The sequence below is a fragment of the Piliocolobus tephrosceles genome, chromosome 1, assembly GCF_002776525.5.
Source record: "Piliocolobus tephrosceles isolate RC106 chromosome 1, ASM277652v3, whole genome shotgun sequence".
Taxonomy (NCBI): Eukaryota; Metazoa; Chordata; class Mammalia; order Primates; family Cercopithecidae; genus Piliocolobus; species Piliocolobus tephrosceles.
In genome coordinates, this window is record NC_045434.1 from 112,361,954 (window position 1) to 112,433,091 (window position 71,138).

At 41.2% G+C, this 71,138-nt stretch overlaps 4 protein-coding genes across 13 annotated transcripts in view; 1 reads left to right on the forward strand and 3 right to left on the reverse strand.

The window, feature by feature from the left end:
* Positions 1-2,106, reverse strand: part of STXBP3 (syntaxin binding protein 3) — a 61,879-nt gene extending 59,773 nt beyond the window's left edge. Inside the window, exon 1 of one of the 2 annotated variants that reach the window (XM_023196246.1) lies at positions 1,955-2,106. In XM_023196246.1, coding sequence (XP_023052014.1) covers positions 1,955-2,003 — 49 coding nt within the window. In that variant the 5' untranslated portion in view covers positions 2,004-2,106. The remainder of the gene's footprint in view (positions 1-1,954) is intronic. The other variant, XM_023196248.1, reaches the window with a different exon arrangement.
* A 3,547-nt stretch (positions 2,107-5,653) lies between these two features.
* On the reverse strand, positions 5,654-35,032 carry FNDC7 (fibronectin type III domain containing 7). Its single transcript, XM_023196263.2, has 13 exons — positions 34,950-35,032; positions 34,400-34,418; positions 30,172-30,426; positions 29,156-29,416; positions 25,634-25,891; positions 22,149-22,403; positions 20,109-20,366; positions 19,287-19,541; positions 17,231-17,485; positions 14,862-15,122; positions 10,866-10,895; positions 6,577-6,645; positions 5,654-6,493 (listed from the first exon to the last, which is right to left on the reverse strand). Exons 1-12 carry the CDS (start codon positions 35,022-35,024, stop codon positions 6,614-6,616), a joined length of 2,214 nt encoding a protein of 737 aa, XP_023052031.2. The 5' UTR covers positions 35,025-35,032; the 3' UTR covers positions 5,654-6,493; positions 6,577-6,613.
* Positions 35,033-46,154: 11,122 nt separating this feature from the next.
* PRPF38B (pre-mRNA processing factor 38B) lies at positions 46,155-55,668 on the reverse strand. Of its 9 annotated transcripts, none has more exons than XM_023196231.2 (8): positions 55,105-55,668; positions 54,328-54,380; positions 52,228-52,296; positions 51,798-51,949; positions 51,655-51,715; positions 49,939-50,009; positions 49,128-49,351; positions 46,155-48,802 (listed from the first exon to the last, which is right to left on the reverse strand). In XM_023196231.2, the coding sequence occupies exons 7-8, from the start codon at positions 49,316-49,318 to the stop codon at positions 47,944-47,946; spliced, it is 1,050 nt and encodes a 349-aa protein (XP_023051999.1). In that variant the 5' UTR covers positions 49,319-49,351; positions 49,939-50,009; positions 51,655-51,715; positions 51,798-51,949; positions 52,228-52,296; positions 54,328-54,380; positions 55,105-55,668; the 3' UTR covers positions 46,155-47,943. The 9 variants fall into 9 exon arrangements, with proteins under 9 accessions (XP_023051999.1, XP_023052000.1, XP_023051996.1 ...); XM_023196232.2 differs by having other exon boundaries at positions 52,218-52,296; XM_023196228.2 differs by lacking the exon at positions 54,328-54,380.
* On the forward strand, positions 49,909-57,219 carry LOC111529333. The gene is made up of 3 exons (XM_023196221.2): positions 49,909-49,996; positions 55,022-55,134; positions 55,237-57,219. The coding sequence occupies exons 1-3, from the start codon at positions 49,909-49,911 to the stop codon at positions 55,714-55,716; spliced, it is 681 nt and encodes a 226-aa protein (XP_023051989.2). The 3' UTR covers positions 55,717-57,219.
* Positions 57,220-71,138: the final 13,919 nt, after the last annotated feature.

The window sequence follows — 71,138 nt, forward strand, 5'->3', positions numbered from 1 at the left end:
TAATTCCTTCTTCCAAAATTTCATACTGCTAATACAGCAGTCATTAAGTACTTGTGCACCTATCTTCTTCCACTCAATTGTCAATTCTAGGAAATCAAAGAACAGAGTACATACTCAATATATTAACACTGATTTAAATAAATGACTGTGTAAATATCCAAAAACTAAAAAAAGAAAATTTTGCCCAACAAAATAAAAGAGAAAGCAATCAGAATGAAAAAAGACATAAAACAAAGATAACTGAGTAAAACAAAAACATATGATTCTATGCATGCTTGTAATTGCATTAAAAAACTTGTGGAAGGATTTATAAGAAACCTAAGAGTGTCTCTGGAGAGGAAGGCTACGGGTCTGGTTGGGAGGAAGATTAATTTTGTTTTTATGTAACATTTTTTTAATTTTTTTTTTTTTTTTTTAAAGACAGGGTCTCAGTATGTTGCCCAGGCTGGTCTTGAACTCCTAAGCTCAGGCAGTCCTCTTGCCCTGGCCTCCCAAAGTGCTGGGATTACAGGCGTGAGCCACTGCACCTAGCCATAATTTTTTCTTTTCTTTTCTGCTATCAAAATTTTTTGCCACCTCAAGGTATTAAAAAGTAATTTAAAATGTTAATTACGAAGATTGTGAAGCAGCACGAAAAATGTTGAGTCAATGTCAGTTGATTTAAAAAAGGAAGTCACAGAATGACAGATAATAAAAACAATGTCTTTATATGAGGATCAGAAGGAAAACGTGAAAAAGGGAAAAAGCTTATGATTCAATATGTAAAGAACTGGCTTAAATACATACATGCTGATGTTAATAACATATATATCTGGAAATTATTTATACAACACAATTTGTTACCCATTTTCACATAAATGTATTTAAATACCACTGTTTTAAAACATCCCCAAATCTTAAAAAGTCAGCCATGTAAATCTTGAAAAAGCTAACGCCAACCTTAAAATTAATCTTTTAAAAGATAATTTCATATTTTTCACCTATTTATACATTTGCTTAGTGCCTGCTATATGTTAAGCACTATCCCAGTTACTGATTTGGATTTTTAATTTTAGACAAGGAACTCCCAGAATTCTGCTAAATCATTTCTGTTTTTTGTTCAACAAGTTGGACTAAGAAATACTTAGATGCTACTCCCTTTCCACTACTAGGCCATAATTATTTTGAACTCAGAAATGCCAGACAATGATGGTTATTCCTGTTGGGTGGTTTCATTCTTTCTCTAACCTGCCAGACCTAGGTTTAGAGCGATGTTTATCAAAGTTGTGGATGACACCGCAGAACATCAGTAACCAATAAGAGCGGCGGCTCTAGCCCGGGCTATGCAGGAAGATGTCACGGCTGGACACCCGGTCATTCCAATGGTCCCTTCTCAAGAACTTTTCAGAAAGTAGGCTCCTCTCGGAATAGGGGAAGAGGAGTCTGTTAAACAGTGAGGGTTTTTTTTTTTTTTTTTGAAAAGCACGGGTTGATACTAACACGAATAAGCAGAATAAACAGTCCTTGCAAACTCCAGTGTGGGGTGGAGATGGGAGCGGAATAAACAGCGCCCGAATTGTCTCGGATGGAGAGACATCCCCAACTGGTGGAGAGCGGACAAGAGCGGAGATGAGTAGAGAGCGCGGCCGAGGACAGGCGCGGGCCCCGCGGGAGGGAAAGCCGGGCCAGGGCAGCTCACCCCGGGCGGAGCTTCGCGGCCAGGAGCGCAGCCGAGCAGGCAAGTGGGTGCCCGACGCCAACGAGAAGGCCGCGTCCCGTCGCACCCCGCCCATCCCTGGTGCTGGCAAGGAACAGGCCAGGGCAGGAAAGCAGGAAGAAGTCCTCACACAGGTCCCAAAGCAACAAGTGCTCGCGGCGGCGACTCAACAGACCGCTGGGTTGGGGCTGCAAAACGAGGCCCGGCACGGCAGCCTCCCGGCCTTCCCTCTCTCAACCCCTGCCCCACCGCACTCACTCTGCCACACGACGCTCTTTAGCCCCCTCTCTGCCACTGGCGGCGCCATCTTCCCGACACTGCGAAACAGCAGGCACCACCTTCCACTCCCAACCTACTTTGGCCGCAGAAGCGGCGTTGGGATGGCCCCGCCCTTCGCTGCAGGGGAAGGCCCCACCCCCTCCTGCAGACCTCGCCCTCCGGTGACGTCACGCGCGTCAGCAAGGAAATTTCCGCCCACTGCGGGACGGAGGCTGCGTAGTATAGGTGGAAGCTCCGGGGGAAGTCGGGCGCCCGCTCGCGGGAGGCGGCTGTCGCCTGCGGTTCGACGTCCTGTGGCCTAGGAAGGCGAAGTGCCAAACCGATGGTGAGCCAAGGCTGTCTATGAAATTCCAAGTTCACACATACGCGAAGACTGGAGGATCCTCCCCTTTACAGAAGAACCCTTCACTTCGCGAGGCCATTCATAATAGACTTCACTCAGTAGCCAACCCAACTACCTAATGGAAAATGTACTGTCCCCAAAAGTTTATTTTATTCATTTTTCAAGGACACAGTAATTGCGTAGAACTGTGAGGTACCCTCCAGTGTGCTAAGAACTGTGCTGGACTTTTGGGAAAGTCAAAGAAATGAGAGACCGACTCTTCCCCCTGAAGAATTTATAGTCTAATTAAAGAGCACAATTCCTGGAATGCTGCAGATAGTTAAACCTGGGTTTAAAAATTGAATGTCTTAATGATAAGATATACATAAATGAACCAACAAAACAATAATCATTTATTAACAAATTTGTGCAACAAATGTAGGGAGGGCCTGTTAATGCTTCAGAATCAAAAATTATCATTGAAAGTTGATTCACAGAGGAGGAGATCTGAGCTCAAAGTTTAGGCAGAAATCTGTTTACTGACATGGTTCTTTTGGGACTTTAAATCAAAGTCATCAAACGTAAATTAGATCAGTTTAGTTGCTAAGAGCCCTAACTGTGAGATAACCATCATGACACTGGCAGAAAGTACGCTTTCCGAAAAGGATTTGCAAAGAACTAGTGGCTGTGAAGATTCAAACTGGTCACACAGGGAAGTAGAAGTGGTTAAATACTACTACTACTACTAATGTCTAATATTTACTGAGTGCTTACTTACCATATGCCAGGCACCATGCTAAGCAGATTACCTCACTGATCCTCAAAGCAACCCTAACAACAAGGAAACTGAGGCTTGGTGAAGTTAAGTAACTTGCTACGGATGCCCTTGGTGGTGGAGTGGGAACAAAGATCAGGCTTGGGCTCCATGGAAAGCAATAGAGTAGTCTGTGGGATAACCTGCGATTTTTAGGAGAGAAAAGGAGAATGAAGAATTAAGAACAAGCTGGGCATGGTGGCTCACAGCTGTAATCCCAGCACTTTTGGGAGGCCTAGGCAGGATGACTGATAGAGGCCAGGAGTTTAAGACCAGCCTGGGTAACATAGCAAGACTGCTGTCTCCACACACACACACAAAATTAATAAAAAAGTTTGCAGGGCATGAGAGCACATGATACCTGCAAGCTGAGGAGTCATAGCTACTTGCGAGGCTGAGGCAGGATGAGTGCTTGAGCCCAGAAGTTCCAGGCTGCAGTGAGCTATGATCATGCAACTGTACTCCAGCCTGGGCAACGGAGTGAGACCCCGTGTCTAAAATTAAAAATGGCCATAAAATGGGTTCTGACACAACCTATGGCGTGAGTGGTTTTTCTGTTCAGGGCTTATATGAGAATGGAAGCTGGAGACCTGACCTCCTTTAAACCTACTCTAAATTGATTCAGTTGCTCAATTTTTTAAACAAATACACATGATTTCCCTCTCCCTTTTCATTTTAAGTTAGGTTCTGCTTAGTTTAGCAGGGTGAAGCCCCAGTCCATAAGAAAAATATATGCCAGGGAAGATTCACCCTTCTGAGGTGAAGCCCCTCACTCTGAAGAGCCAAACTAAGAGGGAAGAGTGAGATGGGTGAGGTGCCTCCATCTCTTACCCTTTAGGAGAATGACCAGGTGCCAAGGAATAACACAAGGTCCCTCTGGGTTGGAAGTTTGACTCTGGTCACATGTGGTGCCGTTGTGGCTCATGCTCCTGAAGGCCAGAGTCCTTGTTGGCACTGCGGAATAGTGGAGCAAGCATGGGCCTTAACTGCACGTAGGCATAGATTTACATCCTACAAATTCTGGCTCTGCCTCTACTAGCAGTGTGACCTCAAAACACCTCAGTTTCATTGCACCTGTGTGCTGAATATGAATATATTATCTCAAACCTCGCAACAGCCCAGCAAGATGACTATTGCCATTTTACAGATGAGAAAACTGAGTTTCAGGGAGGTTAAATAAATCATGAAAAATCTCAGAATGAGCTAGGATCTGGATCCATTTGGCTCCAAGGTCATTGCTCTTTCTAGTGTACCAAATTGCCTGTCCTCCCATGCTCCCCTAGTTTTGCATAAGCTCGCTAAGCTGTTTCTCTACGTCTCCTCTGGTTTGCTTGCCTAAACAAATTGAAAAATGAATTTGGATTCCCTAAATGTGACACAAAGAATGGAAGGTAAAATCTGCTAACACTGGCCAGGGATGAAAAGCTGCTTTGTATAATTCAGAGCAGGTAAATGGCCAAAATAACTGAGGGTTGAATGTACAAGCACTTGAGTTAGGGCAAATCACTCACTATCCTATTCCCAGATCTCCTCTAATAATCAATCACTAATTCATAATAATCTAGAGAAATATTTTCCATAAAGATATCATGGGTACCTAACATAAAGATATGTTAAATGCTTGAGGTAATTGAGGATACCCCAATTACCCTGATTTGATCATTACACATTGTATACCTGTATCAAAATGTCACATGTACCCCCATAAATATATACAACTATTATGTACCCATAATAATTAGAACTAAAATTTTAACTAAAAGATAGCATGAATCAGCAGGTCTAATCAATGCTACTTATGTCTCTCCCTGAAACTTCGTGTTTGAACTGATTAGCCGTGTGAACATGCGTGGGCTACTTGACCTCTCTGGGCCTCTTTCTTTTTCCCCTACCTGTATAAGGAGATAATATTATTACTTAGCTTGTAGGGTTGTTATGAGAATAAAATAAGTATATGGAGAGCACTTACAAGCTGGTAGTTTGTGCTATATACACGTTAAATAAACTGATTTTTATCTTTACCCACTGCAGATCACATTTTCTTCTATGGCATTCTGATCAAAACAGTTCAGCCTTAGGTGCCTAGCTAGGCAGATGGCTATTTCACTTTCTGTGCCTTGGTATTTGTACGGTATTAGGTGTGCTCTCTGATGCTTACAACTCCATTTTTTAGAGATCTATGCCTTTGGCTTGTCTCCATTCATGTACCGATGTTCTGGGGAAATCTCTTATTAGTGACACATTATGTATTTCTGATCAGTCTCATAAAGAAAGCATATCACTTCTCTCTTGCAGCGCACTCTCTTGCAGCACAGGAAGTTGAGAGAACAAAAAGGGAAGTTTGTTCTTTCTTCCATGCTTAATTCAAGCCTAATTCCATGGTCCAATTCCCCCTGGGTGGAGTTTTATGGTTGTTCCTAACTACAGACATTCTTGGCTCCATAGCCATGTGTTTGGGGAGCAAACACTGTAACTGTGTGTGTGTATTATACAAGTCTACTTATACTTTTTAAATTAGGTTGCTGATATTTGAAGGACAAACTTTTTTTTAGGTATGAGAGATTTATGTTGTATTTCATAGCCTTCCCCCTCCAAAGATGAAAAAAGTAATTACAGTATAAGTGGGAGATACGACCAATAAGATTGATGGTCCTCCCCCCCCAAAAGATGCCTGTGTGTCAGTCGGCCACAGTTTGAGGCTCTCCGTTTGACATCTTCTGTCATGCAAAAAGCATAACTGCAATCCTTCTAGCAACAGGCTGGCAGCTCTGCTTTCCCAGATGCTCCCATGGATGTCACATCACCTGATGCTTTGGCTCAGCAAACCCTGCAAGCATCTCAGCTTTGCTCCTAACTTGCGATGAGGGCGTTTGTTATCTCAGGTTGCCCTGGCAGCTACTGCTTTCCAACCTATACTGAAGTCCTGCTGGAGGTTTGTCTTGGGATAAGTGCTGTCTGCATGTGGGTGGCTTGACTTTCTGGGAGTGAACATTTCCAGCCCCTGAGGGGGCTGCAGGCAAGTGCTGTTGTCAATAAAACACTCATGAAGTGGATGTGTTGAAGTCTGTGGTGTGTCTGGATGTGAAATCGCAAGAAAGAATTTCTGCTAAGCAGACCTTTCGTGTTTCCAGGGTTCTCACAGCTTGCTGACTCACACTGGCAGCCATCCAGGGGATTTCTGGATCCATTTCTCTCCAGAGTCCTCACATAGAAGATCTCCAACTGCTGTGCAGGTGAAGACACACCTGACCTTGCCCTCAGGAAGCAGAGTCAGAGTTGTTCTTCTAAAGGCCAAAGGAGCTTTTCCTAGCCTAGAGGCATTATTTTATTCTATATTCTAGTAGCTCTTTTCCATCTCTAATCACTAACAAATCAGACAACTCTGCAAGACAAATGGGAAAACATTTTAAACAAAGACAAAAAACTTTGCCATAAAATCACACAAAACCAATTTACATTACTCACTTGGTCAAATTTTTGTTTTTATCTGGGGCTCACTTTGTCATTCTTCATTTCTCTTCCCTCTATAAATCACTGAGAAGGGTAAGGAAGGAAAGCAGTAAAAGATGCATTCAATATGCAGACATTTTCTTAAAAAGCACCAGTGTCTGAGATTTTATGTGTATTTTGATTTGAAATACTATTTTTGCAGCACTTCACAGCAAGTAAACTTGAAACTATGACAACTGACAAAGTGTTCAAACTGATCAGCAGTTTCTAATCAGAGCAATCTCTCTGCTGCTTCACCAAATGAACCCTTCCAGAGCCTCTTTAATCCCAGACTGCTGGTTCAAAACAAAAGAACTTTCCTTTCCACCCCCAGGCCAACTTGCTGTGCTCCTCAGGGAACTCCAAAATTTTAATGACTCAAGGAGTTTTATACGGAGAACATAAACCTGTTTAGCTGCTAAGCGTGTCACAGACAGGAAACTTCCTCAAAGTTGCCCAGGATGTGCAGGTGACACTGAAACATGTTGAGTCCTAAAGATGAAGGAACGCCCCCAGCCCCTGCTCATGGTGTGATATCAGGCACAAACCCCTCCCATCTATCTATCTCTTGTTAGAGCCCCCTATCACCTCAAATCGGTTTTTTTTTCCTTTCCCTTCCAAATTGCATCAAATTTCCAGCATCGAAATAGCTTTCTTGAATTAAAGCCATGCTTTTCGTACTTTAGCATGCATCAGCACTTTGAGGGCTTGTTAAAACAAAGAAGGCTGGGCCTTAGTCCCAGAATTTCTGATTCAATAGGTCTGTGGAAGAGCCTGAGAAATTGCATTTCTAAGAGGTTCCCAGCTGATGCTGATGCTTTTGGTCCCAGGACCACAGTTAGAGAATCAATGAGGAAGTGTATTATGAGGACCAAGGTTAAAATGCAAATATCTTAGAAGAAGCACATTAAAATGTTAATAATTGGTACATAATAGAATGTGATATGAGCTTAAACTGAATATGAATTAACAACTACCATTTATTAAGTAGTTGTTATGAGCCTATTATTGTGTCCAATATTTACATTCTCATTTAATCCTTATGTTCTTTTATGAGGGATTATTGTTTACTCCAATTTTCAGATGAGGAAACCTAGGCTTAGAGAGAATTTACACAACTTGACTAAGAGCAAGTGATGGTGGCAGGATTTGAATCCAGATCTCTCTTAAAAAGTCTGTTTATGGCCGGTGCAGTGGCTCACACCTGTAATCCCAGCACTTCGGGAGGCCAAGGCAGGTGGATCACATGAGTCTAGGAGTTCGAGACCAGCCTGGCCAATATGGTGAAACCCCATCTCTGCTAAAAATACAAAAGTTAGCCAGGTGTGGTGGCGCATATCTGTAATCCCAGCTACTCAAGTGGTTGAGGCGCAAGAATCACTTAAACCCCAGAGGCAGTGAGTCGAGATTGCACCACTGCACTCCAGCCTGGATGACAGAGCAAAACTCTGTCTCAAAAAAAAAAAAGTTTGAAAAGCTTTAGGATACTCCAAGAGTCAAAGAAAACCCAAAGTCTTAGACCAGCAAGATTCCCATGGCTCCCCTTAGCATATCCAGAGGCTCCAGTGTCAGCCGAGGGACCTGATTGGACTTGTCCTGTGTTTGGGGAGGGGAAATGCTGAAATTGAAGACAGCAATTTAGAATTTCCCCCTAGATATAATGACTTCTATATGACCTTAGAAACCCTCAGATAATCTGGTTTACTCTTGTTTTTTGAGGGCCTTGCAGGATTTTTTTTTTTTTTTTTTTTTTTTTCCAGAGAGATGGGGTTGAGGGCATCTCTCTGAAAAAGGGTTCAGAGAGGTTCTTACTATGTTGCCAAGGTTGGCCTCAAACTCCTGGGCTCAAGTGATTCTCTACCTCAGCCTCCCAAGTAGCTGGGACTACAGGTGTGTGACACTGTGCCTGACTCCTACAGGATTTCTACAAGTGTCTACTTCAAGAGAGTGGCTGATTTCAGACTGAAGACTGAGCCCTGGCTAAGGAAGGGAACGGTGAAGGTAAGCTGAAGCCTAGATAGTCAGAAAAGAAAAGATTAGTGACCTAAAGCAGTGCTCGTCAAACTTCACATGTATCAAAATCACCTGGGAACCTGATGGAACTATGGAGGCACTTCACGGGGCCAGGGCCTGGGCCTCTGCATTCATTATTAACTGTCCAGGAGATTCTATTACATAGCAAAGTTTGAGAGCAGTACCTAAGCAGTGCTACTCAAACTTGAATACATGCATGAATCACCTGGGGATTTAGTAGGTCAGGATGGGGCCCAAGACTGTACATTTCTAAAAAGCTCTCTGGTGAGGCTGGTGTCTCACTCTGTCACCCAGGCTGGAGTACAGTGGTGCTGTCATAGCTCACTGCAGCCTTGAACTCCCAGGCTCAAGCAATCCTCTCACCTCAGCCTCCCAAGTAGCTGGGACTACAGCAGAACTACAGGCACATGCCACCATGCCTAGCTAACTTTTTTACACTTTGTAGAGACAAGGTCTTGTTTTGTTGGCCAGGCTGGTCTCCAACTCCCGAGCTCAAGTGATCCTCTGCTTTGGCCTCCCAAAGTGCTGAGGTTACAGGCATGAGCCACCATGCTTGCTCTCCTTGCCACCCCACCTTTTGTGTTTTTTGTTATCTCACAGAAACTCTTTCTTTTCAAACTTTTTAAAATTTTTATGTTTTTGTTTTTATTAGAAACTCTTCCTTTAACATAATCATAGGGAAGGCCAAAATATCATATGCCACTCCTCTCCCCTGGGGACCTAGGACACTTCTACCACAGCTCTATGTCTCAGGGAGATGCAGATTAAAGAATGCAGACCCAGGTCCATGTACCTTTCACTGAAGACCAGGGCTTATGGTCTCTAACACTTTGGGAGATTTTCCTATAATTAGAAGTGTCCTCACCGTTTGTTTGCAGTAAGCCAAGTCTGTTCCTTATTGTAGTCATAGAAAACAAAAACTCTTGAAAAATTAATAGGGATTGTGCTTATTTCAGACCTGCAGGTGGGACAGGAATTGAAAAGCGTGTATTCTGCTGTGCTCAGAGAAGCAATGGACTGGGAGAGGAAGGAAGCCCAGGCAGAGAATAGGGAGTGGAGACTCTAGACCCAGTTCCTGCCGGTGGAAGGGGGTGTGGTTGGGGAGCCGGCCCTGATTGGAAGGCTGTCCAGTGGGGTTTACAAGCAGGAAGACTTCATTTACACTCATACCATTCGAAGTCAGCCATGTCTGAATGGGGAGGGGCGGGGCAGGGGTGGGCGGGAGGGAAGTTCTGTAGTTTGGGATTGATAATATTCCCAGGGGATTTTTTTCCTAAGGCCCCAGACCAAGCTGTCCCCTGAAAGGCTGTGGCAAGGACTCCTCATGAGGCAGCATACACTGCTTACTGGGTCAGCACTCATGGCTACATTTGCTCATCTCCACTGCCGTGCCAAGAGTTATCTCTGCCGGGGCAACCGAAATAGCTTAGGCAAGATCATCCCTGAGCAAAACCGAGGAGGCAGCAAGGGTTCTCTTTACTCCAACTGCCCTTTCAGCACCCTCTGTCTCCACCGGGTATACCCACTCATGCAAACCAGGAGCAAACATCGTAGCTCTCTGCAGGCCATTAACAGATTCTAACACCTGGCTACTCCACGTGTGGTCAGACCAGCAGCCTCGGCATCGCCAGCATCACCTGGACCTTATGGAAATACAGAATCTCAGACCCTTCTTACACCAACCAAATCAGAATCTGGCTTTAACGAGGCCCCAGGTGATGTGTGTGCACAATAAAGTTTGAGAAGCGTGTCTCTAAAGTAGCAGTTCTTAGCCTTGGCTATACTTCAGAATCACCTGAGGAACTTTTACAACTGCTGATGCCCAGCTCTCACCCTAGACCTATTAAATCAAACTTTCTGGGGACAGAACCCAGACATCAGTTAATTTTAAGCTCTCCAGGTGACTCCAATGTACAGCTGAGCTGGGAATCACTTTCTGAAGTGTGAGGGATAAAGCGGCTGCCCCTCCCAAAACTATTTACATTTTCCTGTAGGACCTAGAATACTGAAGACTTCAGAATTCAAAGAAATTCATCTCAACTGGTGGAATCTGAGAGGATGCACTATCATGGGGAGAAAAAGTTACGGGATAAGAGAGCAGGAGCCCCTTGTATTCTGAAAGAAAGAAAGCATTTGCTTTCTAATTGAAAAGTCAGCTGACTTTATTAAGTAACCCCAAAATGGAGCAACAAAAATCCTGTTCTATTTTATCCATGAGAAAAATGACTTACCCATTCCAAGTGTACTTCCAGAGCAAGTTACTGTAATAAAAACACAAGCATTTATAATAAAATCTATTCATTTATGTATTTAAGATAGTAAAGATTTAACTTAAGAAAGAATAAAAGGAAAGTAAACCAAAAAATGAACAAGAACGAACTTGGATGATAAGAGGAGATACTACTAGCAGTATGATCTGGGCAAGTCACTTCACTGTGCCTCAATTTATCTGAAAAGCAGTAAGAATAAGAATACCAAGCTCAGCTGGGTGTAGTGGCTCACACCTGTAATCGCAGCACTTTGGGAGGCCCAGGCAGGCAGATCACCTGAGGTCAGGAGTTCGAGATCAGCCTGGCTAACATGGTGAAACCCCATCTCTACCAAAAAATACAAAAATTAGCCAGGCGTGGTTGTGCACACCTGTAATCCCAGCTACTCAGGAGGCTGAGGCAGGAGAATCACTTGAACCCGGGAGGCGGAGGTTGCAGTGAGCTGAGATCGTGCCATTGCACTCCAGCCTGGGTGACAGAGCAAGGCTCCATCTCAAAAAAAAAAAAAAAAAAGCCAAGCTGATAGGTTTGTTATAAAGACTGAGTTAATACGTGTAAACTCCTTAGAACAGTGCCTGGCACATGGCACTCAATAAATATTAGTTGTTATTGTCATTTACAATATTGTCCTGATTATCAGAATAAAGCATCACTGATATTGCAAACAAACAAAACCAAAAAACCTCTCCCAAATGTATGGCTTTTACCAGGGACACTGAGCAAAGGAGGATTTCCTAACTTAGTAACATTAGATACCTAATGTTACTAAGCTGAAATGGCTGCGGGCTTGAGATGGCATCCCATCAAAGAGCTTGAGGTCTAACTCACAAGGACTTCTCGTGGCTAACCAGCCTTCAGAGGAATGACTCTCTAAGGGTAAAATTGTGGGCATGGAGCAGGAGAAAGAACAAAAGAACATCACTTAGCTGTATGATCACAGGCGCATAAATTCGTTGATTCATTCTTTTTTAAATTTAAAATATATCAGGCAACAGTTATGTGCTACGTACTGGGAGTCAAATAGATAATCACTTATTAGGAGAAATAACACACATTCAATTCACAGTAATATGTTGCAGTACAGATAAGGTTGCTGTGGGGTGATAAAGGAGGGAGAGAGAGGGCTAACTCAGCTTATGATAATTGGAGAAGGCTTCACAGATAAGGAAAATCGGGGCTGGTAGAATTCTCTTGCTGGAGGTGGCGTGGAATTCCGGGCAAAGAGAAGAGCACAGCAGTAGCTCCAGAACAGGACATAGAATAGAAGGTGTGTGTGGCAGGAGCAGGCATGCGTGAATGATGCCAGATGCCTAGACTAGAGAATAGAGTCCTCTCAGGATGGATGTTGTGGAATGAGCCTAGAATTTCTCTGTTCAGGCTGGGCACAGTGGCTTATGCCTATAATCCCAGCTCTTTGGGAGGCTGCGGCGAGAGGATTGCTTAAGCCCAGGAGTTCGAGACCAGCCTGGGAAACATAGCAAGACCTTGTCTCTACAAAAAAATTTTAAAAATTAGCCAAGCATGATGGGGCATGCCTATAGTCCCAGCTACTTGGGAGCCTGAGGCAGGAGGATCGCTTGAGCCCAGGAGGTCAAGGCTGCAGTGAGCTGTGATTGTACCACTGAACTCTAGCCTGGATAACAAAGCAAGACCCTGTCTCAATAAAAAACAAACAAACAAACAAAAAGACCCACGAAAAACCAATTTATCCAGTACAGTAGACACTCAAGTAGCTATTGAACAAGTGGCTAGTTTGAACTAAATGTACTATAACTACAAAAGACACACCAGATTTCAAAGACAGTATGAAAAATATATAAAATATCTATTAATAATTTTTATATTGATGAGATGTTGAAATGATAATATTTTGGATATATTGGGTTAACTAAAATATATTATGAAATTAATTTTGCCTCTTTTTACTTTTTTAATATGACTACTAGAAAACTAAATTTTTCATACATGGCTCATATTAAATTTCTATTGTACAGTACAGGTATAAGCAGACACGGGACAGGTTATAAGGGACTGTGAACACCATGCCCAGAGGATTGAATGTTATCTTATGGGGAAATGGAAAAGTTTTGAAGATATGGAAGCATAAAAGTAACACAATTGGACCAGTGTCCTGGAATGACAACTCTGGTAACAGTACAGAGGCTGGAGTGAGGACAGGCAGATGGGACTGGTGCAGAAGTCTAGGGGAGAGGTGATGAGGGCCTGAGGCATAGCAGTAGCTGTGGAATGAAGAGAAGAATCTGGATTTTGGAACCATTATGAAGGTGAAGGTGACCAGGACAAGAATTCGAGACTACTTAGATATGGAGGGTGAAGGAGACGGAAGCTGACTCCAGGGTTTTTAGCTAATGTGCCTGAAACAAGGACAGTGGAAGGAAGATCAGAAACAGCAGAGGATCAGAAATTCCTTTTGGCCCTGAGGGGTTTGAAATGCCTGGGCACCTGCAGGTGGAGGTATCAAATTTGAATATGGATTTAGGGATCAGGAGAAGAGAAGAGTTGTAGATAGAGATTTGGGAGTCTCTGAGCTTCAGTTTTCTTATTTATAAAGTGGAGATAATGAAGTACGTTGAGACTGCAGCATAGCATATTTTGAACATTCAATGATATTTGTAACATGAAACTGGTTGGCAAATTATAAAATATTATGCAGTTATAATGCAGTATTGTTATTGAGCTATAGATTCATCTTCCTAAAAGCTTATCCTTACTCCAGGAACCTATTCCTGTCCCTTCCCATAGGACTATGCTTTGGGCCAGTTTGTCCTGTGGACCAAATAATGGAAAAACAAGGAATCAGAGCATGACAGCCAGGGACAATGAGAACAGCCCCTTGGGAGGAACTGTCCTCCTTCCATCACCAAGGGCCATCCTGAACCTCTTGTCACCTACATATCATTGGAAATTTTAGATTCTGGCTATCAGTAAGGGTTTGTGAGCCAATATTTACTCTTTTTTCTGTGTTCATCTGCAAAATTCTAGAGCTTCATCATCTCTTTTCTTCTAGGAATATATGACAAATGTATGACTGTGCCCTGGGCAAGGTAGCAGAAGGTGCTGGAACACAGAGCAGAGAATTGCTAATGTTTTCCTGCCAGTTCTAGTGAGGTGGTAGTTGCTGACAGTCGTGTTTTGTGATCACAGACTGTCTGCCCACTCATATTGCCAAGCCAGGCTTGTGATTTATAAATTCATTTTTTTCTGATCCTCTAATTTTTCCTCAGTCACAATTCTCAGTCTGTGCAAATAAAAGTTCAAGTTTCCTAATTTCCACTATTATCAATAAGACTATGTTAAAAATCTATCCCTAAATCTCAAAGCAGAAAATTATCTTAAATTTGCTTTAGTAGTTAAGCAGCAAGCACCTAGTCCTTTTTAGGAAGGGGAAGCGTGGGACAGGGAAAATAATCTCTAAATTAAATAATAATAAAGCATTGCAATTCCAGAGAATTTTGGGGTCTTCCATAGCCAGAATCTGCCTGTGCTGTATAGAAATTTTATACCTTCAGCTGGGTATAGTGGCTCATGCCTGTAATCCCAGGACTTTGGGAGGCCGAGGCGGGTGGATCACCTGAGGTCAGGAGTTCAAGACCAGCCTGGGCAACATGGTGAAACCCCGTCTCTACAAAAATACAAAAATTACTCGGGCATGATGGTAAGTGCCTGTAATTGCAGCTACTCAGGAGGCTGAGGCAGGAGAATCGCTGAACCCAGGAGGTGGACGTTGCAGTGAGCCAAGATCGTGCCATTGCACCCAGTCTGGGTGACAGAGCAAGACTCTGTCTCAAAACAAACAAACAAAAAAAAAAAAAAAAGAAAGAAAGAAATTTTATACCCTCTGTGCCCTTCCTACATAGCAAATAAGTTTGATTGCATCTTAATTCACAGATCTGAGTTCAGGGTTAGTTTTAGATAAACTGTCATAACTTGCTTTACCTGAATATATTTTTTTTGGACAGAAAGTAAGCTTCAATCCTGTTTCAGCAACTGGTGAGACCATCACAGTGTATACATCCCCACAGGGTATCTCAGTGACATCACAGAAACTGAGGCCAGCATTTGGGGTGCACGTGAAAATGCCTTTGGAGCCGTAGAGGTCAGTGCTGTAACTGGCAGAGCCCCTGGAGGCTTGCCAGTAGATCCGGATGCCGTTAGAGCCTAGCCTATATAATTTCACCCCCAAAGGGCAGCAGGCACCTGACCAATAAAAAGAAACACAAAATCACTGGTTTTATTCCACCATCATCCAAAAATGGCCTTGATTACTGCAGGGAAAAAATATAAGTAAACTATTCTAAGTAACAGGATTAATTACTGGTTAGATCAGAGCAAGATTTGAAGGGGTACTCAAGTTATTTCCATGATGGGCCACATAATCAGAAATCCATGGGTGGCCGGGCATGATGGCTCATGCCTATAATCTGAGCACTTTGGGAGGCCAAAGCAGGAGGATCGCTTAAGCCCAGGAGTTTGAAACCAGCCCGGGCAACACAGGGAGACCCTGACTCTACCAAAAAAAAAAAAAAAAAATTAGCCAGTTGTGGTGGTGCACACCTGTGGTCCCTTGGGAGGATGAGGCAGGAGGATGGCTTGAGGCCAGGAGTTCAAGGCTGCAGTGAGCTATGAGGGTGCCACAGCACTCACTCCAGCCTAGGTGACAGAGCGAGATCCTGAAAGAAAGAAAAAAGAAAGAAAGAAAGAAAGAGAGAGAGAGAAAGAAAGAGGAAAAGAAAAGAAAGGAAAAAAAAGAAAAAAGAAAGAAGGAAAAGGAAGAAAGGAAGGGGAGGGAAGGAAGGAAAGAAGAAAGAAAGAAAGAAAAAAGAAAGGGAGAAAGGAGAGAGAAATCCATGTGTGAAGGTGGCGTGAGGTATGAATTTTTAATGTAGAACAATTAAATCAGAAAGGTCCAAAAATTGGCAGATACATATTGTACATGACTCAGACTGTGAGTCAAAGGCACAGAATCCTTGTCAAGATCCCTCATAATGCCCTAGTTTCATTTGATTTTTGGTGGCATTAAACTTAAATATCATTAACTGCATTCAGCTTTAATTGAAGAACCAATTTTGCTGAGCTGAGTAGCATGACACTTTGGGTGCAGCCATTTATACAACATGCCAGTGATCAAGTTTGCTGGTCCACGCTTCATCCATGGTAGCTGATTAGTATTTTTTTTCTTTTCTAAATACCTTGAGCGAGCCACACATTAGGTGCCAATAAGGGCACCAAATGGATTCCTTAGTAACTAAGTTAAAGATCCTACTGTATAATTTTTAAAAGTTATTATAATCAGGCTTACTTGATTTTTTCTTAAAAGAATAAGCAATGAGAACCGGATATCAAGGTGAGAACTTAGGCAGTAAATCTAATACAAGATAATGGGTCAAAAGAAAGTACACACCAGCTGACATACGTGCAGCATGTTCTGAATGTTCTCATGTTATGATTTATTTTGATTCCCAAAACAACTTCGAAGGAAAATATTACTATTCCTGTCTTTTTCAATGAGGAGACAGAATCAGGGAAGATTAGGCAACACAGCTTATGAGAAGTCATGTCTAATTTTGACTCCCAGTTGAGACTCTTTCTACTACCTCTGGGATGCCAAAATTATATTCCAACTCTTCCATCCCATGCCCCAGGCCGAGGTAACTGATCATTGTACTCTTTCACCTTAAGCGTAGGAAGCATCCTCAAGAGTTTTTTTTCAAAACCATGCTACAAGCAGCCACTTCAGTGGATTAGGATCATGCAAGAGAAATCTTGTTTGGTAACCTTGCACTGCTTTTACCTTCCGCCGCTACTCCCTAATGGTTAGGTCTTTGTGAAGAACAAGGTACAATACTGTCAGTAGACAGATGCCTTTGCTCTCTTGGCCTGTTGAAATAAGAAACCATTGAAGGAACTGAAGAAGATTAGAAAAGAGAGGTAGTAGCACAATAATAATAAGAAGAAAAAAACGCAAACCAAACAGAATGTGTGATCTAATGCTTCCAGAAAACTCTGCCAGGCTGAGTTACTCTGTGTTGCAGGTAGCTGTGTCATATAAAGATACATGGTCCCTTCAGAAAAAGCAGGCCTGAACATTGTTATTAGGGGAGTTAATTCACCAACCACCAACAGAAGCCTCTGAAGCTTTGAGGTTCTAACCAAAGGGAAAACTATAACCATTTTATAAAGTAATCTGAGTTTATAATGCAAACTAGGTGGAGATGCAGCATCTTTTTAAATGAGGAGGAAAGGCTTATGCCTGGATTTACGATAGTCAAGTCCTTACTGCTACTGTAGAGCTGAAGTTCACTTACCAGAGAAATGACTTTGGTAGGAGCAATCGGCAGTCAACCCCGTGGCGCTAATTGCTTTTAATGTCACTGTGTAATTGATGCCACATGTGATGCATCCCAGGAGGCAGTAGTTTTGATGAGTGTGACACTTAGACTGTCCAGTGTGTGACTCCAGAACTGCCACATGGGTTTGAGCCACTCTCCCAATAGTCCAGCTCACGTTGATTACTGACTGGGTGATTTGAGTTACTGTCAGACCAGTTGGACAGCACGGCACTTAAATGGGATAAAAGAAAAAGAATTGGAGATTTATTTCCACTGAAGATTATTTGTGAAAAATGACAAAGAATGGTATTTTGCCTGTGTTTCACTCAATATCCTACATTCCCCAACTTTCCATTGTTAATAAAAAATTTCCTTGTGTTCATTTCCTCTGATGCGTCATGTAGTGGGTGCTTTCCCCAAGAATGCACTGCACCAACTGGCTGTTGAAGGTTTCCACCTTTTTTTTTTTTTTTTTCAGAATAAGAAGGAAATCCTTTGTTGTCCCCATCTTCAACATTTTTTTTTTTTTTTGAGACGGAGATGGAGTCTCGCTCTGTCGCCAGGCTGGAGTGCAGTGACACAATCTCAGCTCACTGCAACCTCCACCTCCCAGGTTCAAGCTTTTCTCCTGCCTCAGTCTCCTGAGTAGCTGGGACTACAGGTACGTGCCACCATGCCTGGCTTTTTTGTATTTTTAGTACAGACGGGGTTTCACCATGTTGGCCAGGATGGTCTTGATCTCTTGACTTCATGATCCGCCTGCTTCAGCCTCCCAAAGTGCTGGGATTACAGGCGTGAGCCACCACTCTTGGCCCATCTTCAACAATTCTAACTGCAAATTTCAAAGTAACGGTTGCATTCACTTCTCCCAATAGAACATTTCATAGCATTAGCAATTAAGTATAATTTGCCTTTCTTGAAAATGTTATAGTACATCACTGATATAAAAGTTTGGTTTATTAGTTGCCTAAAATAACCCAGCCATCCTGATTTTTCAGGGACCCATTACCAAGAATATAGGATGCCTAAGAGCTTCATGTATGCAGTATTTTGTATGGTCTCTATCTTACTGCTGGTTTCTTTTTTTAGGTATTTCAACTTTTATAGGCCAAAGTGCCATCTATCACTGTATATAAGAAAAACGAGGCCGGGCGCAGTGGCTCAAGCCTGTAATCCCAGCACTTTGGGAGGCCGAGACGGGCAGATCACGAGGTCAGGAGATCGAAACCATACTGGCTAACACGGTGAAACCCCGTCTCTACTAAAAAATAGAAAAAACGAGCCGGGCGAGATGGCGGGCGCCTGTAGTCCCAGCTACTCGGGAGGCTGAGGCAGGAGAATGGCGTAAACCCGGGAGGCGGAGCTTGCAGTGAGCCGAGAGCGCGCCACTGCACTCCAGCCTGGGCGACAGAGCGAGACTCCGTCTCAAAACAAAACAAAACAAAACAAAACAAAACAAAACAAAAAAAAAACACCGAATGTCCAAAGACTGAAGTGATTTGCCACGTTTCATTCATACACAATGCTATGCTGTAATAATAGTTTTCTTTTATGGCGCTCTTGCTATGCATCAGGCACTATGCTAAGAGCTTTGCAGCATTAGTCAACTTAATACTAATAACCACCCTGTGAGGCCATTATCTCCCCTTTACCTATCAGGAAACTGAAAGTCAGAAAGCATTTTTTAAAGAGAAAAACTTGAAAGGGCTGAGCCAAAGAAATAAGTAACAACCCAGCTCATTTGGCTCCTCATTTGTTAGCTGTTTTGATAGATTATATCATAGGGGAATATGAATTAAAATAAGTGTTTTGCAGAATGAGTAAGTATTCCTTCTCTGATGCCAGTGAATGGATATACTAGTCTTGAGGATGTTTTTACAGAACTTGTAAAATATTGAAAATTTTATTTTCTATGACCAGGACTCTTTGATTTCTATGGCACTGAGGATAGATTAAATAAGGATTCATGTCTTGAAACACTTCCTAAGGACCCCACTGAAGTCAACCTTCAGGCTTGGTGGTTGCTACATACCTGTTTCCAGGGGCACACTGTAGCTGGGCAGGCTCCGTCCTGCCTGTGTTTCAGCCACAGCAGTGACAGAGAACACTGAGCCACAGGGCAAGCCCCGCATGGTACAGGACTCTCCCATGCTGCTGCACTGATATAGTCCTTTCTCCCCCTGGGCAGTCACAGTGTAAGTAGCGTCATCATTAGTGGATCGCCAGTGCACGTTAATCATTGAGAATGCATCCCTTGAAACATTTTTTATTTCAGGACTGCAAGGAGCTGAGAGATTTTAGAGTATTAATTGAAACAGCATGAGTTGAAAATATCACATGTGCCATTTGGTCTAAAATTGATTTTTCCCCCAATGAGATCATCATAGTTTTCAATCGCGTCATGCATGCAGGCCAAATTACATAGTGCCTATGCGTGGACAACTATTGACATTAACACTGGGCATTGGGTTCATATAGTACTGGAATAGGTGGAAAATGTTTAAGAGCATTGTGAACTCCAAAAGCAAAAGTAAGAAAGAAACATATTTACACACCTTCATGGTGTGAGTACAGGCAGGACCCTCAAAGACAGGAGGAACTGAATGGCTGGAGTAATCATGGGCAAAACCTTCTACTCTCCCCACAGTCTCCCCTTTTGTTTTTGTTTTTTCCACTTTCCTCTTCTGCCTTCTCCTCTGACTCTCCTTCGTGCAGCAGTGGCTGTCTTGGTCCCCACAAAGATTGATTAATGGGATTTAACCTTTTTATTGGTCTTACTGAATGCCTATCCTGAGGCTCACAGCTAGGGTGAATCATTCAGACAGCAGTGAGTGGAATGATAGCTGTGCCTTACCTGTGGTTATGAACTGGGGAGTACATGACATGTTGTTGCCTCGGACTTCACTGAATGAATACACTGTGATGTTGTACTTGGTGTCACACTCTAGAGCCGAAAGGGTGCACGTGGGAGCAGTATCATTGCACTCAACCGTGTTGTACCCATCTGCAGCCTTGGTTTCATACAGTTCGGCACCACGGACGGGAGACCAGACAATCTCAACTCTGTCACTGGACACCAACACGGGGTTAATGTCACTAGGGCAACAGGGAGCTGAAAGCAGGAGCAGAGGGAAAATGGTGGTCCCATCAAGAGCAATGCAACCAGGGGGGACACTGAGTCCTGACCTCCCATGCCCAGAGCCTCGGCCACTGCCCTCCCTAATGACTACAGTGACCCCCTATGGGTCTATCCAGGTCCAATCTTGGCCTAATTGTCACTGCATAGAGGGTAAATCCTCAGCATGACATTCAATGTCATCACAAGCTGTAAGGTTCAGCTGTGCTCCCCCAACTCCCCGCCACACCAGACTCCTCAGTTCCCACATGCCACGTGCACCCTCATTCTCTATGCAGAGAAAATTGCTGACCCCTCTACTGGAAAGCCGTTCCCCTCTTCTGCCTGGTAAAATCATATGTAGTCTAACTTCTCAGATCCTGTCAGCCTTTCCAGACACTAAGCCAAATAAAACTGGGGAGTGGGGGTCATAGTTATATAAGTAGATTTTTTTTTTTTTTTTAAGAGACAGGGTCTTGCTCTGTCACCCAGGCTGGAGGGCAGTGGTGTGATCTCGGCTCACAGCAACCTCTGCTTCCTGGGTCCAAGTGATTTCCATGCCTTAGCCTCCGGAGTAGCTGGAATTACAGGCACATGCCACCATGTCCAGCTAATTTTTGTATTTTTAGCAGAGACGGAGTTTCTCCATGTTGCCCAGGCTGGTCTCACCTCCTAACCTCAAGTGATCTGCCTGCCTCAGCTTCCCAAAGTGTTGGGATTACAGGCATGAACCACTGTGCCCGGCCGCATATGGATAGGTCTTGAGAGACCCTAAAGAACCCCACTGGCAAATGTCTGACTCAGCTTGGAGTTTCCCTGGGATGCTCTTGCCCCACTTACATTTCCATTCATCCTTCAAGATCCAGTTCAAGGCCACTCTGGAGGACCCTCCTGTGTTAGGACCTTATCGATGGCCTCTTATTCCACATTCCAAAGGCACCAATGATTTAGATCCCTCATCCTGGCAAAATTTACTGTAATTCAGCTAGACTTTTACATAATTATGTTGGAGTATTCTTATTTGTAATGTAGTTATTTAATTTCAAATCACTCCACTCATTCTTCAAAACTTGAGCATCTCCCATATGCTGATCACACTATTATAAGCACTGAGGATGAAGAGATAAATAAGACGTAATTCCTGCCTTGTACAAGATACAAGTCTAGTGGAGGATAATAGCAACAGCAATTGTGATGCTAATAAAAATATTTGCATCATGCTTTATCACACACAAGACCTTTTCACATTCATGTTCTCATGATTTGTCCCATTTTGCAGTGAAGAATACTAAGGAACTAGCAAGGTGGACATCATTACCCTCAGTGAAGGAATGAATTAGTGGTCAAGTTAGGGTGTAAACCCACATGTCCTACTCCAAAGTCCTCCACACCATGTAGCATCTTGGCCATTGTATGTCTATCTTGGTCTCAGGGAAAGAGTGACCTCCTGAAATGGAGGCACTGCCTCCTCTTTGGCAGCAGCACATGCTAGAACACTCACGGAGTACATCTTTGTGGAGAGTTCAATCTTTCAGAGCAAGGTTGAACAACTACATTCTTCCTCCTCTTTTCACTCCCAAACTTTGCATTCTAGTTACGCTTGGGTCCACAAAACCAAGATTCCCTAGTCTGGAAAGAATGTGAGATAAGAGATTACTTTCTGTTCTTAACCCTAGAATGACTCCCAGGTGGTAAGTTAATAAGTGGAATAGGTGATCCATTCTGCTGCTGAGGTTAGCGATCTCAGAACTCCCTTGACAAGTATCAAATGGGACTTACCTGTGGTATAATTGAATATGTCACCCAAAGGACTTTGCCCTGCCTTGTTATAGGCAAAAACACTAATAAAATAGGTGAAGCCACACTCAGATAAGAAATTGCACTGAGTGAGAGATGTGTTGCAGTGTACTTCCAAGCCGTCATCACTCTTCACAAAGACCACATAGTAGTCACCCAGATCTACATTGGACCAAGCCACAGACAGGTGGCCGGGGGGATCTTCTTGGATCGTCACTCTTCCAGGTGCACAAGCAACTAGGAAATGATCAATAATAAGCAAACATGAGACTACTGCAGGAGATTTTCTTCGCATGTTTGCAATTATCCAAGATTTCGGTACAACCCAAATAAGCAACTCTGAGCTTCGTGACAGATTCAATTTGGTGCACAAAATACAAAACTGTGCACTGGAAGCATTAGAAGATTTTCTTTATAGGACCAAAGGCTATGTTATAGGCCCCAAACCACTACAACATATTTTAATGACCTGTCACATTCTCTTGTTATATGAAATATTGTTTGAAATAATGAGCCATCAGAGATTCATAGTCATTTTAAGACATAAAAATTTTTCATTGTTAGATTATTTGTTGAAATATTTGACTTCATCCAGAGATGAAGCTAGTCTAGCTTGAGTGGAATAATGAATATCCCAGAAGTTATCTGTTTTAGAGATTAAAATACAGATATCATTCATTGTGTTTTATATTAATATATTCTCTAATTCTTCCAGCAAATATCATCATTTTACAGTTGAGGAAACTGAGGCTTATAGAGGTTGGTAAGTTGTCCAAGGTCACATAAGTAGAAAGGAATGGAGCTGGGTCTTTCTGGGGGTTTATGTGTAAAGCCTCGATAGCATGGAAAGTTCTTTTTTAAAAAACCTATTTTTTAAATTTATTTTTAATTTTATTTCATGTATTTATTTTTTTGAGACAGAATCTCACTCGGTTGCCCAGGCTGGAGTGCAGTGATGTGATCTCGGCTCACTGCAACCTCCACCTCCTGGGCTGAAGTGATTCTCCTGCCTCAGCCTCCTGAGTAGCTGGGACTACAGGTGTGCACCACCATGCCCAACTACTTTTTGTACTTTTAGTAGAGACGGGGTTTCACCATGTTGTCCAGGCTGATCTTGAACTCCTGACCTCAAATGATCCTCCTCCCTCAGCCTCCCAAAGTGCTGTGATTACAGGCTTGAGCCAATGCGCCAAGCCTAAATTTTTTTTTAATTAATTAATTAATTTTTTTGGAGACAAGGTCTCGCTCTGTCACCCAGGCTGGAGTGCAGTGGTACGATCTCAGCTCACTGTAACCTCTCCCTCCCAGGCTCAGGTGATCCTCCCACCTCAGCCTCGTGAGTGGCTGGAACTACAGGTGCATGCCACCATGACCAGCTAACTTTTGTATTTTTTTGTAGAGACAGGGTCTAGCCATGTTGCCCAGGCTGGTCTCGAACTCCTGGACTCAAGCAATCCACCCGCCTCAGCCTCCCAAAGTGTTGGGATTACAGGCAAGGGGCACCATGTGCAACCTGGAAAGTTCTTCTAACTGCAGCCTCTCATGCACTGAATGACAGAATACATTCTCATGCCCATTACACCCTCCAGGGAGCATCTTAAGCATAGAGTTAAGATACTAGATGCTACAAATAAGGAACAAATCAAATAGTATGTATAACTCAGTACAAACCCAGGAGACATTCTCAGATGTCCTAAAATTTATCTCACACAATAAATGCTAGACTATGTCAAAAGCAGGCATGTATTGATTTGTTAATATTGACTGTTTCTCTGTGTTAAGGCAATACCTCATTTGTCCACATAATGCCTCATTTGTTGATGGAACAAAATCTTCTGAAAGAATGAATTCAAATAAAGTTTGTTCATTCAAGTGCTAAGCTTTAAAAATTTTAGTTTTCACTAGTGGAAATCTTCCCAAAATATATTACACACTTCTGGGCCCCAGGAAATACATAGTACTTTGTAAACATAGTTCTTTTATTATATATATTTAATATAATATATAATATGTAATATTAATATATTAAATAATAATGTTACTTTATTATTAGTCAAGGTCATCCCCATGATCATGACTGTGTTATACCCAAACTCCCTTAGAACCTCCTGGACCTGTAAGAGTGAAGGACTATTTCAACGGCACTTAACCCTGACTGCATAGTAGAATCAACTGGGGAGCTTTTACAAACTATTCATATCCAAATTCTATTCCCAGCAACTCCGATCGGTCTTAAGTGGGACCTGGGTATTGGGGTTTTATAAAAGCTCCCCAGATGCTCTTAATGTGCGTCCAAGATTAAAAAACACTGCATGGTTCTCCCCTGCATTAAATGCCTAACTGCCTAACTCAGAACTGCTATGGTTTTGAAAGTGTTTTTTCTCTCTTCTCCCACTCTCCACTATCTTGTCCTCATAATCACTTCTAATGTACCATTCACATTAAATTACAGTTGTCAAAAGAGAAGCCAAATCATCAAGTTTGTTATCATTGACCTTAATTTAACATAACTATAACATAACTATAAGAGAGTGCAGGCCTGAAAGAATAGCTTTATTTATTTTTTCCTGTGGAATGGAGTGCATCAACTTGGTGATAGCTCCTTTTCTTCCTTTTCAGAAGCTTTTTAAACTTAGAATGACATAACTGACTGTGAGATAAAGTAGACATTATTGTAATTGTCGACATTTTCTTTGGCTTTAAGCATTGGAATTAGGCAAACTTGAGCAGCTTGAATCTCAGCTCTACCGCTTATTATCAGTGTGCCCTTGGGAAGATTATTTAACTTCTCTGAGCTTCAATTTTCTTATCTAAAAAAAAGAGATAATAGAACCCACCTCACTGAGTTGTCATGAGATTTAAATGAAATAATATACTATAGCGCCAGAGACATAGTAGGTCTTCATTAAGTGTTAGTTTCATTAAGTGTTAGTTTCCATCCCCGAGACACATAGATATTTCTAAATAGAGGAGTCAACCTCCACATGTGTATGTGGTTATCTCTCTGATAAGAATGAAAATGGAAAAATATCTAAACACATACTCAGAACTAGAAATATCCTATCTTTATCTTAAAAAAAATGGCGGCTCCCACCAAGCCTAGGACATGAGACATGATGTAAAGAAGAGGCAGTTATCTGTACGCACAGTTAGAGCTGTGTACAACTCAAACCAGATCTTAGAATTTTCACAGCTTTACAAAGGAAAAAGAAAAAACTAATTAATGAAAGATCTGGAATAGAAACCAGGCCTCCTAATTTTCCAAAAAGTGCTTTTTGCAATACACAATATCTCGCTTTGCTATCAGTATTATTCAAACTCATGAGAATGTTCAACTCAATGCTTTCATTTAGACCAGGCTTTCATTTTCATTTTTTCCAGAGTATTCAGAAACATTGTCAGTGAATGTCTCCCTTACAGCAGTCACTGCTGCAAGTCCTACAGCAATCTCACTCTTGTTTACATACCAGTTTTCAGGGTCACTTCTGAAGATGATTTGCTAGATCCAGCATCATTACTTGCTGAAACTGAAATCAAGTATTCAGTTCCACACTGGAGGGAAGAGATGGTGCAGGAACTGAAAGCTGTGCTGCAGGTCAGCTCTGAAGAGTCACTCAAAGCCATCACAGTATAATTGAAAGCTCCTTCTGCCAGTGCCCATGAAAAAGATGCTTTCAGAGCTCCACTATCGAAAGAGACTTGAATGTTGGCAGGGGCCCGAGGACCTACATTTTTGAGAAACAATTAAGATTTTGTAGTAGCCTTACAAACTAAGTAAGAGTTGGCATAACAATGTTGCAGAGCCTGGAGGATAAGATACCCAGTAGTTGGATACTTACAAGTGTTCAAAGCATAAAATTGGGATTTAGGATGATGCCTGGGAACTGGTAATACATCTGCTACTATGCAAATTCATAATAAACTGTGTGGCATTGGCCATATTATTTACCCTTTTTGTAATTTAATTTTTTCTCATATATAAATAGATCTAACAAGATCCATGTCTAACACCTATAGGTGCTAAAAGACATATTTTGAATGGATTAATGCATTATTTAATAAGTAGTTAAAATAATTAAATGAAATTATTAATGGGAAGAACTAAAAGGGCCACATGGGTATGTTATTATATTAAGCGAGAGGTCAAATATCTTCTGTTATTGATCAATGAAACTGAACATATCCCTTCTTTACTTTTGACATCTGCTGCAACTTTTACTGCAATAGCTTTTCGGTCATAATCGTTTCTAGAGGAGCAGATCTTCTTTCCATTCATCATCAAAAGGAAGGAAGGAAGGTATCAAGTATGATGTGTACATATTAAGGCAGTCTTTTAGTGTCTCCAAAACACTTAACCCTACATTCTTGTAAATATGCCTTCCTTTCTTAAAACTTACCACATTAAAAAGCATAAGGAGGTGTCCTGGCCTGGGGAGGGACGAAATTGGCCTCAATTCTTTGGAATCTGTGCTGTAATAACGCCCAAGCAACAGGCCTTAGGAAACTGCTTAAACAGTCTGTGAGCAGAGACCAGCATCCTCTGGACATGTCTGGGGCAAACAGGGAAGGCCTTTTTTTTTTTTTTGAGATGGAGTCTTGCTCTCTTGTCCAGGCTGGAGTGCAGTGGTGCAATCTCTGCTCACTGCAAACTCTGCCTCCGGGGTTCACGCCATTCTCCTGCCTCAGCCTCCTGAGTAGCTGGGACTACAGGTGTCCACCACCATGCCCGGCTAATTTTTTGTATTTTGAGTAGAGACGAGGTTTCACCATGTTAGCCAGGATGGTCTCAATCTCCTGACCTCGTGATCCACCTGCCTCAGCCTCCCAAAGTGCTGGGATTACAGGTGTGAGCCACTGCGCCCAGCCAGGAAGGCCTCTTTGAGGACATGAGGACCTAACTCATTCTCTGTAAGGCAGGCACCTGCCATGTTTTTCCCGTGGGCCATCTCGACAGGCCCCTTCCCACTACATAGTCAGCTTGTCTGCAGAGGCAGGTCTGCTTTAGGGAAGTGCTGGGCCCAAGGCTGGTAGGGGTAACCTGCAGTGTTTTAGGGCAACTTGCTTTTCCCACAGGGAGCATGGGAGAACTAGGAAAAATAGGTAAAGTAGTGAGAGCCTGTTATGGGTTGACTTGGGTTCCCTCCCAGTTCATATGTTGAAGTTCTTACCCCTAGTACCCTCAAAATGTAGCTTTATTTGGAAATAGGGTCATAGCAGATGTAATCAGGTAAGATGCAATCATTAGGGTGGGCCCTCATCCAATATGGCCGATTTCCTTATAAAAAGAAGAAATTCGGACACAGATAAACATATATAGGGAAAATTCCATGTGAATGTGAAGATAACCATCTACAAGCCAAGGAGAGAGGCCTGGAACAGACTCTTCTTCACATCCCCCAGAAGGAACCAACCTAGCCGACACCTTGATTTCAGACTTCGTAGCCTTCAGAACCATGAAACCAAACATTGCTATTGTTCAAGCCACCCAGTTTGTGGTTCCAGCAGCCCTAGGAAACTAATCCAGAGGCGAAATCTAAACTCTGTAAAGCTTTGTAAAACATGGGTAAACCTATGAGGGGGAAGTCTTTAAGAAACAAGTTATTCTAGGGGATGCTGTCTCAGTGCCCCAGCCTGATGACGATGCTCCCTCCTGTGCCTCGCTGTGTTTGCAGCCTTCTGCCACAGCACTGCTCAGGTGAAAATGGAAACGCTGACTCACCATTGGTCTCTCCTTTGACATAATCCATTCTTTGAATAGAGGGATCATGCTTTATTTGCTTTTGTATTCCCATCAGCTAACCTATGCCCAGCACACAGTGGGTCCTCAACAAATGTGGAAAGAAAAAAGCAGTGTGAAAGGGAAAGGAAAGGGAAGGATGGGAAGGGAAGATAAGGGAAGGAGGGAAGAAAGAAAGCCAGCCAGCCTAGGAAAAGGCTCAAGGAGACTGACATGTCACAGACATCCTGACTCACCAAGCCTGTCATGAATCACCTCAGGGCTATGATTATACAACCTTCCTAGGGAAATAGTATAAAAGGCAGCAAACCCCTCTCTTCTCCCTACATTCTGCCTTGGCCCATAGACTATGGGGCTTCCATTCCCCTCCAAACTTAGGGAAAGTTGGAGAGAACATTTCTGGTTTCTTTCCGTCCTTTCCTGCGTCCTTCCCAAGTGGTGAAACAGCTAATCTGGTTGGTGAGAGTCTTGTATCTATTTAGGTTAGCTTGCCAGTGGATGGCTCACTCTGCCTCAAGAAAAGAAAAAACACCCCCTCTCATTCTCTCTCTCTCTCGGCTCACTCCAGCAGCTCAATTTGGACCTCCAGTTGTAATGCTGCAGGGTATCCTCTGCTCGGGGGACCTCTGGGTGGGACAGTGAGAAAACGCACAGCAAGCTCTAGCTTCTCCCCACAGCTGGAGGAGCAGTAGTGGGAAGCCCCATGCTGACTTCAGGCCCAAGCTGAGGCCTTTGGGAAACAGATCTGAAACACTAATTCCACTGCAGGATCCTGACAGCATCCTGTGCCTGCAGAAACCTTGCTTTGCTTGCTGCCGTATCTCTAGAACAATGCCAGCTCAAAGTTGGCACACTGTCACTCAGTATCTGCAGAACAAATGAATTCCTATTTGGCCCAATTCTTATACTAATTGGCCTGAACCCAGAAAGGGACAAGGGGTGATGGGTAAACCTAACAAGAATCACCTTCTTCTGTGTGATGTCGAATGTGAATGCTGAAATTGAGTTGGATATTAGAAGGCGGTGCCATGCTGTGTGCATTCTGAGTAGCATTTCTTTATCCATGCAGGAAGCGTTTAAACTACCAAGGAGGAATAGACAAGGCACTATAAATAACCTCATAATAAATTTAAATAGCTGCTGCCAGCTGCTCTGTACTTGTCATGTAACACTGCTCTTGATGGCTGCAACGCACAGCACCCCTTGTTAATCAAAAGTAAAATTGTTCGAGGCTGAGCTGAGAAGTTCTTACTTGTTCTCTGATTGCAGGTGGAGTCGTCCCCAGGGATTCCGTTGGCATTCCATGCATAGGCCTTTATGGTGTAGAGAGTCCCAGCTTCCAAACTGGTGAATGTCAAGGAGGTGTTTGTAGTATTCTCTTTCCATATACTCCCCAAGCCATTGGCTCGCATAATGGACACAGAGAATCCAATTGCCATATATACAGTTTCCCACTGCACAAGAATGGAGTCTGAACTTGGAGAGCTTACTTCTAGAATTGGTGCAGCCAACACTAAAAAAAGAAAAACATGCATTTGTGTTCCCAAAGTCCAATAGAGGATAATTCAAATTTAGAAGCAAGTAAATTGATATCCATAATATACAATAATTATTTACTTTATAAGAGCATTCACAACAAAGTTTCATTAAATAATTGCTATTTAAGTGTATACTAACCATAAATAACTTGGCAGAGGAATGGGAAACAGAGAAACGCTAAATATCAGACACTACTTTTAACTGAAGTTGGTCAGAAATTAGATCAAACATTCCTATAATCATAATATAAATCAATGGGAAAATGAGGGGTTACAGTATTTTAACGTGCACATAACTTTTCAGAAATGTGCCTAGGTACAAACTTATCAAATCAATTTCAGTAATGCTGATGACAAACTCCAAATTCTTTTATTTGTTTTGTTAACATATATGCCATATGGTCAGAGTGCAGCAAAATCCCTTCTCTGTGTTCTTCATTTGGCATGTTAAAACCAGAAATCCCTATTTCAGAGATTTAAAAGCTGGGATGCTTTTAAAGATGCCCAGAAATGGGCTTTATTTTCCAAAGCAAAGCATCTGGCATTTAAATGCCACCTCCTCCACAGATAGCTGAATTCTCAAACAGCATCATTTGGTAGCTTTCACTTCTGGGCCTTGAATTGTAGGCACTCATGTGACACCAAATCACATTCTGCATTTGCAGCACCAGAATAACTGATCCAAGTCACAAGCAAACACTCAAAGGAGGATGAGCATCCATCCAGCTACCTGTCTTTGCCTGCTTTGGAGGTGATGCCTGGCTTCTCCCAGCAGCGCTGATGGATCTGATGGTGATTTCGTACAAGGTTGCAGCCTTTAGTCCCGTCACAGTGCCTGGGGAATTGGCCACCATTGTTTCAATGACTGTGTCCCCGTCTTCAGCTGTAAGGAGGTAACTGGTGGCACCCGGCACTGTAGCCCATTCTACAGTGATACTGTTGCTGATTTTTGAATATGCCTGATCAATAGTGGGTATTTCAGGAGCTGAAAGAGGTTTTAGAGTTGTACATTAGCCAAGATACCTACAAGAATGACTTCATTCATCATTTTACTCTTCAAACTAAATCATTCTCATGCTTTCCTTCAGACATAAGCTTTGCCCTTATTATCCAGATCAAGGAAAAACAGAAAAAGAAAGACAAAGCTACTCTCCAGAAGAGATCCAGAAAGCTCAAACCTCTCACTCAGGGATGGTATTTCAAAGTTTTCCCCAGTTGCCTGTGGGGTAATTTGCACTTTTTGTACTTTTGAAAGAGCTAAATAAGAATGGGAAGTAATTACGGGAAAGAACTCTGGGAAGACAGAGAGAATAATTGAGAGGCTTTCTTCCAGAGGATTCTACTCCAGTTGGGCATTCTGTGAATTTTGCAGGCTGCTTTGCCATTGATCTCCCCTCTGGGTCTCACAGCCATCCCACTGCCTCCAGCTGGACTCATCTCCATTCCTCCTGCCTGTGCCCCGTGGCTGTGGTCACTCTCTTATGCACTTTGCACGTTTTCCAGATAACATTTAATCCAATGGAGGAAGGAGGGAGGATCGAGTTCTTTGTTATAATTACTCCATAGCACTTTCTCTCATCTTATCAGAGTGGAATAATTCTCAGATTCTTCCATACAAAATAAAAGTAAACTTTATTCTCCCTTTCTCTATCACAATATCTGCCTCAGCATAAGAATGCAATGGGCCAGGCTATGGTTTCCCAGGGAGATATGAATGCTTATGTCATGGGTTTACACAAGGCATTCCTACACTCAGGTGTATGGAGTAGGAGCTATAGCACAGTACTCAGATTGATTACTTTACAAAATTCCATAGACGCAAAAATGTCTTGGATATAGGAGATCCAAGTGGAAGAAAAGGTCAAACAAAAATAGCTGGGCTTTATTTGCAACTGGCACTTGGACTTTCAGGTTTAACGTACTCCATTTGCTGCATAAAATCACTGTACGTCAAATATAGGGAATTTGACAAAACTAAAACTAAAGGGAAGACAAACAAGCAGAACTATAGGGCAAAGAGGGAGAAGGAGAAAAGACAGGTGATTCTCCAGTATCAGCTCCCCTTCTCCCAGAGCCAAGTCCCTATGTGTACAATGCAGACAACTTTCTCTTTCTGTACCAATAGCCCAGAGAGTTAGCTTTGGCAGCATCTCAGAAATAACCATGCTGCAAAAATGAACAAAGTCTCCTCTGTGCCCTGGCCAGACATTCCTTGAACATCACCCAGGATAGTCTCTTTTGCCTTTGAAAGAAAATTATGACAGTTATATACACTGGGGGAAAGTCTCAGGCCTGCTTGTCATAGCCACTTGCCAGTGGAAGCCAATTCCATAGGAAAGGGCTACGTTCCCTCTCTCTCCTGCAGAACGGAAAGTCCCAGCAGGGGCTCCCTCTTCCAACACACACACACACACACACACACACACACACACACACACACCCCTCTTCTGCTCCCCCAGCTAATGATCCTGTGCTATATGACTTCTTTCCTCTAATTTTCTGGTGTCTCTCAACTCCTTCTGTTTCCTTTGTCCCCACCATTAATCTTATCTCCTATGTTACCAGTTCTGTTCATTGGAATGAACTAACTTCCTGGGAAAATGACAACCAAACTAGCCACAGACACAGGAGGCCAGATCATGCATTCACGGAGCAGTTTGAAAGGCATCTAAAAGGCTAGCACGACACAGACCCTCTCCCCACAGGCCTGTCACGGGGCCCGAGGGCCCCACAAAACTGGTCTCATGGAATTGATCTAGGAGAGGCACATTTGCTTGGAAGTCATAATGCAGGAAGCCAGTATCAGAGAATGAAACTCGGGGTTGTGTGGTGGGAAAATAGCAAAGGGTTTGGATTCAGGAGCTCAGGGTTTGAGCCCTGGCCCTGCTATTTACTTTTGTGTGTGAAGGCATGCAAGTCATTGTACCTCTTCTAGACTTGTGACCTTCCTTGACAAATACAGATTATTAATACCTACATATTAGAATTTACTTTGAAATTTAAAATACCTGCATTTTAGGATTGTTGTAAAGACTAAGTGAAATAGTGTATGTTAGGGTACTTGGAAAGTGTGTGTGTGTGTGTGTGTGTGCCTGTGCACGTTTGTGTATGAGCCAAGACAAGTAAATTTTGATGGGTTTGGAAAAGCCAGACCATATGGCACTGCCATGGAGAGGTCCTGTGAAAATGGGATTCTGAGGAGTGTGGGGCAAACACAGGCTGGAGAGACAGATTGTCTGTTTTACACCTGGTTTTAGGGCAGGCTCTGACCAGCATCAACAATGAAAGAAGATCAACCCCTATGTAGTATGTTGCCCTTTAACAGATGAGAAGCTTGAGTGTAAAGTCCATAAAGTAGCAGCAGTTCCTTACTCTTTCTTACTTCTATGTTTAGCCCACTGACTGGACTGATGAAAGAGAAAACTTTATTCCCTAGATGTGCAACCAACCACCCTGATCAGTCAAAAATGAAACCCCTTGGTTCTCAGCATCTGTGCATTCCACCAGCTCAAAGAGATCTAAATTAGCCCACGAGGCCCCAGTGACCAGACACAGATACACAGCAATACCAGAGCCCAAAGAAAATCAAAATACACACAATCAAAATGAAACCTTCTATACAGTGCAGCTAAATACACATTCCATCTATTGAAAAGCCAGGACTCAATTAGCAATTGAGTCAATTAGCAGCAGCATCACTAGCTTAGCCTGACCCACCGTTTCTCTAGAATAGGGCAGATGCCGTGAGGACCAAAAAGGGTCCTGTTCTGAGGGCTTGGTGTGTCCTGGGTGTGCTGGGACCTTGTAAGAGACGGCAGAGTTAGAGTTTGTCCACCGAAAGGCTACTTATTTAAAAAGCCACTTTGTGTATAGCCAAACAGTCCTTCCTATAGTTTTCTGGCTAATCCTAAAGATCTCTCAAGAATAAGACAAGTAAATAAGAATAAAGCAAGAAATAATAATTTTTTAAAGAGATGGGGTGTTGCTATGTTTCCCAGGCTGGTCTTGAAATCCTGGGCTCAAGAGATCAGTCCTCCCATCTTGGCTTCTCAAAGTGCTGAGATTACAGGCGTGAGCCTTGGTACCATGGCCAGGAAATAGAAATTTTTAAAAACTTACTGTATATGTATGAATTTTATGAAATTTCATGGCTCAGATATACATCTATATCAAATTTTTTAACTGTCTTGATTTCACTTCCTTTTCTGTGGTATAGACAAAATAATAAATGCAAATTTTTCTAATTTATGTCGAATCACTATGAGAATTTATTGGTGATATGGTTGATATTATATGGTTCCTAGAGATAAGCTAAATCCTCCTAAAAATAAATTTCCATTCCAGGTATTTAGATTTCTAGCACAAATGAGCTAGGAGGGGCCTCTAGATAAATTATTTTTGCCTTCAGTTATCTACTTAAGAAAGATGGAGATCAAATATTTTCAAAAGAGGGCCCCCTTTCAGCCCTGAGTGACTGTTGTCTATATTTTAAATATGCAATATTAGAAGTATAAAATCCTTTTTAAAGCAAGGAATATTTCCAATTTAATCAAATATAACATTTCTCATTTTTTCTCTAATTCCCCGGAACATAAACAAGAACATTTATATAAATTAGACTCTGTACAATATCTTAGCTAGAATGATGATCATTGTAATATTTCACACATGGCTAACTGTGTATGAGAAAATGCATGCCTACATGACTCTATACATTACAGTACTCAGCAAGAACACTTTCTGAAGATTTGTCTTTCAAGTTCAATCTATTTATTTGTCTTACCAATTACCAACTCCCCAGGACCCAATATAGTGCTTAGCACCCAGTGTGAGTGCTCAGAAAATATTGAATTTTTTTTTCCTCATATAGCCTTTAGATTTCAGGGTAGCCCGTAAATTAACAATGGAAATTAACATCAAATACAAAGAGGAAAAACTTTCATGTCAGAAAATTGTACCTGATTTTGCTGAAGCAACCTGAAAAGGAAAGTTTAGAAAATTAGAACCATACAGAAAAACACCACTTGAACAAACGTAAAACAGGAATAAAAGCGGTAATAAATTAATCACAACATTTTTATACCTAATGTGAGCAGTCTTTCAATCCATACAAGTATTTCTCCACACAAATCGTTTCCCAGCACCCCAATCTACCACAAAACAACTCTAAATGGAATTTAGAGGCTGGAGGCAGATCCCATTACTATTTCATTTTTTTCCCCTTTGAATCTGCCTATTGAACTAAGTCAGTAGCTGCTGACAGATTTTTCAGAAATCTTTGTTCTTAAAATATAATGATAATCTTGTTTTCTTTCTCTAGTATATGGCATTAAATTTCAAACACGCAAACATATACAACCTGGGTACGAACTTTGGAAAGGTATTTCGATTTCTATCTCCCCATTCCCCAACTCCTCAAAAAAAAAAAAAAAAAAAAAAAGGAGAGAAAAATAATGTGTCTTTCTTTTTCCCCTAAATAGTTGCGGGCAGTTGGAATGATGAACTCACCATTTTCAGACAGATAAGAATGAATCCAATCAAAGTCAAACATGTCTTCCGTCCACCAGCCATCCTGTTGGACATAGTACTCACATGGCACAAAACAAAGCAATCAGGGTCCTCTTTGGCCCCCAGGAGTACAACACCGTTAGTCGCTAGGATGTGGGGCTGTGATGCTGGGAAGAGACCCTCGGAAGTAGCTCCTCCCCTTCAGTGTGGAGCTGACCTATAACTAGGGACACTTGGAGACTGGCAGGGACGGGTATTGCAAAGACTGAAAAGAAGAGAGTTGGAAAAAGCCACACCAAGCAGGCCAAAAAGCTGCTGTAACCTTGGTTTCAAAGTAACCTTCTTTTTAAAACGATTTCTGTCTAAATAAAAACGTTAGAAAGCTGCACAGAAAATTGTTGATGTGGTAGAGTAATTATTTTAAACCCGGGGATGCTGACCAGTTTTATTTTTCTTTTTCACCTTTATTTGTTGTTGTTCTTTTACTTCAAAGTAAGTGATTAGTCCTACTGTCAGGAAGAATTTGCTGCCAAACTTCATCATGGAATACGAAAGGGCAGAAGCATGTGTCTGTACTGAGAAAGAAAGTGAGAGGTCCCTGGTGAGCATGTTAAATTTACCCATCTCCCATACCACCCTGCAGTTCCAGTACCTTTTTTTTTTTCATTGCTTTAGAGACAGGGTCTTGCTATTTTGCCAAGCAGCCTCCAACTCCTGGGCTCAAGCAATCCTCCCACCTCTGCCTCCTGAGTAGCTAAGACTACAGATATGTATCACTGTGCCTCGCTAGTTTCTTTTATTTCAAGAGCTGTCTTCCTAGTTCACACTTTTAATAATAATTAGCATTTAATCTAAGATTTACAGTGTAAAATTTTAACAGTGAACAGATAAATAAATGAAATAAACATAATTAATTGGCTTGTCTGAAATCACACAAGAATTAAATGATCGAACTAGAGTTAAAATGCATCAGTCTGATCTCTACTTTCAACCAAGATAGAATTACAAAAAAGGGAAAAGAACTGCATTTACCCTCCCTGACTTTCACATTTACTATAAAGCTAAAATAAAATAGAGACTGGGTGGTATTGGCGTGAAGATAGATAAATAGATCAATGGGACAGAGAGTCCAAAAATAAACCCACGCATATATAGGTAATTGATTTTCAACAAAGATACAAGGCAATCCAAAGGAGGAAGAATAGACTTTTCAACAGATGGTGCTGGAACAACTGGATAACCACATGCAGAAAACATAAACTTTGATTCGTACCTCACACCATACTAAAACATGAACTCAAAATGGATCATAGTCTAAATGTAGCACCTGAAACTATAAAATGTCCAGAAAAAAAAATGAAAGAAAATCTTTGTGACATTGGGTTAGGCAAAGATTTCTTATATACAACACTAAAAGCAGAATCCACTTTTAAAATTTGATAAATTGAACTTCATTAAAATGAAGAATTTCTGCACTATTAAGGGAATGAAAAAATAAGCCACAGACTGGGGGAAAATATGTATCTTATAAAGGACTTGTATTCTGTGTGTGTGTGTGTGTGTGTGTGTATTCTCAAAATCCGGTGATAAGAAAACAACTCATTATAAAATGGGCAAAAGATATGAACAAACACTTCACAAAAGAAGACATACTCATGGAAAATAAAGGGATGGAAAAAATCCTCAACATCACTAGTCATTAGCAGAATGCAAAATAGGTTTTTTTTTTTTTTTGGAGACAGGGTCTCATTCTGTCACTGAACCTGGAATGTAGTGGTGCAATCACAGCTCACTGCAGCCTTGACCTCCCAGGCTCTAATGATCCTCTCACTTCAGCCTCCTCAGTAGCTGGGACCACAGGTGTGCACCACCACACCTGGCTAATTTTTGTATTCTTTGTAGAGATGGAGTTTCACTATGTTGCCCAGGCTGGTCTCAAACTCCTGGGCTTAAGCCATCTGCCCACCTTGGCCTCCCAGAGTGCTGGGATTATAAGCATAAGCCATTGCGCCTGGCTTACAGAAGGCAAATTAAAATCACAGTGCGATACCACTACATACTTATTGGATGTCTAAAATTAGAAGCTGGTCATAGTCGCTATGCTTGTAATCCCAGCACTTTGAGAGACCGAAACAAGAGGATCACTTGAGGTCAGGAGTTTAGAGAACAGCCTGGGCAACATCGTGGGGCCCTGCCTGTACAAAAAATTTTTAAAAATTAGCTGGATATGGTGACACGTGCCTGTAGTGTCAGCTACTTGGGAGGCTGAGGCGGGAGGATCACTTGAACTCAGGAGGTGAAGGCTGCAGTGAGCCATGATTGCACCACCGTACCCCAGCCTGGGCAATAGAATGAGACCCTGTCTCAAATGAAAAATAAATAACAAATAATAAAATTAGAAAGGCTGTGTATACTAAGTGCTGGCAAGGATGTGGAACAACCAGAAATCTCATACCTGATAAGAATGAAAAATGGTACAATCATTTTGGAAAATAATTTGGTTGTTTCTTAAAAAGTTAAACACGTACCTCACCATTTCCCTCCTAGGTATTGACTCAAAAAAAAAAAAATGAAAGCATATGTCCATACAAAAACATACATGAATATTCACAGTAGCATTATTTTTAATAATCCCCAAACTATAAGCAAACCAAATGTCTGTCAGCCAAAGTAAGTAATAAACAAATGAAAAATTTCCCAGCAAAAAAGAGAACACACAAAAACATGGATGAATCTATAAAAAGTCAGACACAAAAAAGAATACAGATGTTTTGATCCAATTATATAAATTTCTAGAAAATGCAAACCACTCTTAAAAACAGAAAGCAAATCAGTGACTGCCTGGAGATGGAGAATGGCGGGAAGGAGGGATTACAAAAGTGTAAGAGGAAACTCTTGGGGGTGAAGAACATGCTCATTATCTAAACTGTGGTGGTGATGTTGAGTGTATACATATGTTCAAATATGTCTTAAATATGTGCAGTTTATCACATGTTACTTATATCTAAATAAAGGTGTTTTCAAATATCAGTCTGACTAACTCCAAAACCCTAAACTCCTTCCACTAAACTACTCTGCCTTATGAGCTGACTACTATGAATTTAAGGCATTTCAATTTTTGCACCGAACAAATATATATTGACATATTGAGGACCTAATGAAGACAAGGAACTATCCAGGACATAGGAAATACAAACAAACCAGAACCCTGTCCTCTTGGAGCATGTACTCTAGCAAAGGAAGGCCAAACTAAGCAGCTAAAGTAATAAAATATGTCGAGTGTTGCTAAATGTTATGAAGAAAATTGGAGTGATAGGAGAGAACACAGCTGTTAGGGACGACCTCTCTGGCAACCAGATGCTTGAGCAAAGGCCTAAGGGAAGTGAAGAAGTGCATCCTTTGGAAACCTAGGAAAAGAACATACAAACAGAAGGAAAAGGAAGTACAAAGGCCCTGAGGAGGGAGCAGCTTGGTTAGAACAGCCTGTGCACTTATGCCCCCAGCAGCAGGGAGTGTTGGTGGTTGACAGCTCCTGCTCAGTCTCTCACGGACCTGCCCTTGGCTCATGAGAGCTGCCTGGCTCAAAGTCATACCTGCTCCCTGGGCCACCTACATCCAGTGATTGGTGGATAAAGGAATGTTAGTGCTCCTGGCCCGGATTCAGGACAACTCTGCAGGGGAGGTCTGGATGGTACACCATGGTGTACACCAGGACAACAGAGGCACCTAGGGTGCAACATTTAAGGAAGTTTGCTGAAGCCCACAGTTCCAGAGGCAGGCAGCACAAACCCCTCAAGTGGGTCATTGGGAATGACGGTAAACAGGGCCAGTCATGTTCAGTCACTTGTGTGCAGGCACAGAGTAGACAGAGAGTTGTTTCTAACTTGGATTGGGGTATTACTAGACAAGTGTGATGGAGACCGCAGCAAGGGAGTTAAGAGTGTTTACAAGAATGTGATTTATAACATTGTACAGTGGAAACTAAGCTGGGTAAGCAAGAAACTGTGGTTTGTAATACTTCACTGCAATGGAGGCTAAAAGTGCTGCAATGGAATGAAAAGTTGGCAGGATAGAATGGAATAGAATGGAGACCCAAGGGAGTTAAAGAATTGTTGTAGAGTATCTTAGAGAAAGTAAGCAGGAAATATAGGAGTTGGTGATTAGAGAATGGGATGCTTGAAATGGAAACCATGGAGAAGTGCCAGTTATTGATGATGGCCAGGTCTATGATGTAACCACGGGAACTGACAGCCAAGGTCAGATGGAGAAAAAAATCATTGGAGGTCAGGAGTTCAAAAAATTGAGAGTTCTGAGTATTGGAAGGATTGTTCAATGGGTATTGGAATCACTAAGAATTATGGCAAGAGTGGTGAAAGAGGTATTGAGCCATCTATTAAACTCTATAAGTATTAAAATATTAGGGGAATATCTTTCAGGTATGGATAACTGAGGGACAGTAGATGGTACAATCTGATGACATGTGTTTTATAGGACTTAGAGGATTCAGGAAAGAGAGAGAAACAATGGTCTGGAAGTACAATGATTTTAAAGAAATGAATTAGGAAAGATAATTATTGTGTTAGCAACCACCTCTGGCTAATGTTAACTTTTTGGTTGTCAAAATAAGTAATGAGTGTTATCACTGAACTGTTCCATCAGGAAACAATGCAAATAAAGCGGTTGCTTTTGTAATATGAATTTGCTTTAAAGCTTTGAATGACTAAATTTACCAGCTGTCTGAAATTCTCCCTTCAGGAATGAGATTCCGCAAAGCAGTGAATGCATAAATTTTGATATTGAAGGGAATGGAGCTAAGACAACCAAGAGAGGAAGAAGCTATGAGAGTAAGTCTATTTAAACATTATTAGTGTACTAATAAGGTAATACCAAGAAATTTAAGATTAGTAAATAATGCAAAGGCCAGGAGAGGGACTGAAAATAAAACATAAAGATAAGAGTCTGGAATGGAAGAGGGAGAAAATGTGAGGATGCTCCATACAAGAATCATACATTTTCCAGCCCACACATACCTGTGTCCATGCTTCCTGACACCCAACCTCCTTCACTAAGCTCACACACACTATTTTAGCTTCTGTTACTTGGTATGCAATTCCAGATATCAAAACTGTGATTAGTCAGGATTAGGTTTTGCTGAGAGTGGACAGAAAACCTGTAACAGTGGCTTAACCAGAAGTTTGTTCCTGATATAAAATGGTAGAGGCAAAGCTCCCAGGAGTGGCATGGCAATTCTATTCCACAGAGTCTTGAGAGACCCAGGCTCCTTTTTCCTCTTTAGTCTGCCATCCCTAGGATGAGGCCCTCCTTCTTCTTGGTCCAAGATAAAGTTCCGGTTATCACATCAAAGTTCTAAGCAGCAGAATTCAGTGAGAGGAGATAGAAGAGACTAATGATACATGCCAGCAATCTCTATTGCGGAACAATTGGCAGTCAACCACACAAATGAATGAATAAATGAATGTGATCTGGTGCATAGGTAGATTAGCCAACAGCAGAATTTAAGACATGTAACAGAAAGATATAGAGAGAGGTGGCCAGGTGCGGTGGTTCACACCCATAATCCCAACACTTTGGGAGGCCAAGGCAGGTGGATCACTTGAGCCTAGGAGTTTGAGACCAGCCTGGGCAACATGGAGAGACCCCATCTCTACCAAAAATATAAAAAATTATCTGGGTGTGATGGTGTGTGCATGTAGTCCCTGCTACTCGGGAGGCTGAGGTGGGAGGAGTGCTTGAGCTCAGGGAGGTCAAGGCTGCAGTGGATATGAATATGAAATGAATATGGAGATGGAGTAGGAACTTCAGAAACTAGTAAAGATTTGAAGTAGCCATTGTAGGGGATATAAAAAATAAATGTTTAGGGATATAGGAGGAATATAGAGTAGGATTAACTGTCCAGGAAAAAATTGGAAATAGCAAGATTTTTAGTGGCCCTCATTCATAACGTAGTCTTCCACCGTGCCCTTATATCACCTTTCTGCTGAGGGCAGACCATTTCCACCAAAAAAAAGGATTTGTATAAAACTTCCTTTTTGGGCTAGGCATGGTATCTCATGCCTGTAATCCCGGCACGTTGGGAGGCCAAGGTGGGAAGATTACTTGAGCCCAAGAGTTTCAGACCAGCCTGGGCAACGCAGTGAGACCCCATCTCTACAAGGAATACAAAAAATTAACCAGGTGTGATGGTGCGTGCCTGTAGTCTCAGCTACTTGGGAGGCTGAGGCGGGAGGATCACTTGAGCTCGGGAGATTGAGGCTGCAGTGAGCCATGATCATGCCACTGTACTCCAGCCTGGGCCACAGAGCAAGACCATATCTCAAACAAACAAAGAAACAAACCCCACTTTTTTATCACAAACAAACTCCACTTTTTTTCTTCCTTTCTCAAATTAAGTAGATGATATTTTCTTGCTGGTACTAAAAAGGATAAACAGATTAAAAACTCAATGTTAGAAAAGATCAGGAAGACCCTTACTGATCAGGGATTCCTGATTATTACAATAAAAGAAACCAGACTTAGGCTCCTGGATCCCAGGGAAGAGAAACTCAGGCCACCTTAAGGAAAACAAAAATTGCAAGGATATCCACTGACCAGAGTAGGAAAAAACTAGAAAGCCAGCAGGAAATAAGGTAGCTTCAGGGTCTGGTGACTCTTTTACATGGTTACTGTTATAAGACAACTATGCATCTTGTCCACTCTTATAAGGACTGCCCAATTCTTAGTTTTCAGTCAAAATTCTGAAAGAAGCCTGTCTGATTCACTTACATAATTCTCAACAAACTTCTTGGGCTGAGCCCTTTATACTAAACTACTTCATCAGCTAGCCAAAGGAGGCAGCATCCATATGATTGGCATCATTTTTTAATACATTGTATCACTCAGCGTCCAGTCCAGAGACAGAAAACAGGCAGTAATTCCAAGAGGGAAAGTTTGAAACAAACAATTATTAACTAGTAATGGGGTTAACTACTAAAGGTAAAGAGAACTCTAAAAAAAATACAGTAATAGTGGATGTAGGGAGCAGCCACTACCTCTAGTGCTGAGGCAGAGGGCCCAAGAAAAGAACAAATTTGGGGGAAGTGGCCGGGCACAGTGGCTCACATCTGTAATCTCAGCACTTTGAGAGGCCAAGGAGGGAGGATTGCTTGAGGCCAGGAGTTCGAGACCAGCTTGGAAACACAGTAAGAACCCCGTCCTTATGAAGAAAAATAAAAATCAGCCAGTTGTAGGGGCACCCGCCCATAATCCTTCCTAACCACTCAGGAGGCTGAGGGTGGAGGATGGCTTGAGCCCTGGTTGAGTCTGCAGCGAGCTATGATTGCGCCACTGCACTCCAGCCTGGGTGACAGAGCAAGGCTCTAAAACAACAACAACCGAAAAAACAAAAAACAACAAACAAAAAATGAAAACATTGGGAGACGTTCCCTTGCAAGACTGAGATTCAGACCTTGTTGGCGAGGGTGCAGTTGTGAAGCTGAAGGTTGGAGTTGGAGAGCAGACGTGTCAACAAAAGTAGCTAGGAGGCCACCCACTGGGATGCCACTGAGACTTACTAGGAAATCTGTGAGGTCCTGCTGAAATTCCTGGGCAGCTGCCTGCTGGAGCACTAGCAAACTTGCTGGGAAGCTGGCAGGGGGACTTGTGGACGGGGAAACTCCCACTTCTCTCGATGAGATGCTACTGAAATTTGCTGGGGGATATGTATTGCTGGGTGCTCTACATGCCAGTGGCCCCTACACAATGGAGAAGCAAAAAGAGAAAAGAAAGCACACCTCTCTGCCGCAGCTCCCTGCAGCATGCTCCACTGACAAGCTTAACATTATGCCGGCTGGCAACAGCAAAACGTTTAAAAGGCCTAGCTCCAGAATCACGAAGCAGGGAAATGAAAGGTGAATGTGGAGCTAGAAAATGTATAGATAACTGGCACATCCAAAAATCACTGGCTGTCCCTGCACAAGTTTCGGCGTAACTCATGGAACACTTCATTCAGGACATGTTCACTGAACCAGTACCTGGATTGGCTGGATGAGTGTTGCATTTAAGACATTCCCTCTATTGGTATAGTCGAATATCCAGGACACTGACTTCAAAATTTCTAAATAAGAGGGAAGGAGAAGACAAGAGGTCTTCCCTTGCATTTGCTCAGCAAGCACTGCTTGTTTTCACTTACATTATATGTTTATTTTGGATGTCAGGGATTTACAGCTGATGGGATTTGTTGGAAGGCGGGGGCAGGGATGTGTGTGACTAATTGCACTGACTCAACAAATAGAGAAATAATTCAGCTTCAGAACGGCCAGAACAAGAATCAGCCAAGGAAAACCAACTGAAGATTGATGGACTTTAAGTATCTGCAGATCAGGGAAGCTTATGTGACGATTTCTTTGCAATTAAGTAGTTCCTTTTCCAATCCTTGTGGCAAAAACTCAGGGCTTACATGAAATACTGTTAAGGTCAGTTCTCTGTTTATACAATAGGCTGAAAAGGCACCCCTCACCCCCTAACACACACACCTGGATACATATCTGTGCAACACATTGTGGATCATGATTATGTAAACAGAAATCTTTGAATATCAATGCTCTGAGAAATCAAATAACGAATTTTTAGTCAGCCATGATGCTAACATTTTCCAGTTGTGTTCTTACTGTCATGCAGTTTCCCACAATAACAAATGTTGATAGACAATGGTCCCAATAAATGCCATTTCAGAGGTATTTGCAAAGTGCTGTGGGACTTTATAGGATGGAATGACGGAGAGGGAATTTCACAGTGACACTACCAAGAAGTGTTTCCTGCCACATGAAATCATCTCTACTTTGAGGTCCTATAATTTAGTCATTCAAGGCTGATTTCAGTATTTACATAATAGAATCAAACTAGGGCCAGAATCAACACCCATCAGTTGGCCAATATCACCTGAGAACTGGTCAACTAGTTAGTGTTTAAGGTTGCACGCTGGCATCAGTTGAAAGATGTATGAACTGCCAGTGGTGGGACCTCATCTCTACTAACCAAAAGCTTTATATTCATAAAGGACAACTTTTAGGGAAGAGATTACCATTGCCATTTTTTCTCCCTCTGCACCTTTAAGTGAAAAAACAAAATAGGTACTGCCTTTGGAAGTAACTGCCTAAGTACTCTTAGGAACTTAAATTTCTGGTTTATTATGCTATTAATTTCCAAATACTGTACATCTAAGCATAGCTTAAAAAAAAATCGGTTAATGAGCAGAACCAAAGTCCTAGGGCAGTTCGTGAGTTCCTTTGAAATTACACACAAATTTTAGGGTACTTTTTTTTTTTGAGACAGTCTCCGTCACCCAGGCTGGAGTGCAGTGGTGAGATCTTGGCTCACTGCAAACTCTGCCTCCCAGGTTCTAAGCGATTCTCCTGCCTCAGCCTCTGGAGTAGCTGGGATTACAGGCATGCACCACCACGCCCGGCATATTTTGTTTTTATTTTTTGAGATGGAGTCTTGCTCTGTCGCCCAGGCTGGAGTGCAGTGGCTTGATCTCAGCTCACTGCAACCTCTGCCTCCTGGGTTCAAGCGACTCTACCTCAGCTTCCCAAGTAGCTGGGACTACAGGTGTACGCCGCCACACCCGGCTTTTTGTATTTTTAGTAGAGACAGGGTTTCACCGTGTTAGCCAGGTTGGTCTCGAACTCCTGACCTCGTGATCAGCCCGCCTTGGCCTCCCAAAGTGCTGGGATTACAGGTATGAGCCACTGCACCTGGCCCACATTTTGCTTTTTTTAGTAGAGATGGGGTTTCACCATGTTGGCAAGGCTGGTCTCAAACTCCTGATCTCAGGTATCTACTGGCCTCAGTCTCCCAAAGTGCTGGGATTATAGGCATGAGCCACCGCACTTTGCGGGGTACTTTTTTTTAGACAGGATTGTAGCTTTCATCAGATTCCTAAAAATTGGGTCCAGAACTCAAAAGTTAAGAACCATTGCCTTAGAGGAACTGAGAAACTAAACCAGAATAAGAGATAAACAGGGCAACATCAAAATGAACATTTTATATTAAAAGTTTGATTGATGACATACTAGCCCATGTATAGAATTTAATTGCAAACATTAAAAATAGGCAAAGATATTAATACATGGAAAGGTGAAATCATTTCAGTGAGTTCAAAACTGAAGGATGCTAATTGTATTAAGCTGTATTAAAATTTTTAAAAATTATACTTTAAGTTCTGTGCATAAATTATACTTTACGATACATGTGCAGAACATGCAGGTTACCTAGGTATATGTGTGCCATGGTGGTTTGCTGCACCCATCAACCCGTCACTTACATTAGGTATTTTTCCTAATGCTATCCCTCCCACCTCCGACAGGCCCCAGTGTGTGATGTTCCTCTTGTGTCCCAATGTTCTCGTTTCAAGAAATGTGAGATGTCTTTCATAGCCACTTGTTTTCCCAGTTTCTTAGGAAGTCACTCTCCAAATAAATCATGCATATATATAGCAATAACTAGCACAATTTACATGTTCTCACACCTACCATAATTTTCCTCAAAAGCAAACATATTTACAAATCATAAGGGCTGGGCGTGGTGGCTCACACCTGTAATTACAGCGCTTTGGGAGGCTGAGGTGGGTGGATCACTTGAGGCCAGGAGTTCAGGACTAGCCTCGGCAACATGGTGAAATCCCATTCCTACCAAAAATACAAAAAATTAGCTGGGTCTGGTGGCATGCACCTGTGGTCCCAGCTACTCAGGAGGTCAAGGTCGGAGGATCACTTGAACCAGGGAATGGAGGTTGCAGTGAGCAGAGACTGCATCACTACACTCCAGTTTGGGTGACAGAGCCAGGCCCATCTCAAAAAAACAAAAACAAAAACAAAAACAAACAAAAACAAAAAAACCACAAGAAAACAAATATAGTGACTATCATCAAACTATCAAGGTGATAGTTCACCTCCATTTGAAATAATTTAAATTTTCCACATTTTACCTAAAATACAGTCAAATAAACATTTCACATGGAACCATATCCAAAGCAGTAGCACCCTAATTTAGGTATGTTAAAAACGGATTTTCAACACAAGACAAATCTAGTGGCTCTCATATTATACAATAGATTTTTCTAACTTCTGGGTGTCTATAGTACTAATTCACTTGATGCTCAATTTAAAACACAATGGAATTTTCTTTAAAAAGAAAAAAGCGTATCACTTTTGGATGAATTCATTTAATGAGATTTTTCTAAAATGGAGTGGTACAAATGTTAAGCCCACATATGAAGGACTCTTGCAAGTGTACTCATTTGCTCCATTTAACACTTTTGCAAGGTGGCTTCTGAGTGAGCATTAGTTGGCCAGTATAACCAGTGAGATAAAACAAACGTGAATGTGCGTGCCAGGTTCACTACACTGTCACAACACTCAGTTTTAGCCCTGGCACTGACAACATTACTTTGGGCCTCTATTTTCTTTTCTAAAAAGAACTGGGTGAATTATCTTAAAGAATTTCCTTCAAGTCCAAATTTTAAAAAATGCTAACATATTGTCCAAGTAAAAGGTATCCCAATAAACATCTTTGACATGGAACAAATTAATCAAGTGACACATGTAACAACCACTGACAAACGGAACTGCCATTACCAAGAATTCTAATAAAGATTATTGATTACCACATGCCCAATCCCAGTCTCTGCATTTCTTTAAAATCCACTTGTCATCTGGGAACTAAGACATCCCTGTACACAAAGTGTGACTCTACTGACATTTCGTCAATTTACACAAAAAAAAAGTTTAAAAAAAAAAAATTAACAAATGGGGGAAAAGCCAAGACCCAGGATAAAGGATTTAATCCAGTATTTATTCCACACTCATGATGGTTCTCTGTAATCAGAATACAAGTCATAAGAACAATCTATCAAATTTGCTGATAGTCTTAAATAATGCAGCACAGCATTACTTTTAATACTCCTCTGTTCTAGATTAAGTTTAAAAACTCAAACAGCAATCTCCATTATCAATAAAAAAAGTTTGGAATTTTAAAAAAAGGACACTATATCAAGCTGTTTCATAATTTAAGGATTTTCCATTTATAAAAATGCTTTGGAAGCTTGAGGCTTGAATCTGTTTCTCTACTCATTTGCCCCACCCTCTCCCAATTACATGTTAGTATAGGGTTCTGCAAGAATGCTAGGCTTTAGACATTAATTTTTTTCTTTAATATAGTACTTTAAAATCTGAGAAAGAATTCAAGAAAAAAAGATTACATGTCATGTACTTTTTCAAATAAAAAAGGAAAACTAAGTGAATAAATTTTAGGCATACTAAGTGTCCCTTTGAGGTAGAATGCTAAAAGGACTTTTGATGAAATCACAGCCTAAAAACCTCTGCATCAGAAACTAACTTCTCATAAATTCTCTCTAAAGGTAACTGTGGAGAATATTAAGTGTAACATATTAACAAGAGCCTTCCAAGATAATATACAGTGGACAAGAATGTTAATCCTACAATGCTGCCTTCATGTATATTGGCAGCACGTATTTCTCCTATAACAGACATCCAAGTTCCATTCTCAAAGTCTTTAGCATTCTATTACGAAAAGCACAGCCATGCTAACTTCAGTACACAAACCATAATCCCACACCTACAAAACAAAAATAGATTAGTGGCAGTTTATTGCCTTATACAAATTTAACCAACATGGCAACCATGCCAAAGGAATTAAAACATTTTCAGGACATATGTACAGACTGTACATTTCAAAAACAAACAATAAAAATGCAAGAACAATCTGTGCATCATGTATCAAACTTAACAATTGGGTGAAAACACCAATGCAATAAATGGAATTACAAAGGCACTTCCCTACACAAAAGAGGAAATGAAAATGCAGCCTACAGGGAGAGCTTGAGGAGTGCGAACTACTGCACAATCTCAACTTGGGGGAAAAAAAGCAGATTTAATCATTTATAGGATTCAATGTGATCCACTTTTACAAAATATTTTCACACAGTCTCATCTTTGTTTTTATGCTGTTTTTCTTGGCTCTCTCGTTCTATACTTTGGCTCCTTCGACGATCATGTTTGTCTGACTGGTCCTTACTATCACTGTGATCTCGTTTGTGGGAACGTTCTTTGCTTCCACTACGCTTTCTAGATTTTTCTTTGCTGGGACTATGTTCCCGTTTTTTTGATTTTTCAACACTGTCAGTTCTTCCTTGACTACCACTTCGACTTCGTTTATTTGATTTTTCTTTACTTTCATTTTTATGCTTACTTGATTTCTCTTTGCTTCTACTTCTACTTCGTTTCCCTGCATTTCTACTTCGACTCCTACTTCTGTGTTTCCTCTCTCTGCTTCTGCTTCTACTGTGTTTTTTCTCTTTCTTGGAATCTTTTTTGTCATCTCTGTGCCGCCTATCATCTTTGTCTTCTTTATGTTTCTTTTCTTCTACCTCTCCCCTACTTCTCTGTTCCTTGGACCTTTCTCTTGATCGCTCTCTCTCTTTTTCTCGGTCATTTCCTCTTTCCTTATCATAGTCACGATCTCGTCTTCTACCTCTCTCATTTTCTTTCTCTCTTTCTCGATCCCTGTCCCTTCTATCCCCTTTCCTATCACGACTTCGACTGCGACTTCTATGCCTTTCCCTACTTCTGCTGCGTCTGCGTTCTAACCCCCGGTCCATACTTCGGGATCTTCGCCGTTCTTTCTCCCTTTCTTTGGCTTCACGCTCTAGTCGCTGGCGTTCTTTCTCTCTTTCTAATTCTCTGTCAAAACTAGAAGACCCATGGCCCTCCCGATGATGACTTCTACTTCTTGATCTTCTTGGGGACCTCCGTGGACTCAGAGATCTCCTTGGAGACCTAAGGAAGGCGGAGGGAGAAAGAAAATTTCAATGAATAAAACATGAAATTCTTTTCATAGTAATTTTCAACAGCATTATTTATTCAGGTCCTCATGTTTAAGTCCATGTCAAGAATCATTAAAGCAAAAAAGTTTATTGTTCTCATTTACAGATGCATAATGTTAGAGAAAAAGCCCTGAAAAGAAGAAAATAATCTTTGGGGGGTAAAAGTGACAAACTAATAAAATAAACAGTAAAATTCCTAACAACTTACTATTTCTCAGAACCATTAACTTTGTATAAAGCATATATAAAAAATAAGCATAATTCAAGAGTGACATTACCTTGAACGTCTGCGTTCAACATGTCTGTCTATTTCCTCAGCACCTTCCTTCCCATCTTTCTTGATTTTTCTAGGTCGGGTTTTAATCTGCTGATCAATATTCTTTTGAACTGGAACTGGAATTCTTGGAAACAAGGTAGAAAACCACTCCAGTTTTGTGAGAAAAGATCGTAGCATTTCTCCAATGGTCATTACACAGCCTCCACCAGCCTTCACATCTAGGTCCTACAGAAACACAAAAGATACCCTAGCCGTCAAAAAAAGTATTTCCATATATATATTAATACTATAAAAATATTACCATCTTGGGAATCTCAATACAAAAAAAAACTAACAGAAAAATTTTATTTTCGTATCCTAATCTGACAATGAATGAACAGAAATATTTGGGCTTAGTGTGTGCATGCAGGTGAGAACAAACCCTGCAGCCTCACGGGCATAAAGGGAACTGATCTCACTCAGTTAACAATATGAAAAAGCCCCTTTCATTTCTAAACTACGTGGAACGATTGACTTAAATTTACATTCCACATACCTACTATGTATTTATTTCTGTGGACATACTTGCACACATCAGATACCTTGCACCATAACCTAGCTACATATCATCTACTTTAGATAATTCCTGTCTAACGGTTATCTTTCAACAGCTCTAATATAAAATGAAGCCCTAATAAAACTGGAAGCAATAGCAAACCAACTGCCATGAAGCAGTGAGGTTTCTAATTTAGTTATGTAGAAAATAAATAAATGAACAAATAATTGGAAACGCATAATCCATGATGACCATTGTCTCTGAAAAGGGTCATTACCGCATGAAGGCCTTCTTGCTATGCCCTCTCACAGCTCAGGACATGTTAGTCAGCTATTGTCAGTCCCAAACCTATAGTGCAAGCACACAAGGAAAGTGAGATTTGTTATCTAAACAGGAAAACAAGAGCTAAAGGTAAAACTGCTTGCACTCACACACATTTAAGTGTTCAGATATACAGTATATCCAAATATAATCGCTGCAGATATCTAAGGAAGAAAACAATAAGTTAGCTTAAATAGAGGACCTCAGATTTGTAAACACAATAAAAAACATAAAATAGAGGCATCCAGAAACAAAACCAATACAACACCAATTATGAAGAGGAACATGCTTTTTTAAAGACAGAAGAGAGAAGTGCTTCAGTATGAAAAACTCATCTAAAGATAAAAAACCCTTAAAGATTGTGATTTAAAACGTTTTGCTTCTTCTGAGTTATTAAGTAACTCAGTTAACAGGCAAAAAAAAAAAAAAAAAAAAAAGTAGAGAAAAATAAAAATTCTCCATGTCTAAACGAGATCTTTTTTTTAAGGTGTGCATGTAATAACAAAACACAATAGATTTCCATTAGAACCATCCTTAAATTCAATAAATTCTTCGGATGGACTCTGTAAATAGGCTACTGACACACAGCACTCAAAGTCTTTATGAACCTTAAAACACAAAATAGCAGAGTGGGTAGACAAATGGACAATACAGCTCATCATTTCATTTTTGAAATGCTGGACTTCATCATGTAAGTAAATTAATGCATATATGACATTTTGTTTTGAGAAAGGGTCTTACTCTGTTACCCAGGCTGGAGTGCAGCGGCAATGATCTTGGCTCACTGAAAATTCCACCTGCTGGACTCAAGTGATCTTCCCACCCCTGCCTCCCAAGTAGCTGGGACTAATAAGATGGATACCTCTATGCTCCGCTAATTTTTAAACTTTTTTTTTTTTTTTTAGAGATGAGGTCTCACTATATTGCTCAGGCAGGTCTTAAACTCTCAAAGTGTTGGCATTACAAGTATGAGCCACCATGCCCAGCCAATGCATACACAATTTATTTTTTATTATTCTCCTCTAGCATATGCATGCCTATATGATTTAAATCTTAGTATTTCAGATTTAATTTCAAATTACAATTTTTAAAAATTCTTTTTTAAAGGTACATGTGGTGTACTAGGAGTCAGACAGCTGGAATTAAAATTTTGTCACCTTGAACAAGTCATCCAAACACTTAGCCTATTTATGTAACACCCAGTTCTTCAATTCAGCACTTCTATGCAAGTGGGAATACTGATATTTGGAAGAAGTTAGAGGGTGAAGAACTGAAATGTTCCAGAAGAAACAAAAGCTACAATTAGTATTCCATGTGCATGTATTTTATTATCACCTCGATCTTGAGCATGCCCCATCTTGAAAAATCACTATTAACTATACAATTCAGGATCAATGCAATACACAGAACATAATTAAGAAGAGAAAAATTTCCAATAATTACCAAACACATTTAAACAATTTTAAAACAAGAAAATAAAACTTCAGAAATTTACCCTGAAATATATAAAAGCCATCAGGTCTCAGTAAAAGGATATTAATTCCAAAAGTATCTGACTGAAATAAATTTAACTACAGGAAATTCTTGAAGACATTAAACCACCAATAAATAAAAGATAATAAAAATATGAGAGTAATCAGAAGAAAACAAATTATTACCCTTGTTGACATACCTCTTCATCATCAAGGAAGGATTCAAACCAGTCCCATAGATCTGTAGGGGGCTGTGTATATCTAGAATTACAAAAGACTATTATTAAACATACGTGAATTAAAATGAGATATTTCCTGGAAATGTACATAAATGCACGCTCACCTTATATACATAAATCCAAGAGCTCTAATATATGGAGAGTCTGTGTGTGTTATAAGACCCATCACTTGCTTTCGAGTTAACTTCAGGGTAAATAATTTGTATAACAGGCAAAACGCCGTAGAAACAATTCCTCCTGTTCCAACACCTCGAACCTTTAGGGGAAACAAGAGTTAAGAAAAAGTAGTAAAATAATTAACAGACTCTTAACACCAATTGATTAATCCTGTTAGGTATTAATAACAAGCCATAATCCAGAACTAAGAAAGGAGCATTAAAAAGTAACACTTTTCTAACCCTATTTCACTGAACACTTGAATTTAGATTAAAAAAATTGTCACTCAAGTATATAATTGACAGGCCTTTAGTTCTCTAAATATAAACTTAGTTATCAGAAACAGAAAAACTGAAAAATGCACGTACTTCTACTTACCCCTCCGCACATCCCTGTCTGGCCCGCTGTTTTCCTGCTTCCTTTCTCCCATGGTTCAACGTGCGTGACCTGAAAATAGAAAAGAGGAACACAACAAACATTCATACTTTGAATTTGTTTAAAAGCCTGATAAAAGTATACCCAAGTCCATAATAGAGCAGCTCTTCCAAAATTATTTTGGCATTAAGTATATGTTTACTGACATTAAGTGTGTAAATCATTTTTGGAAACACTGCTTAGACATTTAAACAACACCCAAAAGCTACTACGGTTTAACAAAACCTTAATAGCTTTGCAGAGGAGAAATCCCACTAAACTAGCTTTATAAAGAGCTGATATCTGTATCTGGGAGTCAGAAAATTTCTACAGTCTCACTTAGTTGCAAAAACTATTTGGTAATATTTTAACTTATGAGTTGCTTTTAAAACATTTTCCTTTAAAAATGGATTTAAGTCTCCAATTTAAAGCAAAAAGTATTAATGAAGTATAAGCATTAATTTGAAATACTTGAAAATACCTTTAATAGTTCAATTTTATTGTAATTTAAAATCTACATTATAAAATTAAGCAAAATTACTGGAAAATCTCTAAAACAGTAACGGGTTACTTGTGATGCAAAATTATGGAACTTTTTATTTGTACATTTTTTCCACCAGGGTCAGGTTTATTCCTGATTAAAGATAAAATTACAAAGGTCACACTTACAGAGATCATTGTTGTAATTAAGCTTCAGCCTAATTATGTGTGAACCAATCCAATTATTCCCCAGAATATAAGTTGTGTCAAAAACTGAGTGTGAATAGTCACAGGCATATACTATCATCAAAGATGATACAATATCATATTTGCTAAGAGGAACATCTTACAAAAACCATTCCTTATCTAAAAATAGCAACAACAACAACAAAAGAATATTAGCTCTAAAATAGAATCCAAAAAGGCCTTTTGGGAAGACCCATCTTTGTTTTTTTAAAAATACACACAAAAAATCCTGTTTTTTCACTACGTATTTCTAAAATTCTATTTCCACCCGCACATGGTAAATTTTGTAGTCCTGAACAATGGCTTCAGATAGAAAAGCATGCATTTAAGTTTAAGCACTACACTATTTCGCAGTGCTTTAACGTTTCCTTTCCTCCCCACAGATTGCTAAGTAAAAGATGTTTCAATTCCTTAAAAGCTAGCCCAAGTCAGGGCTGGATGCATACAAAATAAAATTACAAGGTTGGAAACTTACATATTTCAGTGAGTATTTGATCTGAACGTCTTAAGTCCTGATAATATTTGTAAAAAGCTGGGTCTATTAGTTTTTTAACGGAATTTAAAAACAATTCCTGGTAGAATCTTGTTTCAAAACACATTTGAAACTTAAAAACAAGACTTTCCTCTATTACATTAACATTTTGCCTATGTTAGAAAACAGAACCTGCCGCAAAAAGAGCAGGAACCCAATTTTCAACTGTTTAAAGTTTACTGCATAAATAAAGCTAAGGATTAAATGTTATTCACCATACTGTATCCATGCTAAAAAGGTCTTACCTTTTAAAAGCTAAAAAAACTAATTCATAGAATTACAATCAGTCCTACTCTCGTAAGAGGATTCCAAATTTATCTGTGTACTTTATCAACCCAAAGTTGAACTGTATTCCTCAAGATATGTTTTCTATAAAAAGCAACTAATCTCTCAAAATCCTTCAATAACCTAATTACTCAACTGGGGGAAAAGGTGGGCAAAACGAATGAAAATGTCCTTTTGTTACCATCTCTACACATACGTTCAAATGACAGAAAACACTTTGTGTAGTCTGTCAAGGTTTTAAAAGTTAATATAGACAAAAATGGATTGTATATTAGATGCTCCGGATAAAATATTTAAAGGCCACTAAGGCTATTATTAATATTATTTAAAATAGAAATTAACCTTTGGAGGCCTGGAAGGTATTTTTTACACTACCTAATTTGCAGGGAAGTGGAAAAAGCCTACCTAATTGGTAAAGGACCAAAAGCAATGGCCAAAAAAAAACAAAAAAAATCTAATTAGCCGTTCATTTAACCAGGGAAATGCATTTATGGCGATTGAGCATGATTAATAGTGCATACCTCTACCTGCGACCCTGGGCTGCTCCGAGCCTCGCTGCAAGACTGAGTCAATCCTGCTAACGAAACAAGAACTGAGACAAGAGTGCAGTGAGGAGGCGCCAGGTGAGCTCCCCAGCACAGCCAAGCCAGCACCGACCCTGCCGCAGAAGCCCAGGGCCCAGATAATTCTAAATTAGCCCAATGCACAGGTGGCTGAGACCTCTTACTCCTGACTTCCTGCTGGGAAAATTTCCAGGCCTTCTGTACACCTCTTGAAATGGCACCTCTCCACCCTCATCCCCCCAACCCCACCCGACACACACGCACTGACCATTTCCCTGTCTGGATCGGATAGTGAGTACCAACAACATGAGGCCAATACTGAAGTCATTACACGCCCTGGCCAGGGGTGAGCGGGAGAAGCACCAACAAGTTGGCGCTCAGTAGATCCACGTCAAAAGGAATAATTTTAAAGCTGTAAACTGGAAAGGCTTCTGTTACTCTTTCCTCCTCTCCCCAATCCCTCTTGCCCAACTCCCCCCAAGGGTGGGCAGAAGGTTGGGGGCGGAGAGAGATCAATAGTGGCGGGCTCTCCCGGCTCTAAAAATCTAAAATGGAAACGAGAGGGCGGCCCCAGTCCGACCCCTCCCAGAGAAGGCTACAGGCCGTAGCTCCCCCTCCGCCGAACCACCTTCCCCCACCCACAAATCTTCAGATGTCGGGGGCCGCCTTCGCCCGTTTCCTCCATACCCCCTCTTCCGAACTTACCCCCAAAGCCAAGGCCTACACGCTTCGTACCTTAAAGTAGATCTCGTCCACCACCTCGTGGTAGGTCTTGAGCTCGTAGAGCTGTACTTTGAAGTAAGGCGACGACAGGATGTTGGTCAGGATCATGGGGTTGAGGTTCATGGTCTTCTCGTTGCCCCATAGCGGGAGCACATTGCCCTGCTTGCCCGAGACCGCCGGCTTGGTAGCGCCGCCGCCGCCGCACTGCTGCTGTTGCTGAGCCGCAGCAGCGGCCGCCTGGTGCTGCGGCTGCGAGTTGCCTGTCAGCGCGGGGCTGTTGTTAGCCATGTTGCGGCGGAAGGAAGGAGGGAGGGAAGGAAGGAGGGGGGGGAGGGGGCCAAGCTCGATCTCGCTCTTCGGGACAACGGTCTGGGACCCTACTCCATGGAACGTCGTCGGGAGAAGGGGCCGCCTTGCTGTGCCCCAGCCGAGCAAGAGAGGGCACCCAGGGCGCCGACAAAAGGACCCAGGGCGGAGAGCAGACAGCGAAACCCAGTCCGCAAGAACTCCACAGAGAAGGCGAGCCGGCGGCAAGGGAGCTCGATCTCTTCCGCCAACTGCCCCTGGGAACAAGATGGCGGACCCGGCGGATCTGACGCCACGCACCCCAGCGTTCCAAGCTGAACTGCCGGCCAATCAGAGACGCCCAGGTGGGCTGGAGCGTCCTCCTCCTAGTTCCCCGCGTTCTCTGCACCCTGAAGTCGCTGCAGTGACCTCCCTAGCTGACTCTTAAGGGATTTCCCCTGAGAATTTGGGGGCCGGGGGAGGGGGTGGTAGGCTTTATCCGTTGTTGTTGTATTTTGACTGGGGGCTTGATTTCTTTTGTCGAGAGCTGAACCAGAAAGGGTTCGCATGGCTGCGATGTGCTTGCTAATATCGTGACTCTTGACTCCTGCAGAGTATCCGAGAGGGTCTCCTGGCGTCTGTTTTAAGATTCTCTGGAAGGGACAATGGTCAGGGACCCCACTCCTTCGGGAGATTCTGATCAAAGGTCAAGTCCTTCGCCAGCCTCTAGTGTCCAGCCAGAGGTCTTAAATTTATTGAACCGTAAGATTGAGATAACATCTGCCTGGGCTGTTGAGAGCACTGAAAAAGCTAATAAACTTGTAGCGCCTAGTAGACTGTTCCAGGCATCAGGTAGGCGCCTTTTCTTTTCTCCCTGCTCCAGATCTTTCGATTCTAGGAATGTGTTCGGAGTGGTAAACATTGGGCGAGATACTGTGAAATGGGAATGGGGGTGTGAATGTGTGGGGAGTTTGAATTTGCAATCTTAACTTCAGTGGCGCATACACAGAGGAGAGGAAAAGAATGAGATGGAAACTTTGGGGAAAATCCCATCTGGATGAATAAACCAGGAGGAGAGAGAGAAGACAAGCAGAAAAGTAGGTAAACCAAGAGACAGTTGTATGACAGAATACAAGGAAACAGAAAAAAATAAGTAATGAATTGAGTGATTGATTAATGTTTAGAGCTGTACAGTACAAAAGTGGTTTTCTGTCCGGTTCCTTTGTTTTAGGTTGCAAGAGAACTAGAACCCTAAGAGGAGAAGCAGTTTTCACCTTAGTAGCAAATTCTGTTTTTCTCTATAGTGGTTTTTATTAACTTCCAAAGGAAAACTGAAGATCCTAACCCCTGTGTCATGAGTTATCACGTTAAAAGTCCGTAGAAAAAAATTTTTTTGAACCCAGTTCTTTTTGTGTATATATTTTTTGCTTTGATAATAATAGTTTATTGAGTTTATCGAGTGACACATTGCCAAATCGTATGGCCTATTTTTAATTCCTCAGATACATGATCTTTCTGTATAGTCTTAAACAGTCTGTACCCCTAGTCACTTTGGATGAAAAGCTTGGTAGAGAGGTTTGAGTTTGATATCTACGTGTCAGTGGCATCAAACTCAGGGAGCCAGGTATTATGATAAAGTGCTTAACGTATTCAATGAATCCCTACAACAGGCTGAAGATGTTATTTTTATCACCATTTTAAAAAATGTTTATTCACTTGTAAATTGAAGACCTCTACGCTGCACATATATAAAGCTGTAAGTTTGGTTTGATCAGTTTTGACATATATGTATACCCATTAAACCATTACTACAATAAAAATAATCTTCCGTCATTCCCAAAAGTTTTCTTGTGCCCTTTGTAATCCATCTCTCTTTCCAACTTCATACTGAAGCAACCACTTTCTGTCAAGAGAGACTATTTTGCATTTTCTTGAATCTTAAATGAAATCATACACAGTGTTCTCTTTTTTTGCCTCCTTATTGCATGTATCAGCAGGTTGTGTTTTTTTTAAATTACTGATTAGTATTCCATTGTATGGATTTATCACAATTTTATTTATCTAATCATTGATGGGCACAGCATTTTTATTTGTAATAGCCCCGAATTAGAAGCAACACAAATTGTTAAAAATGCTGTGAACATTTGTGACTAGATAGTGTGGACTTTTTGTTTTGCTTTTTTTTTGAGACAGAGTCCCAGTCTGTTGCCCAGGCTGGAGTGCCCTCTTTCAGCAGGAAGTAGCCAGACAGACTTGACACCCCTCTTCACTATGCTATTTTATCTTTCTTGAGACCATGATATGCAGCAGGCAGACATGAGCATGGGGGAATATAAACGGTCGAAGATACTTGTCAGGGGAAAATGAGCAGAGCAAAATCACCTGGTGACCATCCAGCAGGCCCTGGAGACAAAAACTTCTTATCTGAGGATTTCAAAAGTGATTAGACTTCCCTATTATCTAACACAGGCATCTGGTTCCAGTTTTTTTCCCCCAAAATTTATAAGTAACTAGAATTTCTATACATCCCTCTTGAATGCATGCGTATCAAAACTCATTGTGTGACCCTTGCTGACATTAAGGCACCAGAATGTCTACAAATGTAATATTTATCATGACCTACATGGCTAATATGGTCCAAATTGCTTGTAAGCTCCTACTTTAAGGTCCATAAGTATCCCTAAGGAAAAATTCACCATGGCACACTAGGGCCTCTCTTGCTGAGGCACCCCACTGTACTCTTCTGCAGCATTCTATTTAATAGAAGTTTCTGTTTTAAACCTATACTGTTGTCTGTAAATTCTTACCAACCCATGAGTTGACCACTTTCTGATGCTGGGGCTCTGACACCTCACCCCGTGTCATGCCTATGGCATGAAGTAGGGTTGATGTTCATTTTTTTCCCCCAACAGGTACTGAGTTCATCCAGCACAATTTGTTGAAAAGACTTTCCTTTCACTTTGAAATTGCTTTAACACTTTGTCAAAAATCAATCAACCCTGCCATGTGTGGGTCTACTTCTGGACTGCGTTCCATTGATCTTGGTGTTTATCTTTTCACTGATACCAAACTATCTTAACTACTATTGCTTACAGTAAGTTTTGGAATCAGGTAGAGTACAAGTATCCCAACCTGATTCTTCCTTTTAAAAGTCACTTTGGTTACTCTAGTTCCTTTATATTTCCATCAATTAAAAAAAAAAGCCTGGCATATTGATATGTATTGGTGCTCAGTGAACATGTATCATTCTCGAATAAATCATAAAAAGATTAAAATGGATTGCCATGTGTAACTAAATTAACAGAAACTGAATATGTGATTGTTCAGAACCACAAATCTAGAGTAATATAAGAAGCCATTGACTAACCCGAGAACTAAAAATCTGAACTAGTACCCGAGAACTAAAAATCTGAAGCGATTGGTGGTTTGTGCTAAAGAGTCAAGGGTGTTGGACAAAGCTACTCATCTCCTTGGTTATTATTTCAAAACACTGAATCAGACGAGTTATGAATTGAGATTTAAGAATTACCAGGAGTTAACTAGGTGAATAAAGGGGAACAGATATTCTAGGTAGGGCAAACCTGTGCAAAGGCTCTGAGTCACGAAAGAACAGATGGTGTGTTTGGAATGGGTTGTCACTATTAAGGCACTCAGCTATTTTTTCAGGGGCAAATTAAAAAACAGTGGTGGCTTGGCATGGTGGCTCATGCCTGTAATCCCAGCACTTTGGGAGGCCAAGGCCGGTGGATCACTTGAGGTCAGGAGTTTGAGACCAGCCTCGCCAACATGGCGAAACCCCTTTGCTACCAAAAAAAAAAAAAAAAAAAAAAACCAAAATTAGCTGGGTGTCATGGCTCATGTCTGTAATCCCAGCTTCTTGGGAGGCTGAGGCACGAGAATTGCTTGAATCCGGAAGGCAGAGGTTGCAGTGAGCCGAGATCGTGCCACTGCACTCCAGCCTGGGCAACCGAGTGAGACTCTATCTCAAAAAAAAAAAAAAAAATAATAAATAGTGGTTCATACTAATGAATAATGGCTGAATAGTGGGGCTGAATATCTGCTTGTCATCTCTGGCCATGAGAGGAAGGGTCTATGCCTTTCATCTAATAATTCCAGGCCCCAGTCACACAGTGATTGACATATAGTAGATACTAAGTAAATATTTACTTATTGAGAGAACAAATAAATGAATGAATTATTGGTTCTACTTGGCTGGAGAGTAAGACTGATCCAAAGCCTTTAATGAATGTGAGAAGAGTCCAGGAAGTCAGTTGAAGCCATGTCAGGGGAAAGAATATATATGTCTCAAAGATGCAGCAGTTTTATTCAAGGGGGGAGTATTATAATGTAAGATAACATAAGAATGAACCTGAATTATTTAAATTGTGGCCATTTGATTATGGCATGGGGTTATATATTTTAGAAAACTTTACGTGAAAATTATTGAAGTTATCTAAATTCACCTTGAAAATGTTATAGTAGTCTTATATTTAAAAATCTAACCGTTAACTTTAATTCCCATGAAGAATCTAAATTCTGATACAATGTTTGCCAGGGACATTTTTGTGTGGTTGCCAACTCTGTAGCATGGCCAGGGTTACAGATGGAAGTGATCTGCTCAGCAGATGGGTCATAAATTTGTTGATACTGGATTCAGTTTAAGCTGCTGCTAACAAATAAGAAATATCCAGAGGTTATATCTCAACCATTTGGAAAATTACACAAGGGGGGATAACTGTCATATCTTTTTTTTGAGATGGAGTCTTACTCTCTGTTACCCAGGCTGGAGAGCAGTGGTGCAATCTCGGCTCACTGCAACCTCCACTTCCTGGGTCAAGTGTTTCTCCTGCCTCAGCCTCCCGAGTAGCTGGGACCACAGGCCCCTGCCACCAGCCCTGGCTAGTTTTTGTATTTATAGTAGAGATGGGGTTTTGCTATGTTGGCCAGGCTAGTCTTGAACTTCTGGCCTCAAGTGATCCTCCTGCATCAGCCTCCCAAAGTGCTGGGATTAGAGGTGTGAGCTACCGCACCCAGCTCCCCCCTGCTTTTTTTTAAGATGGAGTCTCGCTCTTGTCACCCAGGCTGGAGTGCAGTGGCGATCTCGGCTCACTGCAACCTCTGCCTCCTGAGTTCAAGCGATTCTCCTGCTTCAGCCCCTCGAGTAGCTGGGATTACAGGCACCCACCACCATGCCTGGCTAATTTTTTTTGTATTTTTAGCAGAGATAGGCCTTTACCATGTTGGCCAGGCTGGTCTTGAAATCCTGACCTCGGCCTCCCAAAGTGCTGGGATTACAGGCATGAGCCACTGCACCTGGCCCAGCCTCTCTTTTACAAGACAATTCTTTGTATGTCTGATCAGAGACAGAGTACTGGACTGAATGGGTGATTGTCACATCTGGGCCCAAATGAGATTAGGTAATGGATTCCAAACTTTTTTTTTTTTTTTTTTTTTTAATCCTTTTGTTAATTGTTTTTGCTACAAAATGAAGTCAGGGTAGAAGAGTTCCGACTGGTCCCTTCTTTATTTGGCCTTTATAAATCCATGGATCCTTGTAAGTGAAATTGTCTCATTCACAGTGCTATTGACAGAGCAACCCTATGTGGCCCATGATTTATACCAAGGGACCCTGGCTCTCTCTCCACAGCCAGTTGGACCACAGGTGGCACTAATCTACATGCTAGCCAGTCACCTGTTATATAGCTTCCTTGTGAATAGATGATCTAGGGTTTCCAGATCCTTGTAGGAATCTGAATGGGGAATGGAATCAAACAGTTAGCAATAGGCACTAAAACAGAAAGAATGGAATGAGATAGGGAAGGAAACATTCAGGTTCATACCCAGGTTCTGAGTAAGTAGTATTCCAAAATAAGCAGGCGCTATGAAGTGGAGAAAAGATTAAGTTCTCAAGTCAGTATACTATGAAAATAAGCATAATCAATATTACCCTTTAAAAATTTGTTAAATAACTTACAAGTAGTACAATCACATAGTTTTGTGAGGTTCTCCTGTATACATGGACATTCAGATTGTTTTAAGGGATTCACTTTTTCACTTTGCAGGTCCTCAACCTCTATGCTGTATTTGTATCTAAAAGTGGTGATGTAATATGTTCCTGCCTCCTCCTCTTCCACATTGCAAAAGAAAGGTACACATCTCACTCATCCAAATCTCATAATAGTGCATTGTCTTGAGGTATAAAAACCTCAAGGTACCAAAGTGCCATTTTTTAAGAATGGTGTTGGAAAGACCAGGTAAAATTTCCTTTTGCAAGTCAGGTGGTTTCCAGTGTGCTGCTTTCAACAAAATAGGTGAAGGACCTAACCAAATTGTCCACTGAGAGATCTTTAAACATAATTTTTTTTTTTTTTTTTTTTTTTGAGACAGGGTCTTGCCCAGGCTGGAGTGCAGCAGCCTCCGCTTTCTGGGCTTGAACTATCCTCCCACCTCAGCCTCCCAAGTAGCTGGGACTACAGGCATGTGCTATCATGCCCAGCTAGTTAGTTTTGTTTTTTGTAAAGACGGAGTCTTGCCATGTTGCCCAGGCCAGTGTTGAACAGCTGGGCTCAAGTGATCTTCCCACCTTGGCTTCCCAAAGTGCTGGGATTACAGATGTGAGTCACTGCACCTGGTCATTAATCATAATTTTTGATGAAAGCTCACCAAGTCATTTTAGCATGTAACTTGTAAGTCTTTTAAAGAATTGTCACACTGCTATAACAAAACTTTGAGATCCATTTACTCACATAAATGAGGTTTCTCAACACATCTAATTAAAAAAAAATAGGGATAGTATTGATGCTAAACTGTTCATTTTATAAATCATAAACAGCCATATGAAGTAGTTGCTAAAAAGACACATCATCTCATCAAAAGATGTTATAATAAAATGCTACTTTTTGTGTTTAATAATTACTTATCAATATTTATATCTGTTATTTTGATATCAGTTGTGTCCTAAGAGTAACTGTTTAAACAGTCAAATAGAAGAAAAAACTTTCAGAACAGCCTTATTGGAAATGAAACATTTTTAAAACGTAGGTAATTTTATATAATAATGTGACCAATAGGAGATGTCTGAACATAAAAACATTTGTCACTAGGATAAAATTTTATCCACTCCATATCCAGATAGGGACTTTCTTGCTAGCAAATGCCACTAGTTTATTACCACATTTATAAGAATCACATGTTTGCTTGCTTTCCTAGGAATATTTATAAAGGAAGAAGACAGATTATAGATCTTCTACTTAACTCCTTCCTTCTCAGTCATTGATAGATGAAAAAGGGTGTTTCGTTGTTTATTTTAATTTACATTTTGAGTGACGTTGAATATTTGTTCACATGCTTATAACTGATTTGCACTTCTTTTTCTGCCTCATATAAATAGCAACAAAATATTGAAAAGCTGCAAAGTAGATGAGTCAAGTGGCCGTTACCTTAGCAGACTTGAGAAAGAGGAATCTTAGCAGGCTGTGGAGCAATCTGATTTACACAGCTAAACCCTGCATAAGGCTCAGGAATTGGGAGCACTATATAACCCTAGAAGAGAGCATGATGGGCTAAAAATATGAGGAATGGTAGAAAGTCTGTTACAAGAATCAGTGAGATGCGGCCGGGCGCAGTGGCTCACGCCTGTAATTCCAGCACTTTGGGAGGCCAAGACGGGCAGATCACGAAGAGGTCAGGAATTCGAGACCAGCCTGGCCAGTGTGGTGAAACCCCGTCTCTACTAAAAATACAAAAATTAGCTGGGCGTGGTGGCGTGTGCCTGTAGTCCCGGCTACTTGGGAGGCTGAGGCAGAAGAATCGCTTGAACCTGGGAGGCTAGGTTGCAGTGAGCCGAGATCATGCCACTGTACTCCAGCCTGGGTGACAGAGCGAGACTCCATCTCAAAAAAAAAAAAAAAAAATTCAGTGAGTTGCTCAGATTCCTTCCCTATCATAGTAGAAGCCCAGAGATTTAGCCTTATAAGAGGGTAAAACATAGATTCTCCAGCTTGGAGGACACCAGGCCCATTTAAGTGTGAAGATCTCATGTAGAAAAAAAGCAAGAAAATTAGAGGACTGACCTCTGAATAATGGGAGCTCATAAAAAGATAGGGGAGGAAATAATCAAATAATTTAATCAACAATCAATAACTTAGTGCTATTTATAATCTTTCAGGCTGACTAATTTATTTGATTCATATTAACTGTAAAATGCCATTTTCTAAGCTTTCACAAATGTTGGGGATAGTCAAAGGGCCTTTGTTCAGGTGATTAAAGGAGGGGGTTTGCATTACCTCTTCCCTAAGCAATTATACCAAAGTGGCAAAACTAAAGAACTACGATTAAAAAACAAGAAACAAAAAGAATGGATAATTTATAGAAGCTGTTCAATGATCTACTGATAAAGCTCAATAATCATTCCTTAAGTTGTCAGTGTATAAAGGCTGAGGCTGTAATTGGCTAAAGCTCTAACTGGCTAAACTACCAAGGCAGGAAAACCCCCCTTACAAGCAAATATGAGATATATAATCAACCGTAGAAGAAAACAATAACTTCTGGGTCATCTATAGAGTCTCACTGTCCTGTCCAGGCTATAAGAAGCTTTTCTTCTAAGTGAGGCATTTCAGTTCAAGCCAGCCTGACTCTGGGATAGTAAACTCACAGGTAGTGAGTCTAACTGTGGGCTTTCTCTTATTTGTTTGAGGGGAATAGAGCAGTGGAGTGGCCATGCAAGGACCATTTCCCACCTGAAACCTGAAGGTTCCCGTGTCTGGACCTAGCTATTCCAGGTTACAACTAAGGGATACAGGGAAAAGAGCACTGAGTCCTCGTCCCCAAATCTGTCCAAACTAGCATGTAACTTTCAGGAAATCCTCTCTCTGGACCAGCTATTCCTAACATCTAAAAAAAGGAGCCTGGACTAGTAAAGCTTAACATTTCCAAGTTTAGGATCAAAAAGTCCCTAGGCGAACCCAAAGCAGGTCACCACCTTCTAAACGTCTCATTAATCCCAGTATGGAATCTTAGCGCCCCTTGTTGAGGGATCTCTCAGAGCTTCTTGACACCTCCCCGAGCGCCCTCCACACATGGCCCTGAAGAGTCAGTTATTATTCCTCCGTAAAACAGCATAATCTGGGGGATCAGGGTCTAAACCACATGTTAGGAATAATGCTCAAAATCCTAAGGAAATCGAACACTCGAACAAAGGATTCTTAGCAAAGCAATTTTACTTCTGCACAGAGGGGTGCCTCCTTAGCCAGTTGCCATGAAAGCACACCTGAATAAAGGGGTACGAGAGCCTTTATTCCTGACGCAAGTCCTGCCCCTGTACCCTTTCCTCATTGGTTGGGGTCGGGTCGTACAATCTAAACTAATCCCTGCTGGCTAAACATTTGATTTTGTGAGATAAGGTGCACCCGTAAAAGAAAGTAGAGAGGAAGGGAAGGGGTGTCTGTAATGAGCTAGAAAGTTAGTCCTCTTTCTGAATAAGGAAAGGAATGTGAGCTGGTACTGATAACTCCTAGTACTGTGGCGTGCCTGGGCATTTAACAAAGGCAAAAAGGAAAAGAGGAGAAAAAGGAAAAAGTTGGGGGGATACTATGAATAAAAGATTGATCAGATTATTTGAAGAGAAACCTCATCATATCATGTAGGCGTGTGGACCAGGGCTTCTCTAGGTAAAGACTCGAAGGTGGAATGAACTCCCTCAACGATCTCCGTGTCTTCTACTTAAACTTTTGATGAAAAAATTTAGGTATTAATTTAAAGATGGCTGAGAGATATTTCGTAAAGACACATGTAATAAAGGACTTTTATTCAAAATATACAAATAACTCTTTTTTTTTTTTTTTTTTTTTTTTTTTTTTTGAGATGGAGTCTCGCTCTATCTCCAGGCTGGAGTGCAGTGGTATGATCTCGGCTCACTGCAACCTCTGCCTCCCTGGTTCAAGTGATTCTTCTGCCTCAGCCTCCCAAGTAGCTGGGACTACAGATGTGCACCACCACGCCCCGCTAATTTTTGTATTTTTAGGCCGCCACATTGGCCAGGATGGTCTCAATTTCTTGACCTTGTGATCTGCCCACCTCGGCCTCCCAAAGTGTTGGGATTACAGGTGTGAGCCACTGTGCCTGGCCACAAAGAACTCTTAACACTCAACAATAAGAAAAAAACTCAATTAAAAATTGGGGAAAGGACCTAAATGACACCTCACTGAAGAAGATACACAAGTGGCAAATACGCATATGAAAAGATGTTCAAAAGCTGGGCAGGGTGGCACACGCCTGTAGTCCCAGCTATTGGGGAGGCTGAGGGAAAGCAATTTGCTGGTGATTTAGCTGCCGAGCCTTTATATAAGCAGGTCAACATAGCAAGAAAGGCAATGAAACTTGAAATAAGCTTGTTGAAGAAATCTTGGAGAAGAACTGGCATATAATTTTACAATTTTTTCTTAACCATTAACAAAGTTGAAACACCTTATTCAAGTGAGATGAAGGAACTGACTGATTAAAAATATTTATTGGTTTTCAAATTTTTTGACAATGAAAGGACATGCACTCATCCTACTTTTTTATTTTTATTTATTTATTTATTCTTTTGAGATGGAGTCTTGCTCTGTCACCTAGGCTGGAGTGCAGTGGCCCGATCTTGGCTCACTGCAAGCTCCGCCTCCTGGGTTCACACTATCCTCCTGCCTCAGCCTCCTGAGTAGCTGGGACTACAGGTGCCCGCCACCACGTCCTGCTAATTTTTTGTAATTTTAGTAGAGGTGGGGTTTCACCGTGTTAGCCAGGATGGTCTCGATCTCCTGACTTAGTGATCCACCCACCTCGGCCTCCCAGAGTGCTGGGATTACAGGTGTGAGCCACCGCACCCGGCCCCTACTTTATTTTTAAGGCTTGATATTATTTTTTTCTTTCTCTTTTTGAGACAGGGTCTCACTCTGTTGCCCAGGCTGAAGTGCAGTGGCATGATCACAGCTCACTGTAGCCATGACCTCCCAAGATCAAGCGATCCTCCCACCTCAGCCTCCCAAGAAGCTGGGACTACAGACTGGCACCACCATACATGGCTAATTTTTTATTTTTTATTTTTGTAAAGACAGGGTATCATTGTGTTGCCCAGACTGGTCTCAAACTCCTGCGCTCAAGCAATCCTCCTACCTTGTCCTCCCAAAATGCTGGGATTACAGGTGTGAGCCACAGTACACAGCCTGGTAATTTTTCCTAACCCATTTCCTGTTTGACCTGAGAAATAAGCACTAGCACCCAGCTGCACTTTCTTTTTCTAAACAGGAAATGAGTTAACATGTCCAATCCAGCTTTTGTCAGTAACAAAGATGACATTTTAATTTCCATTTTTCTGAGTTAGCTCTCCGTTGATTCTGAATTCAAGCCCTGTCAAACACCTAACATCTAATAAACCCAAAATAGGGTTAAATGATCTGTTGTTTGGGGAAGGGGGCACTTCCTTTCCTTAGGTCAGAAAGACATGTGACCCATGGCAACAATAGCCAAAGCCTGCTGGCAATATCTGGCAACATTAGACGTGAAGCATCATTGTTAAAACCTGTTACAGCAATACAAAAAGGAAAGAGCAGGTTTTTGAGAGGTGGGAAACACTTATGCACGGTCATCCCTTGATATCCTTGAGGGATTGGTTCCAGGACCCCTCCCCCCCCCCCCACCCAGGGATACCAAAATCCTCGGATGCTCAAGTCCCTTGTATAAAATGATGTAGTATTTGCATATAACCTCCCATATACTTTAAATCATCTCTAGATTACTTATTTATTTTTTGTAAAGGTGGAGTTTCGCCATGTTGCCCAGGCTGATCTTGAACTCCTAGACTCAAGGCAATCTGTCAGCTCAGTCTCCCAAAGTGCTGGGATTACAGGCATAAGCCACCACCCCAGTCTTATTTCTAGATTACTTATAATACTTAATGCAATGTAAATACTTTGTAAATAATTATACTTTTAACATATTGTTTTTGGCCGGGCACGGTGGCTCATGCCTGTAATTCCAGCACTTTGGGAGGCCGAGGTGGGCGGATCACGAGGTCAGGAGATCGAGACCATCCTGGCTAACACAGTGAAACCTCGTCTCTACTAAAAATACAAAAAATTAGCAGGGCGTGGTGGTGGGCGCCTGTAGTCCCAGCTACTCAGGAGACTGAGGCAGGAGAATGGTGTGAAACCGGGAGGTGGAGCTTGCAGTGAGCCAAGATCGTGCCACTGCACTCCAGCCTGGGCAACAGAGCGAGACTCCATCTCAAAAAAAACAAAAAACAAAAAAAACTCATTGTTTTTGACTGTTTTATCTTATTTCTTGTTTCTGTCCCAAATATTTTCAATTCACTGTTATTTGAATCTGTGGATGCAGAACCTGCAGATATGGAGGACCAACTGTAGGTAATTGTTCTTCACTCTTCCTTATTCTAAAAAAGTTTTACGAAAGAGGAAGTAGAGGTAAAAAGTAGCAGAGGTGTAGGTTGGTAGGGTCAGATCCAGATCAGGTAACCTGAAAACCCCAGCCTTTTTGCACTCCTGTATATAATTTGTGCATAGTACTTGGAGGGTATTTCCTCACCAAGGGAGAAAATATCAGTTCCCAGCTCCAACCAGAGCATGGTGAGAGCCAAACTGACCTGACCTCTCAGTCCAGCTCTGGTGCTTATGCAATTTATAATCTTGAATAACTATAAATCTCAGTTCCTCATTTGTAAAATGGAATCAATGGAGCTGGCTGCAGTGGCATGTGCCTATAGTCCCAGCTACTAGGGAGGTTGAAGCAGGAGGATCACTTGAGCCCAGGAGTTTGAGGCTGTAGAAAAAACTCTAGGAAAAAGAAAATAAACTAATCTGAGGAATGCAACCCCCTTTAAATTATAAGACCCATCAAGCCATCGAAATTCATGTTCCATACCCCACTTTGAGCTAAGTAATCTACCTGCTACATGGACTCCAGTCTGAGTGTCACTACCAATAGCCATAAATTAATCTAACGAAGTCATACTCTGGACACCATAACTCATACCCTATGGTTAAAAAATGCATAATCAATCACCAATCAATGTTATTTCTGTGTACCAATGAAAATTCCTGGCAAACAACTTTTGTAATTGTCACTCTCCTGATTTGTCCTTTTTTCTTTAAAAAACTTGAGGCTCTGGGAGGTATTTCCTTGGTAGTTGTCCTGAACCTTAGCCCAAATAAACTCTCTATATTAATTTTGACTCTGTTTCTTTCTGAAGGTCAACAGATATGATCAAGACTGTGAATAGGGCCAGGCATGGTAGCTAACACCTGTAATCCCAACACTTTCGGAGGCCAAGGTGGTAAGATTGCTTGAGACCAGGAGTTTGAGACTAGCCTGGGCAACATAGTGAGACTTCATCTCTACAAAAAATAAACAAAATTAGCTGGGCACAGTGGTGTGCACCTATAGTTCCAGCTACTCTGGAGGGTGAGGTGGGAGGATTGCTTGAGCTTGGGAGGTTGAGGCTGTGGCAAGCTGAGACTGTGCCACTGCACTCCAGCCTGGGTGAAAGAGTGAGACCTTGTCTCAACAAACAAACAAAAAACACTGCAAATAGCCACTGCACCCCAACTTGGACAACATAGGGAGATCCCATTTCTAAATGAAAAAAAAAAGGAATTAATGATACTCAGCTTGCAAGTTTTTAATGAAGATTAAATGATTAATATATGTAAAATATCTAGTACCACAATGTACACAGAGTAGTTGGTTACAAAAGGTTATAGTAAAGCTGGGTGTGGTAGTATGCACCTGTAGTCCCACTTACTCAGGAGGCTGAGGCAGGATTATTTAGCCCAGGAGTTCAGATTAAGCCTGAACAACATACAGACCCCATCCCTAAAATTTAAGAAGTTATAATAAAGTACTAATTTTAAAAAAAATTATTATGTCATTATTGACTGTAATCCAGCTCTTCTGGACTCTTCCTGTGGATTTTGTGGCTTGAGACTTGAAGGCACACAGGTTAAGCATCCCTTATTTAAAATTTTTGGTGCCAGAAGTGTTTTGGATTTCAGATTTTGAAATATTTGCATATACATAATGAGATATCTTGGGGCTAGGACCCAAACCTAAATATGAAATTCATTTGCATTTTGTATACACCTTATATACATAATCTGAAGGCAATTTTATACAATATTTTCTTTTAAAATTTTTTAATTTTTATAAGTACATAGTAGGTGTATATATTTATGGAGTACATGAGATATTTTGATATAGGCATGTAATGCATAATAATCACATAGAAAATGGGTTATCCATTCCTTCAAGCATTTATCCTTTGTGTTACAAACAATTTATTTATTTATTTATTTATTTATTTAGACAGAGTCTCACTCTGTCACCCAGGCTGGAGTGCAGTAGCATGATCTCAGCTCATTGAAACCTCTGCCTCCTGGGCTCAAGTGATTCTTGTGTCTCAGCCTCCCAAGTAGCGGGAATTACAGGTGTGTGCCACCACACCTGGCTAATTTTTGTACTTTAAGTAGAGATGGGGTTTTGCCATATTGGCCAGGCTGATCTTGAACTCCTGACCTCAGTGATCTGCCCACCTTGGCCTCTCAAAGTGCTAGGATTACAGGCACGAGCCACCATGCCCAGCCATCTGTTTATACTCCTAAGTTATTTTAAAGTGTACATGGTATTAACTCTTTAAATATTTGGTGGAATTCAGCAGTGAAGCCAGCAGGTCCTGGGCTTTTCTTTATTGGGGAACTTTTTATTACATCTTTGATCTCATTACTTGTTATTGGTCTATTCAGGATTTGGATTTCTTCATTTTTCAATCTTGGTGAGTTGTATGTGTCTAGGAATTTACTCATTCCTCTAGATTCTCTAACTTATTGGCATATAGTTGCTAATAGTAGCCACTAATGATCCTTTGAATTTCTGTGTTATCAGCAGTAATGTCTCCTTTTTTGTCTCTGATTTTATTTGGGCCTTCTCCCTTTTTTCTTTGTTAGTCTGGCTAAAGGTGTGCCAATTTTGTTTATCTTTAAAAAAAAAAAAACACCCAATTTTTGGTTTAGTTTATCTTTTGTATTGTTTTCTTCATTTCAGATTCACTTATTTCTGCTCTGATCTTTGCTATTTCTTTCCTTCTACGAATTTTGAGTTTGGTTTGCTCTTGCTTTCCTAGTTCTTTTAGATGCATGCACTGTGAGGTTATTATTTGAAGTTTTTCCTTTTTTTTGGATATAGGCTTTTATAGCTATAAATTTCTCTTAATACTGCTTTCCCTGTATCCCATAGGTTTGGGTATGTCGTGTTTCCATTTTTTTTTTTTTTTTTTTTGGGATGGAGTCTTGCTCTGTTGACCAGGCTGGAGTGCAGTGGAGCGATCTTGGCTCACTGCAAGCTCCGCCTCCCAGGTTCCTGCCATTCTCCTGTCTCAGCTTCTCGAGTAGCTGGGACTACAGGCACCCGCCCCCAAGCCCGGCTAATTTTTTTTTTTTGTATTTTTAGTAGAGATGGGGTTTCACTGTGTTAGCCAGGATGGTCTTGATCACCTGACCTTGTGATCCACCCTCCTCGGCCTCCCAAAGTGCTGGGATTATAGGCATGAGCCACCATGCTCGGCCCATTGTGTTTCTATTATTTGTTTCAATAAATTTTTCAATTTCTTTCTTAATTTCTTCATTGACCCACTAATCATTCAGAAGCATATTGTTTAAATTTCTATGTGTTTGTATTGTTTCCAAAATTCCTCTTGTTATTGATTTCTAGTTTCA

Excerpts from the sequence above, each read along its gene's own strand:
- FNDC7 (XM_023196263.2), bottom strand. The coding sequence starts at position 35,024 with ATGTCCAACAGGATGGCTGGTGGACGGAAGACATGTTTGACTTTGATT. Across the intron at positions 25,892-29,155 it reads CACCTGCAATCAGAGAACAA|GTCCTCGGGCCCCTGCCAAC; the intron begins GTAAGAACTTCT and ends TCAAAAATGTAG. Across the intron at positions 15,123-17,230 it reads CTACCAAAGTCATTTCTCTG|GTGCCTGCTGCCCTTTGGGG; the intron begins GTAAGTGAACTT and ends TTTATTGGTCAG.
- LOC111529333 (XM_023196221.2), top strand. The coding sequence starts at position 49,909 with ATGACCATTGTCTCTGAAAAGGGTCATTACCGCATGAAGGCCTTCTTG. Across the intron at positions 49,997-55,021 it reads GGACATGTTAGTCAGCTATT|ATGTCGGGGGCCGCCTTCGC; the intron begins GTCAGTCCCAAA and ends ACAAATCTTCAG. Across the intron at positions 55,135-55,236 it reads ATCTCGTCCACCACCTCGTG|CGGGAGCACATTGCCCTGCT; the intron begins GTAGGTCTTGAG and ends GTTGCCCCATAG.
- PRPF38B (XM_023196224.2), bottom strand. The coding sequence starts at position 55,380 with ATGGCTAACAACAGCCCCGCGCTGACAGGCAACTCGCAGCCGCAGCAC. Across the intron at positions 52,297-55,104 it reads TGGACGAGATCTACTTTAAG|GTCACGCACGTTGAACCATG; the intron begins GTACGAAGCGTG and ends TTCTATTTTCAG. Across the intron at positions 51,716-51,797 it reads CTTGGATTTATGTATATAAG|ATATACACAGCCCCCTACAG; the intron begins GTGAGCGTGCAT and ends TTGTAATTCTAG.